Source organism: Berghia stephanieae, chromosome 3, assembly GCF_034508935.2.
Source record: "Berghia stephanieae isolate SIO BIC M18660-M18661 chromosome 3, UCSD_Bste_1.3, whole genome shotgun sequence".
Classification (NCBI taxonomy): Eukaryota; Metazoa; Mollusca; class Gastropoda; order Nudibranchia; family Aeolidiidae; genus Berghia; species Berghia stephanieae.
This window is the reverse complement of record NC_088362.1, coordinates 55740306-55812394: the sequence shown is the minus strand read 5'-3', so window position 1 is coordinate 55812394 and position 72089 is coordinate 55740306. Positions and strand designations below refer to the sequence as shown.

Sequence of the window (72089 nt, the reverse complement as noted above, 5' to 3'; positions counted from 1 at the left end):
ACCAACTGAGTTATTGGGACCCCCCCCCCCCCCCCCCCCCCCCGCCAAAAAACATGTTCTAATATCGATCGATTTAAATGACCCTCACCTTGGCAAAAAATCTCAAACCTGGGATTTCGCGAAGTCTTCCTTTTAAGTCCCAGGTTTGAGAAATTTTTTTTTTCTAAAATGAGGGTCATTTAAATTGATCGATATTTGAAGACGAGTTTTTTGGCCAAATTTTTAAATACGTGGTTTTTTTTTTTGGGGGGGGGGTGGTGGATTTTTTTTTCAGACTACGACAGTTTTAAGTAAAAGACTTAAGTTTTGTGGCCAAAATGAAAACAGCATCTGTCCTGTCAGACTACGACAGTACCCGTACGTTGGCTGCTGTGAAGGTTTTGTTTGGTCGGTAGTTAGAACTACATACCTCAGGGATTGTTTGAATAAATCATCCCGGGTGTGTAACATCATTCATGTTATGCGTTAAGGTAAAATATTCACAATATCTGCCAGTCAGATTAAATATGAAAACACACAAAATTGAGTCTTACGTTATGCGTTTATAGTCTGATATAATTTAGTGAGAACTAATCGCTGTCATGTTGTCTAAAATTAATAACAAAGAGCTTTTATATAAATATATATATATATATATATATATATATATATATATATATATATCTGTGTGTGTATGTTATATATATTATATATATATATATATATTTTATATATATATATATATATATATATATATATATATATATATATATTTTATTTGAATCGTGTTTGATACTGTCTCAAACTGTCTCAAACATTGTGGTAAATATTTTAAATAATAATAATATATATATATATATATATATATATATATATATATATATATATATATATATATATATAGATGTGTGTGTATATATATGTGGTTATACACACACAAACATATATATATATATATAATATATATATATATATATATATATATATATATAATATTACACACACACACACACTTCGTCTCGTCTGCATCTATCAGCTGTCCTTCAGCCAAAACCAGACGTACGTAACCCAAAATGGTCGTCTGACTGTCTGTCTGTCTAAATCTAACTATAGCGGATGGATAAAGATACCAATCAAATGATTTAATACGTGAGTTGAATAGATCTGGCCCTCCAAGCGGATGTCTATAGGGCTGGACTACCGGCCGACAGGATGTTGACATATTACGTCATAACGTCATTATTGATGCCATTCACTCTGTCTTTGGTTTTTTGTTGGTTTTTTTTTTTCTTGGTTTTTCAGAAATAAGAAAATAAAACGGCCAGACTCAAATAAAAAAATATGTCGGTTACGCATGAGTTTTTTTTTTAGATCTTTAAAAGTGTGTATTTGTCACTATGAGTTGATTTTGAGTTGTTTTCTTTTGGGCTTTCTTCGGGAGGGGGGGAGGTTGTTTTCTTTTGTTCGTTTGTTTGTTTTTTTTTTTTTTGTTGGTTTTATTGCTGTTGTTTTTTTTTTGGGGGGGGGGGGGGGGGGGGGTTTTGGGTTGTATTTTTTTTTTTTTTGTATATTGGAGGGAGAGGGGGGGGGGGGGGTTGTTGACAACTTGGGTAATAAGTTAAGTGGGTGTTTGAAAGAGTATAGATAGTATGCAGATGACGTCACTCAGGCCTTTGTTATTGTTTTTGCCATCCGCAATTGTGAGTTGTTCTCACTAAACTGTATTAACCAGACTATAGATAGTATGCAGATGACGTCACTCAGGCCTTTGTTATTGTTTTTGCCATCCGCGTTTGTGAGTTGTTCTCACTAGACTGTATTAACCAGACTATAAAAGTTCATGGTTACACAGAGTTTGTGTGTTGGTCCGTTATACTTCCGGATGGCAATGTTGTGAACTCCTTGGCCAAGCGCATTCTATCTATAACTTCACGAACAAAAAAAAATCATTTCATTACAGTCCAAATCGTATGTTTGGCGGGTTTGGGTATTTATTAGTACTGACGCTCATACTATAATATACGTCACCGCCTAAAGCCTTTCAACTCATTCACCCAAGAGTCGAGTGTGAAAATGTGTGTAAAGTGCATTACTCAAGAACTCCCCGCCGGTGTCACAGTTTTACGGTTATAGTAACCAATTCGGCCACTGACTGCTCTCACCAGCATTTTTTTTAACAATATGAAACACGCAAAGGGAACAAGATTGATCCCGGTTTCAGTCGAGATTTTATTCCGACCCCCCCCCCCCCCCACTCACCCCCCCCCCCCCTGCCATTCCACAAAGCAGAAATGGGTAGCTTGGTCTGTTAAATCTAGCGTCCTATCCAAAGGGTAGCAAGCAATTGCTATTGTACTTTTCACGATATAGAAACCGGGAGAAACTCCGACTCCTTGTGCTAAATGGCTTTGAAGGACTGTATGAAACACTGTAACGCCTGACCACAAAATCCGCTTTACTATGCGTCTCTGATAGCTTAATTCGTAGAGCGGTCTCCCTACAAATGTCTTCAAACAGTCCAGGGTTCAGTTCAATTATGTTATCTTCTAAATATCCCTCTGCCCATCCAGCAATGACATTATAATATCGCCTAATAACCATCAAGTATCGTCCTACATGTTAAGTGTTGCTGATGATTATCGACTTGTAAAGTGCTTTGAGCACGTTAAATGGATATTGCTCTACGAATGTTCAATTGAAGATTGAAAATCTGGATCTGTTAAAATAGGCCGCATGTACTGTTTTGTAGATTAGGATAATATCCAAAAAGCAGCAACTACTTGTTAGATAAAGATCTGAACAAGTGTGTATAAAAGGTGCCCGACAAAGCAAGAAAGAAAAATACAAGATAAAAAAAAAACCATCCCAGAAAATCAGTCTTCGAACCTCAGACCTTCTGTCTACAATAAAAAGAACCATCCCAAAAATAGTCTGCCTTGACTGGGGATCGAACCTCAGACCTTAAAGAACCATGCCAAATGGTACTCTCAAGTTTAAATACTAAAATTTAAATCTATGGTCAATAATAATATACGACTTGGGTTGTATTTGGGACAGCGTGGCTCAGCGGGTCTTTGTGGTCTTTGCTTCGTACCCGAAAGGTACCGAGTTCGACCACCGGTCGCGCTGTGTGGCCTTGAGCAACCATCTAGCCTTAGCTCGCTTTGCGGCGCTGCACTGCGGCTAACGCCTGGGCTATTGAAGTCTTTCCTAGGAATAGATCATAAAGAAAAATTATTTCTCTTTGGGATAGATAACGGGAATTTTTTAAAAACATTTTAACATTATTTTTATTTATATGTTTTATATTGAGAGAAGGGTCCCGATAGCTCAGTTGGTAGAGCACTCACTTTACATGCAAAGGGACCAAGATCGATCCAGGGTGCAGTCGAAATTTTTTCTGACCCCCCTGTCAGCGGATGGGTAGCTGAGTCTATTAGATTTAGCGGAAAATACTTTGCGATAGAGTAACGGTCCTATCTAAAGGATAGCAAACAATTGCTGTTGTCCGTTTCACGCTATAGAAAACGGGATAAACCCCCGGCTCCATGGGCCCAATGGCTCTGAAGGACTACTGTTTATCCAGTGGATGCATATTCTTAGCGGGAAGAAACGAACTGTTTAAGTTTATATTTGCAATTTATACTGTAAAGTCACTTTTTGACAATTATGATATCCCGACTTAACACCGTATTGAGATGGTGGGTGACTATAAGTGTGTCTTTCCTGCCGCCTCATGACGGTGTTACGTCGGGATGTGGTCTTGTGGTATGACACTCGCTTTTGAATCGGAAGGTCTTGGGTTCGAGTCTCACTAGGCGCATAGTTGATTCTATGGAAAAGGCTCTTTACTCACATTCTCTCACCGTGCTCAGGTGAAAAATGAGTACCAGGCCGTTAACAGCGTTGTCTCTGTCGGAAAAAATTGTAATATCGCCTAACAGGCGTCATGTCTCGTTCTACGTGTTACGTGTTGGTGTTGTTCATGGACCCTTTGTAAAGCCCTTTGAGGGGGGCAGCTTGGTTCAGTGATAAGGTCTTTGATTCGTACCCGAAAGGTACCGAGATCGATCACCCGCTCTAGCTCAATTTTCGGCGCTGCACTGCGACTTCCAGTCTTCCCTTGGAATAGACCCTAGAGAAAAGAATTCGCTATGGCGCGAATAGAGGGAATTTTATTTTCTATTTTTATTTTTCTATGTGAGCTTTTTGGTTATATGTTTAGTTTTGTTAAACTGTTTGTTTGGTTTACTTCTGGATATGTCGTTGTATTTCCTTTTTTACTATAATTTATTTGTTTAATTATTTTCAGAAATGTTATTCATTAATCAATGGCAATTCCCAATGTATCGATATTTCTAGAGGTGGATAAATAAAGTGCATCTTATCTTATCTTAACTTACTTTATGAACTCTAGGTGGGAAAAATCAATGTTATCCCCGGATTTATTTAGAGTTCAGTTTATGTTTATTCGTGAAAAGGGCCGTACTGGTCTTTTGCTTTTGTTTGTTTTGCTGTTTTGTTTGATTATTTGTTTGGTTTTATTTTGTTTGGCTTTTTGGGGGTTTTTTTATGCTGTTGTTAGGTTTTTATTTTTGATTATTTGTTTGTTTCCGGTTTGGGGGGGGGGGGGGGGATGGAGTGTTATTTTGAAAAAAAAAAAAAAGAATTTTGTTAGGTCTTTTTATTTCTTTTTTTTTTTTTTTTTTTTGCGGGGGAGTTCTTTTTTCTTTGTATACGTTTTACTTTGTTTTGTTTGTTTTTGTTTTGGGGTTTTTTGGTGATTGTTTGTTTTTGTATGTGTGTGTTTTTAGGGGGGGGGGGGCGGGTTGGTTTGTTTTGTATTTTTTTCGCGTAAAACTCCAAATTCAAGTTATTTATCATATTTAACTGTAAAGTCGCTTTTTGTCATTTGGTTAATCCCAACATATTACCAGATTGGAACAATGGGTCACATATTTTGAATTGTTTTGTTTTCATTTTCAAACATTAACGACAGGGGCAAAACATTTACAAACAAATTCAAGATTGGAATCTACAGAAAAACCTAATAAATGGGTTGAAAATTATTTCTTATAAGTTTAGAATATTTACCTTTTTTGAAGCGTCTTGATAATTATAGTCCAGAGAATTAACAAAACAAGATTGCGCACAAAATATTCCAAGTGTGAAATAGCATAACAAATTAATATCCCATTCTTATGCGTGTTGGAATTTTGAAGTTTTCTTCAAGTGGAACGCATCAACACGTGACAAGCGCACCAAGGTTATACGACACGCATAGATATAAAATATTACTAAATTTTAAAAAATAAACTTTTCAAAGTAGCTGTTAATTAATGGATGAAAGGAGTAATACGTTTATCAATACACAATAATAACAGCACTCAAAAGCACCCTCACCATGTGGGGTGCGTTCCACGAGCTGCTCACGCAGGGCACGCGACCGGCTTGTCGCGAGCATTCTCGCTCACTTTCTCTCCTCTCCTCTCCTCTCCTCTACCCGCACATTTCCCCCCTCAAATGACGCGCGGCCGAAGAGAGCTAACTATCACTTTTGTGCCCTCACGACTAATAATAATTGGTACCCATTTTTCAAGTGAAATCAGTTGAGTTTCTTGTATATCCGTTTTTAGATCTAGTTTTTAGAACCTTTTTTATCCATTTGTTTAAAATACCCTAACTCTTATATAGTGCATAATTATTAAACTGATTGCGTGGAAAGTAAATAACTTAATGCAAAAAAAAAAAATAACCTAGAACATTAAGATAACGCGAAATCCACTAAATGTGCCAAAGGGGATTACAAAAGACAACGCTGTTAACGGCCAGGTACTCTTTTTACACCTGGATACGGTGAGAGAATGTGAGTAAAGAGCCTTTTCCAAGAACTCAAACATTCGCCACTCAGAGCGGGACTCGAACTCAGGACGTTTCCGATCCGAAGGCGAGCGTCCTCGTAAGCACAACCACACTCTTTTTTTAAAACTCTTGAACATACACATATATTTAAAACTTTATGGTTTTGTGGTGTCACACTAGGTCTCCCATCTATAAGTATCTGGATTGAGTCCTGGTATAAATGGAACAAAGTTGAGTCCCTGGGAAAGATTATTTTCTCACGTATAGAGTATATACTCTCACTATATTCAGTTTTCAGTAAAATCAGTAGGCCTAATATAATTATCTTTGTCAAAAAATGTGCGGCTATGTGGTTTTGTAGTATGACGCTCGCTTTCGGATCGAAAGGTCCTGGGTTCGAGCCAATTGTATAAGCCTGTAATTGTTCTATTGCTTATTCTTACTAATATCCCATGTGTAATATTCTATTCACGTCATATCATTTCATATCATAGCATATCATATCATAAAAAAGGGTTGAGTAGGTCCATTGACCTTTGATTACCCTGTAATGGGAAAGAACTGTAAAATATATTTGCAAATCTCAGTCAAGCCATAAATAAAGATAACACACAATATTATGAGTTTGATAACCCGAAACATGGGACAGCGTGGCACAGCGGTACGGTCCTTGCTTCGAACCCGAAAATTACCGAGTTCGATTACCTGCTCCGCTGTGTGGCCTTCCCTAGCTCAATTTGCGGCGCTGCACTGCGGCTGACACATGTGTTATTGCAGTCTTCCCTTGGAATAGATCCTTGGGATGAATAAAGGGAATTTTTATTATTTATCTATTTATCTATTTATTTATTTATTTATTTATTTATTTATTTATTTATTTATTTATTTATTTATTCATTTATTTATTTGTTTGTTTGTGTTGGTTGTTTTAAGAAAAAAAGAAAAAATATCAAACAACAACGATAATAAATAAGCCTATAACTATCTATAATTTACTCTAAAATTTTCGCTCGACATCAGAGGTTGACCTATTATGCAGACATAGCTAAAACCAATTTTCAAATTCCTCATGTTATGTCCACTGGTTTAAAACGCAAGGATTTGTGTTAAGATTTTTAATGAAAGGAAATAGGCTTTTCTTATTGTAAGCTATTACCAGCTTCTTCCAGTCAAGTAGATTACCTCGTATTTGGTTTAAAAGATGACAAACACATTTTTGAAAAAGTGATTATGGCTGCGCAGTCTCTCTATGGACGCTTGCCGTGAATGTGTGCGTCACTTCGAGTTTGTCAGTCTGTTTCTATTATCCAGTTAGTAATTTGCCTCCATAAATCTCTGTCTAGTGCAAGTGTTCTTAGCTTTAGAATGGCATCATGTGTGTTAAGGTGCTTTTGAAAAAGTAGGGGTAAACAATTTTAGCTTGAGCTTTTGAGTATTTTTTAATATAGTGCAGTATCCATTAAATGTGCTCAAAACGCATTACAGTGTGTCCCTGACCAATAGCAACACATAACATGTATAAAGAGACATGACGTTTGTTAGGCGATATTACATATTTTTCTGACAGAGACAACGTTGTTTAGGGCGAGGTACTCATTTTATACCTGAGTTGGGTAAGACAATGTGAGAAAAGAGCCTTTTTCAATTACTCATCTATGCGTCGAACGAGGCTCGAACCCAGGTCCTTCCGATCCGAAAGAGAGTGTCATACCACTAGACCACATTGAAAACTGGATTTGATTGTTAATTCTGATACTTCTTGACATCCAATCCAGGCTAATCAATACTGTTTCAGCTTCAATATTGAAGATAAAGGAAACATTTGTGTGGCGTGGGATGGAATTAGGTTATGTATGGCTCTGCATCGCAATTTAAATCAACAGTCGTGACGTCACTTCCCTTGTAATGACCCATGGTTTCTTAATAACTGGTTCTAAACTATCGGAACAATGGCGGACGCCCTTATAAAATACTTCTCCTACGAGCATAAAAGTGTATCCAAAGGAGAAAATCATTATAAACTTATTGTACTTGGTTAATACAGTTAAGTGAGAATTACTCGTAAACGCGGATGGCAAAAAAAAACATTAACAAAGACCCGAATGACGTGTCATAAACTTATTGTACTTGAAAAAAAGGACTGAACGTTAGCATTTGCTCGGGATTGGAGTCATCGATAAAAAAAGTGCACCTTTCTTGTGTTTTTTTTTTTTTTTTTTTTTTTTTTTTTTTTTTTGCTTGTTTTGTTTGTTTGTTTTTTTTTTTTTTGTTTTGTTTTTGATTTTGTGTGGCTTTTTTTTTAATTGTTTTTTTTATTTTATGCTAGTGGTCTTTAATTGGGACGGTGGTTTGTCGTTATCTACTTTTGACCAGTTAACTGCCGTACTCTCGAAATACTTGTATTTAAAAATTCGGCCAGAAAACTCTCCCTTCAAATATCCATCTATTTAAATGACTCGTCCTTCAAATGTCATTCCATTTAACCTTGGCAAAAACTCTCAAACCTGGGACTTTAATCAACACTTCGAGAGGTCCCAAGTTTGAGAGTTTATGCCAAGGTTAAAGCGAACGACATTTGAAGGACGAGTTTTCTAGTCAAATTATTAAAATACGTGTTTTTCCAGAGTACGGCAATTAACTGGTTAAAGAATATTCTCAGTTTTTGTTTACTATTTCTCACTTTCAATGTCATCCAGTCTCTATTTCTTTAAATATTTAAAATGCTCAAAAGCTCAAGATCAAATTGTCAGCCTCTACTTTTGTAAAAATGTGTCTGTCATCTTTTCGACGAAATCCCAGTTAATCTGCTTGACTCCAAAAAGCCGATAATAGCTTAGAGCGCGACATAAACTCGTGGACAAAACATGACGAATTTCAAAATTGGTTTTAGCTATGTCTGCGGCTATGTGGTTTAGTAGTATGACACTCGATTTCGGATCGGAAACGTCCTGGGTTCGAGTTCTGCTCTAAGCGGCGCATAGTTGAGTCCTTGGAAAAGGTTCTTTAATCAAATTCTCTTACCGTACTCAGGTGTAAGATGAGTACCTGGCGTTGACAGCTTTGTCTCTGTCGGAAAATCGTTGCAATATCGCCTAACATGTAGGACGGGACATGACGTCTTTTAGGCGATATTACAATTTTTCGGACAAAGACAACGCTGTTAACGGCCAAGTACTCATTTACACCTGAGTACGGTGAGAGAATTTGAGTAAAGAGCCTTTTCCAAGTACTCAACTATGCGCCGAACGCGAGACTCGAACCCAGGACCTTCCGATCCGAAACGAGTGTCATACCACTTAGCCGCACACCTAAGCACGTATGATAATGTGAATAAAAAGAGTTTTCCTAAGATTCAACAGTTCGCCAATCAAAGCGGAACTCGAACCATGGACAGTCCTGTCCGAAAGCGAATGTCTTACACCACCAGACCATAAAGTCGCGCGTTCACTGCAAATACTGGTTGATGAAGTGCAGGCCGTGTTACAAAGGCGAATGTATAGATAGTTCAAAGTTGACGTCACTCAGGTCTTTGTTATAGTTTTTGCCATTCGCGTTTGTGAGTAAATCTCACTAAACTGTATTAACCTGACTATAAAAGTTCATGTTACACACAGTTTTGTGTGTTGGTCCGTTATACTTCCGGATGGCAGTGTTATGAGCTTCTTAGCCAAGCGCATACTATCTATACAACGGTATATATAGAATGCACTTGGCTAAGAAGCTCACAAAATTGCCATCCGGAAATATAACGGACCAACACACAAAACTATGTGTAACCTTAAACGTTTATAGTCTGGTTAATACAGTTAAGTGAGAATTACTCATAAACGCGGATGGCAAAAAAACATTAACAAAGACCCGAATGACGTCAACTTCAGTCTATCTATCTGAGAGGTGTTTCTCCATAATCTTCAACTATTGGTATTCTCTTTCCTATGCGATACTTTATTGTAGAAAGAACGAAGTTGACGTCACTCGGGTCTTTTTTTTTTTTTCTTTTTTTTTTTTTTTTTTTTTTTTTGCCATTCATGTTTATGAGTAATTCTCACTAAACTGTAGTAAGCAGACTATATACGTTCAAGGTTACACATAGTTTTGTGTGTTGGTACGTTATATTTCCGGATGGCAATGTTGTGAGTTTCTTAGCCAAGCGCACACTTCTATCTATAGCTGGCATTAACTCACTGTACATTTTCGCACATGCTATTGTTGAGGTTGTTCTTGTTATTTTTATCAATCTAAAATGTTTCGACAATGTCTGACTTCCTTATCTCCGACCGCATGACGTGCTTTACTCATCGAAGCGGACGGCGACAGACGCAGCACTGCAGCAGCAGACCTCATAAATCCAGAATGTTCAGAGGCGCTAGCTACGACTGGGCGGAACTGCGTAATTTGGGTCGATCGCGATGTGTTTTGGGATTGAATAATTGATGCATAGCATTTGACGGGAGACTGCCGAACCCACGCTTCCATATGTAACATAATCCTGTTTTTGTTGTTTTTTTAATGTTTTGTGGTAGAGGCGATTTGCCATGGGAATGGAAGTCATTGCTCCATTCGTAACAGTGGCATGATAAATTAATAAATAGAAAGTCGCAAATTACACAATTGTTACCTACCGCCTCTGTTTTATTGGGGGGGGGGGGGGGGGGGGGGGGGGTTGTTTTGTTTTGTTTTGTTGTTTGTTTTTTTGGGGGTTTTTTTGTTGTTTTTTTTTCTTGTGGTTTGTTTTTGTATTTGCTGTTTTGTTTTGTTTTTGTTTTGTTGTTTTATGTTGTTGTTTTATTTTTTTGTTGTTTTTTTTTTTTTTTTTTTTTTTTTTTTTTTTTTTTTTTTTTTTTTTTTTTTTTTTGTTACCGGAGATAATAATAATATTATATGGTTGGTAAATTAAACGTTGTTGCTGGTTCGGATATGGAAGTAAAGTAAATGCAAGATGAAAATGTGTATTTATCATTCCCCACTGTAACGAATAGAAAGAAGCCCCAAGTCTTTTTTTTTTTTAATTTTGTTTTTTCCTTGAAATGTTTTTCTGTTAACGTTTGTGCTCGATGACTTATTTTTCAATGTTAGTGACCGTTGACTTATCTTTATATATGTTATCTATTTTGTTTCCTGAAAAATGAGTTGCATGTGTTTATATAGATTATTATGGTCATGTTATGGTTTTTTATTATTTATTCACTTATTTATCTATTTATTTTTATTCTATTTATTGATTGTACTCATATTTATTTATTTATATCTCTATTTATTTATTTTGGTAGTTTCCTTTTACCTGTAGTGATTTGAATTTATATGTAAATGCTTGGTTCATATTGGCAATTGCCTAAAATAAATCTTTGAATTGAATTGCATATAAATTCAACTTCCAGCACTTTGTTTATCCCGACATAATACCGTTGCGGCTATGTGGTCTTGTGATATGACACTCGCTTTCGGATCGGAAGGTCCTGGGTTCGAGCCTCGCTCGGCGCATAGTTGAGTCCTTGGAAAAGACTCTTTACCCACATTATCTCACCGTACTCAGGTGTAAAATGAGCACCTGACCGTTAAACAGTGTTTTCTCTATTGGAAAAATGTGTAATATCGCCTAACAGGCTACATGTTCCTGTTGGTCAGGGACCCTTTGTAAAGCGATCTGTGTACATTTAGTGAATATTGCGCTATATAAAAGCACTAGCTCCAGTTTGAGACGGTGGGTCAATATGCTCGATAAATCAGCTTTTAAAATTATTATTATTATTATTATTATTATTATTATTATTATTATTATTATTATTATTATTATTATTAAAGCATTTATAATATTTGTAACTGGCTCTAAACTATCGAAACAATGGCGGACGCCCTTATGAAATATTTCTCCGACGAGCATAAAAGCGTATCCAGAGGGGGGAAAAAAAACATTAGAAATCTGATCAAGTTTTGACTTTTACACATTCTGATCACAAGACATATGAAAAGTTCAAGCCAGCATGAAGAATAAAAAGTACCGAATTTCTTTGTTTAGAACCACGATGGCCGCCGTTGTTGGGCGACGTGACATCAGACTATTGAATCCAATTCCACGCATCATTTGTCGGATTATATTCTTAGCATAAGTAAGACTTTTCCTCTGCCCAACTACAGCGTGGCGAAGAACGCTTAATTTGGAACTAAATTGGTGTCAAAATGTCGTTGGGAAGGTTAAGGTGTTAGAAAGATAAAGGGAGTGAGTCATAAATAAGGGAACAACACAAAACAAACGACGTTTCGGCCTTTGGCCTTAATATTTCGTGTTTACTTGAAAAAGGCTAAAGGCCGAAACGTCGTTTGTTTTGTGTTGTTCCCTTATTTATGGGTCACATTTACTCCCTTTATCTTTCTACCTAAAAGAATATCCCTTTATTATTATAATTGTTAGAATAATTTGTTCAGAGAGATGTTATGAGTATTGGCCAATGGCCTACAATAAACATTTGAATCTTTGAATCATACTTATGAGTCACATTTACTCCCTTTATCTTTTGCCTCACTTAGGCACCTCTAGTCTAAGGTAGTAGCCAGAGACCGTACCAGATGGAGATCCGTAGTGGGCGCCTTATACTCCAGATGTAGATAAAAGGAATACGTAAGTAAGACTTTTCACACACAAAAATGAGCATTTATGTAGCTCAATGTCTACTAAACGTGCTCAAGGCGCTTTACATGGGGTCCCAAGACGACAGCAGGATTTGACATAGTACGAGACATGGCGCCTGCTACATTTTTTCCCGACAAAAACAATGATGTTAACTGCCAAGTGCTCATGAGTGCGGTGAGAGAATGTGAGGAAAGAGCCTTCTCCGAGGCCTCAACAATGCGCCATTCAAAGTGGGGGTAGAACCATTACAGTGTCATACCACAAGATCACATTGTAATAACGGTGCAGCTCGATTCATATCGCTGTAACTGCTCTCATGCGAACACGTATCTAGCATTTAACCCATTGCTTCTCAAGAAAAATGAAATGTTCCCTTTTAACCCTGAACCACCAAACCAAGGGAAATAACTCTTATGATAAACTGACCTTTTTTAATTAACAACAATAGTTACTGTGTCGGTAGCACTGATGAAATCCCAATTAAAATGATATTTTTAAATAAAGAACTCAATTCCCATTAATTTGATTTATGACGTGCATTTTTGTGACAAGTACAACATTGGAAACAAAATAAAGTCATATATATATATATAGATATAGGTATATATATATATATAAATACCAATTTTGATTGTGTTTGACTACTTTTAATTGTATGTTTTTTCCTTTTTTTAAAAATCAGATACAATTGTGAAATCTTGCCACCTTAATCAACATTATCGGCTGCAATTTCATCTAAAGCACTTTCAAAGGCCAAAGAATGTTTAAAAATAAAATGCCATCTTTCAAGTTTCAGGTAGATTTGATTGAAAGAATTCGTCTCACTTCATAAAATCATAGTTCAGATTGCACTCCTTGTGTTTAACTGTAAACAGCTTCTTTCAGTTTCACTAGGCCTACTCCTCTACATCTGAGATACTGACTAAAAAGAACACCAAAGGTGCTCCCTTTCCTTAAAGTATGAGCTTCAAAACACTGGACCTGGTCCATAGCCTTAACGGGCGCATTTGGCTGGCATGGCGGTTTTTTTTTTTTTGCGCATCGCAAAACAGGGCGAAAAAAAAATGGCAAAATATCATTGATTTGATTTGCGGCCTCAAAATCTGCAATATTTACAATTTTTTGCAAATTTTCGAGATTTTGCGAAGAAAAAGAAAAAGAAAACTGAACAATTATAACACGTTTAAAAAAAACATTAATAAAAATAATAATAAAAGAGACGTTTTTTTTTAAACTTTTCATTTGATAGCTCGTGTAGAGTGTTTAAGATAATTAAACAAGAGTAGTTTCTTATTTACTATCTTATTTTCTTCCTTTTTACTGGCGCAGATATGACCTTACCTTACATTTGTTGCATTTGCCGTGAACCTCTTAAAAAGAAACAAATACCTTTCTCTTTCATGAACTAATTTGGGGTTTTTAGAAAAATTAATCGCAAATTTTTTGCAAATTTTGCTGTTTTTTAGCTTGCAAAATTTAGGATTTTGCTTGCAAAATGTGGGATTTTTAAATATTTTTTTTCATGATTTGTCGCATTGAGAAGCACGATGCTCTATTTTAGCGGGCGCAACCAGGCATTGAGAAGCAATGGGTTACTATAATTTAATAACAGTTTTAGAGTTAAGTTGAATCCGGCCTGAAACGGTTAAAAAGCATTTTTATTTTTATTTTCAATTTCAGACTTTTCCAAACAATGCCAACTTTGGCCACATTGATTTGTCTTTCCTATTGTGATAGATAGACATCAACGGGGAAACTCGCATGCCGTAACAAATAGCCAAATTGGGCTAAACAGAACAACAACAACAGAAACAAGGAAAATAGCCTACATTGTAACAACACAAATGTTTTCAATAGAATAGACGAAGTAATGAGCTAAGCAATGAGTTTAGATTGAAAACAAAACAACGAACAGACAAAAACATGTTAGAAAACAACAATTGTTTGTTTTGTTTTATTTTTTTCCCGGGGGTGATTAAAATCAAATTACACTTTCATTTTCCGATCACGGGTCTGATTAGGGAAGTAATAGATCGTTCTATTTAGTCGATAAACTGATAGATGTTATTTTGTGCACATGGGGGATACTATGATAATACAACGTGTGAATTAACAGAAGAGCTCTTTCAAGGGCGTTTGTTGTAATGTTTGCTTGAGCACGTTTAATGGATATTGCGTTATATAAATGTTCAAGTTTGCTTTTGATTGTTTGTTTTGGTGTTTGTTTGGGTTTTTTTTTTTTTTTGGGGGGGGGGAGGGGTTGTTTGTTTTGTTTGTTTTTTGTTTGTCTGGGGTTGTTTTTGTGCAGCTATGTGGTCTTGTGGTATGACATTCGCCTTCGGATCGGAAGGTCCTGGGTTCGAATTCTGCTCTGAGCGGTGCATAGATGAGTCATTGGGAAAGGTCCTTTACTCATATATTCTCTCACCGTACTCAATTGTGAAATGAGTACCTGGCTGTTAACAGCGTTGTCTCGGTTGGAAAGAAATTGTAATATCGCCTAACAGGAGTCATGTCTCGTCCAACATGTAAAGCGGTGCTGTCGGATAGGGATCCCTTGTAAAGCGCTTTGTGTACGTTTAGTGGATATTGTGCTATGCAAAACTCAAGTTTCTTAATTGCTTTTGTGTAATAAAACCACTCGTTATAATGTAATTAAAATATGTTTGAGGTAAAGGCAGCTCCAGTCGATGGTGCATTGATAATGCATTTCATAATTGATAAATAGATACAGTGGAATCCTGATAAAACCAACACCGCCGGGTCAGAAAGATTGGTTGACTTTAAAAGAAAGGGTGACTTCATCCATTTTTAAGTGAACACATTTAGATAAAGAATAATAAAAAAATAAATAAAATTGAGCTTTATATAGTGCAATATCCACTAAATGTGCTCAAAGCGCTTTACAAGGGGTCCCTGGTCAACAGCAACATTTAACATGTAGGACGGGACATTCCGCCTGTCAGGCGATATTACAATTTTTCGGACAAAGACAACGCTGTTAACGGCCAGGTACTCATTTTACACCTGAGTACGGTGAGAGAAAGTGAGTAAAGAGCCTTTTCCAAGGACTTAACTATGCGCCGAGCGCGAGGCTCGAACCCATGACCTTCCGATCCGAAAGCGAGTGTCATACCACAAGACCACATAGCCGTACGAAAGAACAGAAAACTTAGGACCAGCAGAGGCGTCAACTTTAACTTTAAGGAGAGGTTGACTTTATGGGGATTCCACTATATAGTATATAAATATGTATTTACATCCATCTATCCATTTCGACACAGACTCATCGTGCTTTATAGTGCTATATATTCATTCTTCTAGCTGGCCATAAAGGAAACAAAGTTCCATTATATAAGGCATTAAAAGTAATAGAAGAAATAATAAATAAACAAATAAAATTCCCTTTATTCAACCCCAGAGGAAAATTTGTCTTTAGGGTTTATTCCAAGGGAAGACTAGAATAACCCAGGCGTCAGCCGCAGTGCAGCGCCGAAAAGTGAACTAGGGAGAATGATTTGCTCAATGCCACACAACGAAGCGGGTACTCGGTACCTTTTTGGTACGAAGCGAAGACCGTACCGCTGAGCCACGCTGTCCCTTGAAGTATTCTGTACGAATATTCATACTACTCAGTGTCCCAGGAGAACCAATAGGGAATGAGATTAGCGGAAGAGAGCGTCCCTTGATTGGACGTCACCCATAGTATGTAACGTCACCGGCGGAAAAGTTATTAGAGAGAGAACGTCATGTTGGTTGTGCGCATGCGTCTCTCGTCCTCAACATGACGTTCTCTCTCTCTAATAACTTTTCCGCCGGTGACGTCACAGACTATGGGTGACGTCCAATCAAGGGACGCTACTCTTCCGCTAATCTCATTCCCTATAACAAGTCGTATTTATTATTAAACTAATGAAGGTTTCTTTATGAAATTTGTTTCGGTTCATAAAGAAACCATTCAAAGTTTTTATTGTTACCACCTCTATTTGTTTTTAAAACGTAAAATTGAACGCTATTTATTTTTGTTTTTAAGGGTTTTGCGGCACTTGCAACACATTGAGGTCATATCAGCGCCAGTAAAAAGGAAGAAATGGGATAGTAAAAAGGTCTAGAATTACAATTAAAGCACACACGAAATATGTAAGACAAGGAGGAATTGGTTCAAATTTGAAACAGGTGTAAATACGAAGAGCACACCATCAAAGTACTTAGTTTGAGATCCTAGAAGTCTTATCCAGACATAAGCACAGGTCCCCACAAAGAGGGATACACTCAAATGTTCTGCCAGAGCCGGGACAAAACCAAGTAATCTCATTCCAAGACAAAGAGAGAAAGCATGTTGGAAACCAGATATGAGGGGATAGAAAACATAGTATGTGCCTCCCTGCCCACTATGGGAGGTCGTGAATCCCACCCAGAATTGAACGTTGCACCCGCTTTATTGAACGCAGTTGAAAATGGCGACAGAGGAAGAAAAAGCAGAATGTGTGACCGCATCATCAGATGGGTTTTCTTTCCTGAACATTAAAAAACGGCTGAAACAAATTACGATCTTCTAAAAATAGATATATTTGCCCACAGTTATAAGTACTCCAACATTGTATCATTTCTCAGCAGGATGCCGCCCTTCTCCACTGGGGCTTGTTTGTCCGACAGCTTTTTAAACAAGCTTCTTGAATGATGGATTGGCAGAGATGGCCCTATTCAATGGCCACCACGTTCACCAGACATCAATGGCCTCTGTTATGGGGCTACATATTTATTTATTTTTTTTGTTTGTTTGTTGCTTTAGGTCTCTTCCAACACAATTGAGGTTATATGAGAGACCGCTGAAACAAAAAAAAACAAGCAATCTAACAAAAATAGTACAAATGTAAATCAAAATCATAACCTAAAGATATCATAAGCTAAATTATAAATAACCAAGAACAAACAGGCAGAAGATTTACAGAAAAAAAAATATCCCCTGTCAAAAATACAATCACAAACCAAAGAAGCAGGATAGGCTAGTAAAGAGAAGAAGAAACGACATCACTATCGGATCGTACACCATTGCGAACATCATAGGTATATGATTCAAGGGTGATGCTCCCATCCAACCACCCGCGGGGCTACATACATAAAAGAATAAATCTACAAATTGAAAATGACGGACATGGTAGATCTGAAAGGAAGAATTAAGATGGCAGTTGAATCAGTCCAGTCAGCAAAGAAATTATATACTCAAAAACACTTAGAGAGAACTTAAGCAACGCATCAAAGTACTGATAACACAAAATGACGGACACGTTTAAATCCATTAACGATGTATTTAAAAAATCGGTTAAGTCATTTTTCGAGTTCTAGTTTACGCTAAAAAAAAAACTTGAATTATTTTTCCTTATTTTCACTAACATCATGTGCTTAGCTGTACTGTCTGTTTCTCCGTAAACTATTTTCTTATTGATTCCAAATTTCTGGAACACCCTGTATATCAGTCACGGGCTACACTGTCGTACTCTGAAAAAAAAACACAAAATAAAAAAACGTATTTTTAATATTGGTCAGAAAACTAGTCCTTTAAATACGCAAAATGATCAAGGGCGACGTGAACTTCTCAAGGTCATGCGCCGCTACGGGAGAACTCGAACTCGGTACTTCCTGAGCTAAGATTCGAAGCAGACCATACCACGATGCCACGCGGTCCCCGTGTGCGCTTTTTCCCTGTCGAGATACAAGGACATTTTTACGTGCTTTTGTGTTTGTTTTTCATGATTTTACAGCGTTTGCCGAATTTTACAGAATAACGCCACTGCACAAAATGTAAATAAGGGACGTAACTATTTGAAAAAAATACCCAATAATGTATGACAAGAGTATTGTACCTTGGAATAACGGAGAACTGAATTATTAAGAACGTTAGAACAATAAAGTCTTTTTCTTTTCTTTTTTTTTTTTTAGTCCTTCAGAGCCATTAGGCCACCATAGCTGGAGTTTCTTTTTAGTTATTTTTTTTTGGTTTTTGTTTTTAAAGGTTTTAGTTTTAAGGTGTTTACGAAACGGTTGGGCAGTGAAAATTTAAAAATTAGTTGTTAGGAAACAAAAATAGTTGTCGCTACAGTTAACTTTGTGGATCAATAATTAACCATTACAATGATTAAATAACACTTCGAAAATCTTTAAATTATAAAGTCTGGTATCAACTTTCATTTTCAATAGTTTTAACGACTTAAAAATATTTATGAAGTTCTAAAATTGGAGCCAAAATTTCGTAATTCTACGAATTTTTCGAAGTAGTAGGTAGATCTGCCGTTAGGTAATTTCAGAGCCAGTGCGAGTGAGGAGGATGGTAGAGGAAAGTTGTAAGTACTGAAGAAAAAGGAAGACAAAGAGCTGGTTTAAATAGGGAATAGAATATTCCATGATCAATCCACCGATGTGCCCATTTTGACAGTACGTCATAGTCCAATCCAGTCATAAATAAAGGATCCCCATGAAGGGTACACTCAAATGTTTACAAATTACACAATATACAGTATTCAAAACTAATAATGATAGTAGAACAAAATAGTAACAGAGAGATGATTTATCAAAAATAGGTACTATATATTTGACTGTCTCCCTCTCAGCTAAGGATCCCCGCAAGAACCAGGAAATAAACCGAGCAATCTCAGTCCAACAACAAATACAGAGAGCAACATGGGAAATGAGAAGACACAGCAAGTAACCTCCTTCCCACCTTGGAGGTCAGAAAATCCCACCCAGATAGTTGGAGTTTATCCCGGTTTCTATAGCGTGAAACTGACAATAGTGATTTCTTGCTACCCGCTGGGTAGGACATATCCAGACACCAGCACATGATCACACTAAAAGGAACACATCTAAAATGTTTACAAGATATGTTGAAAACAAAAATATAACGATCAGTTCAAAACAAAGAGATAGTTTTCCAAGTTAAAAAGTACCACCTACCAAAATTAATACTGTACCATAGCGGCCAACTTTTCAAAGAGCTAAATCGGGACACCATTAAGCACAATACGGTCATGACCCAAAACAGCAGTATGTTTGGACTATTATACAATACAATTTAGATTTAGAGCCTTTTCTGTTTCTTGTTTTAATTTTCTAGTCAAAAAAAGCATAATCCTGGGACCTGCAAGGGTCATTTTCATTAAAAATTACAAATTTGTGTTTAAATCCACTTTTTTTAGAGAAATGTATTGAATTATTGATCTTTATACAATTGTCAATTAGGACTAAAAAATGTGTATTTCTCCGAAATTTTTGTTGTAGTAGTCAAGTCTGCATTCATATAACAGTCCAATGTTTTGATTTTTAAATATAGCGAGAGAGAGAGAGAGAGAGAGAGAGAGAGAGAGAGAGAGAGAGAGAGAGAGAGGGAGAGAGAGAGAGAGATAGAGGAGAGAGAGAGAGAGAGAGAGAGAGAGAGAGAGAGAGACATTTGAATGAATTGATGTTATTGTTATGCGCCTAGAGCTTTAATGTATAGAGGATTGGGCGCAATATAAATAAATTTCATTATTATTATATTATTATTATTATTATTATTATTATTATTTATATTATTATTATTATTATTATTATTATTATTATTATTATTATTATTATTATTATTTCTCCAGATTGCCAAATTGGGATAGTCCCAATTTTATCAGGACAGTTGCCAGCTATGCTTCACATTTGACTTCGTTCTTGTTTTTATTGTTTTAAAGGGTTTTGAGTCACTTGCAACACATTAAGGTCGTATCAGCGCCAGTAAAAAGGAAGAAAATGGGATAGTAAAAAGTTCTAGAATTACAATTAAAGCACCCAAGATAAGGTAAGATAAAGGGTCGATCCCAAGATCACACTATCAAAGTCCTTAGTTTGAGATCACCTAAAAGTCTCATCCAGACACAAGCACAGGTCCCCACTAAGAGAAATACACTCAAATGTATACAAATCATATATAAGATGAAAACAGAACATAATACAAATCATAACAGTGAGATGATTTACAAGGGAAAAAAATATCATCTCCCAAAACTAACTACACATTTGACTGTTTCCCTCTCAGCCAGGGTATCCGGCCAGGGCCAGGACAAAACCAAGTAAATCTCATTCCAAGACAAAGACAGAAAGCAAGTTGTAAAACAGATATAGGAGGATAGAAGACACAGTAAGTGCCTCTCTGCCCACTATGGGAGGTCAGGAACCCCATCCAGTACATTTGACTTTCCATCTCAGCTAAGGGTCAAGACCCATTCCAAGACCAAGATGAAACAGGAGATAGTAATAGTAAAAGACCTACTGCCCATCGTGCATTATTTTGAAATTAGTGTAAACAATTTAAAAATTCAAATTCTAAATTCATAGTTTATTTTTAATCACAAGATGTCAATGGCACAAATCATAATTTGTTAACAATAATAATCAAATAAAACAAATTAAATAGATAATAATAATAATAATAATAATAATAATAATAATAATAATAATAATAATAATAATAATATAATAATAATAATAATAATAATAATAATAATAATAATAATAATAATAATAATAATAATAATAATAATAATAATAATAATAATAATAATAATAATAATAATAATAATAATAATAATAATAATAATAATAATAATAATAATAATAATATAATAATAATAATAATAATAATAATAATAATAATAATAATAATAATAATAATAATAATAATAATAATAATAATAAATAATAATAATAATAATAATAATAATAATAATAATAATAATAATAATAAAATAATAACATTAATAAAATAATAATAATATATATAATAATAATAATATAATATAATAATAATAATAATAATAATAATAATAATAATAATGCTGACCGTCCATTGGCTGTTTTGGACGTTTTCATCAGGACGAGCCTGCCTTGCCGTGTCGGACGTGCGAGGAGGAACTGCCGGGTCAAATGGTTGACCTACTTGTCTTGCTGTGTCGGACAGCAAGGATTACCAGCGGAGTCTTGACATGTATTTGCAGCGACATATCGGCCTGCTGATCGTTCATTGGCTGCTTTGGGCGTATCCTCATGACTACACAAGCAGCATGGACCAACGAAGAGCTGATTGGGCTATTGCGTGATCAGATGGCCCAACAACAACAGCAGATGAAGATGCAAAGTCAACAGATGGAAACGTTAATGGCCTAGGTGATGGATCGACCCAGGTCGTCAGTGACCAACACCAGGTTCTGACTTTGATTCAACGCAGAGCTGTGGACAGACTATTGGTCACGTTTCCAGACGTTCGTAAAGGCCAACTCCATTCCATCAGACAGGATTGCGGAGATTTTTCTCACCAACCAATCGTGTGCCATGTTCAAGCTGCTGGCAAACATGGCTTCACAGAGCGTTCCTCCCAAGGACGTCAACAAGTTATCGATGGACGAGATCCAGCAGCACATGGTTGACCATTTCAACCCCAATAGATTCGTTGTTCGGGAGCGTTACAAATTCTGGACACGAACAGAAAGGAAGCCAGGAGAGACTGTCCACAAGTTAGCTGCCAGAATCCGGCAAGAGGCAGCTACGTGTGATTTTGCCTCGATCAAGGACCCGCTGGACGAGGCAATGAGGACTCGATTCGTTTGCTCGATCAACAGCGAGGCTACCATCAAAGCCTTGTTTAAAGTAAAGGACGACGAGCTGACGTTCAATCGAGCCATTCAGATTGCCCCAGAAGTGGAGGAGGCTGGAAAAGTTGCCAGAGAGACGATCGGCACATCAAATGCGGATGTGTTTAAGTTCCAGCCCAATCGTAATCCGGCTCATAAACTGCCCACGGCGAATAACAAACCGTCTCCAAAGATCAACCGCCAATCAAAATCAACGGAGAACAGGAACTAGAAAACCCGATGCCACCGGTGCCTCAGGAACCACTCAAGTGATGCCTGTCAATTTAAGGAAGCCCTTTGCCACCACTGCGGCATTAAGGGCCACATAAAGTCTGGGTGTGAAGATCACAATGAATATAATACAGTGTTATGCACCAACAAATGAACATGACGAAGAGGTAAAAGACAGGTTTTGAACAGATTGCAGAATGTCCTGGCCAAGTATCCAGAGAAAGATGTGAACATTCTCATGGGTGACATAAACGCAAAGATAGGAACAGATAATACAGGGTTCGAGGAAGTGATGGGAAAACATGGACTGGGAGTAATGAATGAGAATGGGGAGAAATTTGCAGACTTCTGTGCTATGAATAACCTGATCATTGGAGGTAGCACTTTCCCCACAGAAGAATACATAAGGCTATATGGGTATCACCCGACCTTGTTACCGAAAACCAGATTGACCACATCTGCATAGCTAAGAGATTCAGAAGGTCCCTGATGGATGTACGGGTGAAAAGAGGAGCAGACGTTGCATCGGACCACCACCTGGTTGTAGTAAGGCTGAAATTAAAACTGAAGAGAAATTGGATGGAAGCAACGAAAAGAGAGAAGTACAATGTCAATTTGTTGAAAGATCCAGATACCCGAGGAAAATTCAGCCTGACTCTCACCAATATGTATAAAGTATTAAAAGATCAGTTTTTGGAAGAGAGCAGTGTGGAAGATGATAAAGTGAAAGAAGGACACAAGACAACCTGTCAGGAAGTGCTTGGGCCGATGAGACACCACCATAAGGAATGGATTTCAGCCAAAACACTGCAAAAGATCCAGACAAGGAAGCAAAAGAAGGCAGTCATAAACAATTGCCGGACAAGAGCCACAAAGGCAAAGGCACAGAAAGACTTCACAGAAGCCAACAGAGAAGTTAAGAGGAGTGCAAGAACAGATAAGCGCGAATACATTGACAGCCTGGCGGAAGAAGCAGAGAAAGCAGCAGCCAGCAACAACATGAAACAGCTGTATGACATATCAAAGAAACTGTCCGGGAAAAGCAACAGGCCCGAGCGACCAGTCAAAGACAAAGAAGGAAACACCATCCTGGAAAAGGAACAGCAACTAAATAGATGGGCTCTTCACTTTGAAGAGCTTCTGAACAGACCAGCTCTGTCGAACGCCCCAAATATCAACCCAGCTGATACAGACCTTGACATCAACTGTAGACACCCGACTAAAGAGGAGATCAGGAACGCCATCAAACTATTGAAGAATGGCAAGGCAGCTGGACCAGACAACATTCCCGCAGAAGCTTTAAAGACGGACTTAAAAACGATCACAGAAATGCTTTATCCTCTCTTCAAGAAGATCTGGGAGGAGGAAGAAGTACCAACAGACAGGAAAGAAGAGTACCTCGTCAAACTGCCTAAGAAAGGCGACCTCAGGAATTGCAACAACTACCGAGGAATAACGCTTCTGTCAGTGCCAGGAAAAGTCTTTAATAGAATAATCTTGGAAAGAATTAAAAGTGCTGTTGACCCCCTCCTTCGCGACCAACAGGCTGGCTTCCACAGATATAGATCATGTGTCGACCAAATTGCAACCCTACGCATCATAGTTGAGTAATCCTTGGAGTGGATTTCCCCGCTGTACATCAACTTAGTTGATTATGAAAAAGCGTTTGACAGCGTGGACCGGGAAACCTTATGGAAAATACTCCGCCACTATGGGGTTCCAACAAAAATAGTCAGCCTGATCCAAAGTTCCTACGAGGGAGTGACCTGTCGAGTAATCCATGGGGGACAGATAGCTTCAAGGTGAAGACTGGAGTCAGACAGGGATGTCCCCTGTCACCCTTTCTCTTCCTTTTGGCGATTGACTGGACAAGGACAAGGACTGGTAGGAGAAATGGGATTCAGTGGACATTGTTCGACCAGCTCGACGATTTGGACTGTTGTCGACGACCTATGCTCCACTAGGAGTGACGGGCATAAGTAAGTAAGTAAAGCCTGCCTTTTGGAAGAGAAGTCAACATCAACGAGTAAAGACGGTGACAAAGGTCAAATGGAATGCGGCCCGACCTTTGTGGAAGACCTGCTACTTGAACGATGTGTCAGTCATTTTCAAGGTTGACACTGGTTCCAGGGACAACATCATTTCAGAAAAGACCTGGAAGAAGTTACAACGGCCTGCACTGTCACCACCTACGTGCAAATACCGTTGTGCTTTCAACGCAGATCTTCCAGTGATTGGCGTTATCAGCCTGCCGACCTCAACATCTTCGTGACCCGAGGGCGTGATTAGACAAAAATTTGTCGTGACAACTTTGGATCTGAATCTCCTTGGCTGAACAGCGATTAAAGATCTTGGACTGTCGGTGGATGCCCTCATTCATTCCAACAGACTGGCAAGAAGGGCACTTACCTTGAGCCAGTACGATTACAAAATCGAGTACCGGAAGACGTCGGACCACGGAAATGCCGACGCCTTGAGTCGTTTGCCATCAGGACCTGACCAAATATTTGACAAACGAGAGACCGGAGATGATTCGTCAACAATTTGCGCCATTCAGATGGTATCTCCCTCTCACCCTGATGAGCTGACTAAAGAATCCCAGGACGATCCAGTGCTCTCGGCTGTCTTCAAATACTTGGAAGAAGGATGGCCAATGAAGATGACACCCAACAAACAAGAGTCCTGGTCAGTTGGGTCGCTCAACAGAATTAAAGACTTCCTTACAGCATCGAATGGTTGCGTGTTCTATGGTGATCGTGTGGTGGTTCTGAAGAAGCTTCAAGAACGCATTCTTCAAGTACTACATCTGGGCCATTTTGGAATGCAACGAATGAAACAGTTAGCCAGCACAGCTGTATACTGGCCTGGAAGTTGATGCAATATTTTATAAATTCTTATTATTTCCCTGTTTTAATTTTGCAACAAATATTAGTTTGATCGACAACTTGAATATTTTTCACGTTTTATTTGTAAGATCAAATAACGAGTCTGTGTTACTGACGGACCAACTGGTGATGTCACTGGCACATGTCAGTATTTTTGTCATCAGCTGATCAACTGAAATTCGGGATTCCTCGTTTTGCTTAGTAAGGATGACGTAAGCTCTTCAGTTGCTTCCTTATGATTGTTTGTGTCTCCCCCCCACTTCATTTTTTCTTTCTTCCATTTTTATTATTCCTTCAATTTTTTTTTTCTATATGAAATTCTGTATCTACCTGAAATCTTATCCCTTTGTCATTGTATTTGCACACTTGACAGGAGATGTCAACTGAATGACATATTGACAAGTCCATTAGCTCCTTTTATCTCTGAATGCTAATGCTGTGGTTCTGTGACTGTCTAGTGCAATTCTGACGTAAAATCTGAGCATAATTTTTATTAGAAGTCTTTGCACTGTTTCAAAGATTACTTTTGCTGTCCATGGCTGATCACCTTCGTCTTTTTTAATAGGTTTATTTGCTTTGATTTACATCAATGAAATAAAGTAACCTTTTTTTTTATTTTTGTTTTGTTTTTTACAGATTCTGATCCTGTTCAGTCCAGTTCTAAACGACCATGCTTAGATTTGGTGTTGTTACTGATGACTCTGGTGATGTAGCAACTGATGTGAATGTTTCATCAACTCAACCCGTTCCATTTGATGATAATGGCTGAACACCAAATCTTGATGGATATCCTGAGATACCAGCCTTCACTGCAACCAGTCAACTGCATCTACCAGAAAACTGTGAAACACCTTTGCAGATCTTCAACGCCATTTTCACCATTGAAATACTGAAATTTGTAAAGGCTGAAACCAATCGATATGCAGTCCAACAAAAATCCATCAAGGGAGATTTTGCAAAAGAGCACGGCATTCATTTAAAATGGAAGACTGTCTCAGTGAATGACTTGTGTGGATTTCTGTGTATTCTAATCCACATGGCAATCGTAAAAAACCCCCAAAATAACTGATTATTGGAGTACGAAAGCAATATTGGACTCTTCATTTTGTGCCACCATTATGGCTAGGGATCGTTTTCTGGCAATTTTATCCTTCCTGCACTTTTCAAACAATGATGACTACATTCCTCGGGGCCAAGCTGGCCATCAACCCATGCACAAACTGCAATTCATTTACGGCTATTTACGAGACAAATTCTCTTCCCTCTACACACCTCGTAAAGAGGTATGCATCGACGAAGCAATATGCCCCTGGAGGGGTCGTTTAGCTTTCAGGGTTTATATGAAGGACAAGCCCTGCAAGTGGGGAATAAAATTATATGAAATTTGCGAGAGCACCTCAGGCTACATTTGTGACTTTGAAATATATTGTGGTGACCCTTTGCTAAGCAACAGTCCGACTGATGTGTGTCTTAGGCTTATGGAACCATATTTCGGGAGAGGATGTGTGTTATTTACAGATAATTATTACACTTGTCCCACATTATCGGAAAAATTGTTAGAGAAAGGAACAATGAGTGTGGGAACTGTTAAATCAAATCGTGTGGGTATGCCAAAATCCTTGGCTGGGAAAGTTCTTCCGCGTGGTGAGACAGATTATCTGCGTAAAGGAAAGATGTGTGCCGTCAAATGGGCAGATTTAAAAAATGTGACAATCCTGACAACAATCCACGATCCGACTCAACAGCAATCTGTGACCACAAGGACAGCCACAAAAGACAAACCGGTTGCTGTTCAGGACTATGTGATGAAAATGTCGGGCGTTGACAGGAGCGACCAAATGGCGGCCTTCCATCCACTCCACCGACGGACCATGAAGTGGCCAAAGAAACTATTTATGCACCTTTTAACTTTATGTTTCATTCAGGCCCGCATAGTTTATAATAAAAAGGCTTCACTTTCAAGACAAAAACAACTAAGTCTCTATGACTTTTTAGTATCTTTGGGCATTGAAATGACCGAAGACTTTCAATCTCGTCGTGCTGACATTTTGAACAGGTCACACATGGTCACTCAAACTGCCCCTGCTCCCAGTCCAAAACCTCCTGCTCATCTGCAATCAGCCCATGGCCACACTGCAGAGGAAATACCTCCAACAGCAAAAAGAGAAAAACCATATCAAGTGTGCAAAGTTTGTTCAGAGCGAGAATGGAAAAATCGAAATGGGCAGCAAAAAACAAATTATGTGCGAAAAGAAACAAGATATTGGTGTTCAATATGTAAAGTAGCTCTCTGTGTGGTGCCTTGTGTCAAAGAATTTGATTCAAAGAGGGATTATGTCTAAGAAAACAATATATAAACTCCTATGAATTCTTTGGATTATTTGATAGTTGACGCGGCAATAATTGTAATTTTCCTTTTTAAATTTGTTATGTCCATATGATTGTATGCAACTTTTTTTTTGAAATTATTAATAGATTTAAAAGCTCTTTTATCTGAACTTACATTGTTTGCTATTAGTTACTGATCACCATGGCCAATTTGATTTTTGGAGCGTGTTTTACTGTTTTAGATGGACATCCTTGCTATCTCCCGAATTTGTTGAAAATCAGATTTCATGGCAAGTTTTAAAAATTTACCAAAAGAAAAATGTTTGAGTCAGAGCAATAAAAATTGTTGATTTGGATTGTCCAAAAGCATTACAACACACATGCAAAAATGAAGTTAAAGGAGTTAAGAGTACAAAAGTTATTACAATTTGAAAACAGGCCAAAATGGCCAGGATATGGGTGCGAACAGCTTTCAGACGGCCAGGGTTGAGTGAGTTAATATTTTGATGGTTAAGCCTTCAGTATCCTCCAGGCTAGAAGGGAGGTGTTATGGTGTATTGTTATTATTGAGTTATTGCCCTTTGCAATAACAAATATTATACTTCCATGAATAATACACTGAATTACATTTAATTACTTATTAATAATGTCACAATTCAATACATTTTAAGAATACATTATATTCGTATCATTAGTTAACTACACTTGTGCGTTGATGTTATATTACATAATGTATATTTCTGTTTATGTATATTTCCATACTGCATGTTTAATATTACTAAGTCTGTGATATATGATTTAAAGAACTTGAATAAATCAACTTGATGATTGGCTACCAATAAGTGTCTTCCCTGTCAGTCTTTATATGCACTGCCTTTGGTGCATAATAATAATGATAAAAATAAATTGAGCTTTTATATCGCGCAATATCCACTAAATGTGCTCAAAGAGGTCCCTGGTCAACAGCGACACGTAACATGTAGGACGGGACATGGCGCCTGTTAATACAAACTAAACAGCACATCTTATAGTCAAAATCTATTCAAATTAAAAAAAAAAATAATAATATAAAAAATGACAAATGGTGACTGAATCAGGGATACCAGAATCAGTGAAGATTTCAAGAAAAAACTAATTTATTCAGCGATATTCTCGAAATTAAAATTATAAAAATATGTTCTCCCCCAAAATGTCGAAAATCAATCAATAATTGAAAGCCAATCCCAGGAATCTTGTTCTGTGCAGGTGGCAATGATACTGTAAACCTTCTGCTAAGGTGACCAGTCTTTTATTATTGTTACTGGTACAGAAAGGATCACTGCTTCAGAAGCTTTGCTATTGTTTTGGGATAAAACTGAAAAATATAAAATTAAATAATCATTGAGAATGAAACAAACTTTGAAGGTCATAAACATGTAACACATCCATATTACGTTATATTTATATGTTAGAGTGATAAAGTACACAATTTTTCAAATATTTACGTTAAATCTTATGTTACTAATAATAATAATAATAATAATAATAATAATAATAATAATAATAATAATAATAATGATAATAATGATGATGATGATGATGATGATGATAATGATGATCATGATGATGATGATGATGATGATGATGATAATAATAAAGTTGATCATCGTCAGTCTGTATGAAACGGTTATTAAATTCTACACTCACCTGCATCTGAGGCACAGAGCAATAATTGCTCTACCAGGATATAATCTAAATCTGTCCAGAGTTTTACCGATCAAAATGATATGCCTGTTGAAGAGCTATCGCTGGTTTTAAATTCTACTTTAAGGCCAAGTAATGAAGTCAACTGAAAAGGAAAGAAAATGTTAATTATAAAACTCTTTATTCTTGTGACACATACCCAGAACTGTCAATCAACTGGCTAACCCAAATAGCGCATGTGGTTTCCACTGAACGGCTTAAATGTGGTTTTGTATGAAAAATTATGGCTGTGTCACATATTAACAAGATTCATGTCCCTATAAAGAGCAAAACAGAGCAGAAGTGTGATGACATCCATCTGATCTTGTAAGTTTGTAATCCAAAAAGAATTGTCAGCAGAAAATAAATACATTATATATAGATTGTGCGGCTATGTGGTCTTGTGGTATGACACTCGCTTTTGGCGCACAGTTAAGTCTTTGGGAAAGGCTCTTTACTCACATTCTCTCACAGTACTCAGGTGTAAAATGAGCTGTTAACAAAAAGTGTAACATCGTCTAACTGACGTCATGTCCTGTTTTATATGTTAAATGTTGTTGTTGACCAGGGACCCCTTGTAAAGCGCTTTGAGCACATTTAGTGGATATTGTGCTATATAAAAGCTTAAATATTTTTTTTAAAAGCTCAAAGATATATATACACATTTTTTCTTCTATTTTAAAGATAAGATTTTTTCAGCCAGGCCAAATCAGGAAAAACTCAATAAAGTTGGGACGGGTTGTTTGTTTTAAGTTGTTAAGGGTTTTACGGAGCCTACAACAAACTAAGGTCATATCAGCGCTGGTAAAAAGGAAGAAAATGGGATTGTAAAAAATTCTAGAATTACAATGAAAGCACCCAAGAAAAGGAAAGACAAAGGGGAATTTGTTCAAATAGGAAACAGATGCAGAATCCAAGAGCACACTATCAAAGTACTTAGTTTAAGATCACCTAAAGGTCTCATCCAGAAACAAGCACAGGTCCCCACTAACAGGGATACACTCAAATGCTTACAAATCATAAATAATATGTAAACAAAACACTAGTGCATTTACAAGACAAAAAATACCGTCTCCCAAAACTCTAACTATATATTTGACTGTTTCCCTCCCAGCTAGGGTATTCGGCCAGGGCCTGGACAAAACCAAGTAATCTCATTCCAAGACAAAGACGGAAAACATGTTGGGAAACAGATATAGAGGGATAGAAGACGCAGTAAGTACCTCCCTGCCCACTATAAGAGGTCAGAAACCCCACCCAGAAAGTTGATAGGTCTGCATACCTATGAAATCAACAAATTCCTTCTGATATATCTTCAGCATCTTCTTAAGTAACTACTTAGTACTACATGAGACAATGGAGAAACTGAATGAAAGAAATAACAGAAATGTAATTCCAGCCGTATTGATCCAATTGTCAAATTTCAAAGTCCCCATTAAAACAGGAGCACTGCCTTAATAGGTGGGGGGGGGGGGGGGATATTTATAACATATGAAACCCAAAAACAAACAGAACATGGAGATGAACTAAAAAGCATTCACCACAAACACAAAATTCACAAGAAAAAAATTTAAAATAAAACACCATCTTCCATTTTTTTTTTTAATTTAAAAAACAAAATTCACATTTCTTTGTTTGCCTGATTTACCCCCGACTTAATCCAAACCTTTTATTTTTTTTTCAAGTTGTATGGAGCCAACAGTTCATCACTATTAAATGGGGCTTTAAAACACAATAACAGTTGCTCACTAAGCTCATTAACTAACTTTTGATACGAAATAAGTCTATGGCTGAATATTCTGTTAGATCTAAAACCTAACAAATCACTACTGGGTGAACAACAGGGTCGAAGAGAATATCAGACTCTACCATGAATTGAAATCAGTCAGTTTGTTTAGAAGCTCATAGATTTAAAAATTCCAATGTTCACCTGTTTGAATTTAGATTTTAATTTATTCAGATTGTCTGTCAGTAACTCGTCTCCAGGGTTGATGTCACAAAATTCATTTGCCAAAGTTACAATGTTCTGGCAGAGATTGACCAATCTGTGAAGAGAATAAAATTTAAGGCAAGTGAAAAGAGGCCATACATTTTTGCAGAAAACATATTGATTCCTATATCAAAAGTTATACACTGAACCAAATAAAAGTCTTTCAAAGCTATATGAAAGTTTGTTTGTTTTAAGGGTCTAACGGCGCTTGCAACACATTAAGGTCACATCAGCGCAGTAAAAACATTCTAGATGTACAATTAAAAGGACTTGAGGAAAAAGTAAGACAAGGGGAAATGGTTCAAATAGGGAACAGATGTAGATTCCCAGAGCACACTATCAGTGTACTTAGTTTGAGATCACCCTAAAAGTCTCAACCAGACACCAGCACGTCCCCACTAAGAGGAATTCACTCAAATGTTTACAAATCATATGTTAAGAATAAAAAACATAAATGTGCATAAGAGAGATGATTTACAAGGAAAACAATACCATCTCCAAAAACGAAAACTATACATTCGACTGTTTCCCTCCCAGCCACGGAATCAGGCCAGAAGTTATCTCATTCCAAGACAAAGACAGAGAGCAATTGGAAAACAGATACAGGGGGATAGAAGACACAGCAAGTACCTTCCTGCCCACTATGGGAGGTCGAAAACTCCACCAAGTAAAAGGAAAAGAACAGGAGATCACCCTGGTCTCTAAAAGGTTAAACTAACACTAATTGAACGCTATACTACTGTAAAGTACTTTGCCTCAAATCTAACAGACCCAGCAATCTAATCACGCTGAACCAAGATATGATACCTCTCTCTTCCCTTGTGATCACTTTATCAATGAGAATAAAGTCCCCTATATAACATTTTTGATGCACACTGATATAATAAAAACATAAATTTGTTTTTTTTTAAGGCTGGCCTTGCAAAAAATATTCTACATCTGGTGACATACATAAGGGACATAACTCACATGTAGAAGTATAACGTGTATTTTTGTCACTTCAATTGCAATATATGATTATGAAATAAGAGAGACAACTCAGTTTTGATAGACAATGTAGCATTCATTAAAGAGTAGCATTCCTTTCTTTAGATTATCAGTCACTATTCTTTACCAATAAAAAAAATTGAAAAGACGTGTATGATACGGTGCTACACAAAGTAGATATAGAAGAAATGTTCAACCCAAAGAATCGGCCTTCTTTATAATGATTTCTTTTAGCCATTATGGTACTATATTTATAAATACATTTTCAGATTTCTAGCATGTACAAGTGCGAGCTCCCCAATTATTTTTCTATTTAATTGGCTTTCATCATAATATATCTAAAATGCAGTGGTGTTTATCTTTGAGCCTCTTTTGATTACTAAACAACAGCTTTCCCAACTAAACCAAATTTTTGTCACCAACCCACTACTGTAATACCTTGGCATGACATTATTTTTTAAAACTTATTATAGATAGAGTATTGTGTTGCCGAATGGTTTTGTTCATTTGATTGTAGCCAAACATACTAATTACTATAAATATCAAAAAATCATTGTACAATATACTCGCCAATCATTTGTGTCAAGGCTTAAACCTTTGTATGTGATATTATTTTTTTTTTTCAAATCGTAATACAGTGGTGGTCACCTAAATGCCTGCTGCCTTAATGTCTGTTTCACCTAAAATGCAGAGCTGTCTACTTGAAATTTCAGAAATCTGTAGTTGCCAAGGGAAAAAAAAAAGAAAAGTCACCATAGAAATAGCTTTACACATTATAATTTGCCCTCAACATGATCAAAAAATACTCCAAAGCCCTAAATATAGGTTGTCTGGAATGGTATTTTCTAAGAATTTTTCGTAGAGCTAGGCAGGTCTGTAAATGCCTGCTAATGTCGTAAAATGCAATAATTTCTTTTTAAAATATGTCTCTAAATGCCCCACTTTTCAAACAAGTATATATCGTGACTGTGACCATGAAACAGTTGACATTAATTAATACCTTGCTTTTGCAGAATCATTCTGATAAACTTTGATCACATAAGCTGCGACTCCAGCATAAAAGCCAACCTGAGGACATAAGAAAGCGTCTCCAATAAACTCAATTGTTCAATGAAGCTATTGTGTGATATTGACATCTTTAATGTTGTATATTGACAGAAAACCTTTCCTTCACTACAAATGTCAGAAGAAGAGTAAAAAAAAAAACAAACAGGAACTAACTTCCAGTGACATTAAAATTAAATAGAAGACTATCTTCTTCAATGAAGAATGATTTGCAAAGTAAAGTTAATGACCGATTGCATATATTTCATGACCAATAGTTTACAAAGCTCTCAAAAATTCTTGTCCAGTCTAAAAGAATTCTAATATACACATTAAAACTGGAAGTTTTTTGTTTGTTTTCCTTCTGCTTTTTTTTAAGGAAAAAAATGTATGCATAGGTTTGGAAAAGACAGTATTGTACTTGTTCGAAATATAGCAATTATCTATGAAAGACATAGTTAAAAGGGAATGTGAATTACAAAATACAAAAAAACTCATCTTTCAAAATCAACCAGCAAGCACCATCATAATTCTTCTCTCTTTTTTTTTTTTTTTTTTTTTGTACAAATAAACCATGGGACATAAATACAAAATATGACAACAAAGGTCAAAAAGTAGAACAAAGTTTCTCTCTCTCTCTTTCTCTAGTCGTGATTTTCTACAGTACTGATTCAAAGGAAGCGATATAATTCATTTCACAATAGTGGAATCCTGATACAGCTAAAAGTGCCCAGACCGGAAAGACTGATTGGCTTTAAACAAGGTTAGCTTTAATCCATTATCAATAGAACACACTTAGATAAACAACAGACAATCTGGGCCCGACAAGAGTTGTTGACTTTAAGAGTGTTGAATTTATGCAGATTCCACAGTAATCACATCCATTTACTTTCACAAACATCTTTTTGCTCACTAATCTTGATCTACATGTGCAGTGCATGACAGTCAGCGTACCTCTTCTCCTATGGCTGTACCTTTCTGTGCACCCAGTTTGAAGCCTTCTTGAAATCCCTTCACTCTCCCAACTCGAGCACCCTCTTCGTAACCTTTTTGATATAGTCTGTCAAACATAAGAAATTAAAATGGAATCATTACCCTTCTTAATTAGGTTGTCATGTTTTAAATGAGAAAATGGTCCTAAGTACAGAAAAAAAAAAAAAAATTAAAGATGCCTTGGGTGTATGGGAGTGCCTCAATTTTTTAAATTTTTTTTTTTGGGGGGGGGGGGTGTAAGAAAGTCATCTCGTAAAAACCCTTGAACGATTTTAAGGGTAGGCTTTCTCATAATTTTTCACAAAACTTATTTGCTCGCTTACTCTCAAATTTAAAAAAACAAAGTCCATGCCAAGTTTTTGTTCAGCACACAACAATGTCAGTGTCAGCATTTATTTCATGTTAACTTTATAATCTTTAAAAAATGAATGGGTTTTTTTTAAATAAAAGAGTCAAATACTAAAATCTATTTTAAAACATGGTGCCAAGGTAACTGTATCAAAAGCTTTTTAACTATTGGACAGCTCACTTGTCCTTAAAACTTATTAACAACAGAGATCACAATTTCTTTCTGAGTTCTTTATCGATTAGTAAAATGGTCCCTATCTAACAGGCATAGCTTAAGATTTGGGGGTCTGATAAAAAAGACTCCCTATTTAACAGAAGGCAACATGATTTGGAATACTTGAAAACTTCCTGTCTCTTGGTTACCAGCCAGGCCCATTATGTGCTTATAATAGATAAAAATAAATAACTATATTGAAAAAAAGAAGAAAATGGGGGAGTAGGAGGAGGGTGTTGGGAGAGAGAGAGAGAGGGGGGAGAGAGAAAAAAGAGGAAGAGGAGGACAAGGAGGAGTGGCTGAGGAAAGGAGAAGGGGCGGAAGAGAGGAAAGAGCGGGGGAATGAAAAGGAAGAGGAGGATGGGTGAGGAAGAGGCAAATCGATAGAAATAAAGAAGGAGGGGGGGAGGGAGGGAGGGAGAGAGAGAGGGAGAGAGAGAGAGAGGGGGTGGGGGGGAGAGAGGGTAGGGAAGAGAGAGAGAGAGAGAGAGAGAGAGAGAGAGAGAGAGAGAGAGAGAGAGAGAGAGAGAGAGTGTTTGTTTTTGTTTTTGAGGGTTTTACGGCGCTTGCAACACATTAAGGTCATATCAGCGCCAGTAAAAAGGAAGAAATGGGATAGTAAAAAGTTATAGAATTATAATTAAAGTACCCAAGAAAAGGTAAGACAAAGGGGAATTAGTTCAAATAGGAAACAGAAGTAGATTCCAAGAGCACACCATCAAAGTACTTAGTTTGAGATCACCTAAAAGTCTCATCCAGACACAAGCACATGTCCCCACTAAGAGGAATACACTCAAATGTTAACAAATCATATATAATATGTAAATAAAACATAATACAGTACATAACAGAGAGATGATTTACAAGGGAAAAAATATCATCTCCCAAAACATTAACTATACATTCGACTGTTTCCCTCTCAGCCAAGGACTCCGACCAAGGTCAGGACAAAACCAAGCAATCTCACTCCAAGACAAAGACAGAAAGCAATTGGAAAACAGATAAGAGGGGATGGAAGACACAGAAAGTACCTCCCTGCCCACTATGGGAGGTAGGAATCCCCATCCAGAGAGAGAGAGAGAGAGAGAGAGAGAGAGAGAGAGAGAGAGAGAGAGAGAGAGAGAGAGAGAGAGAGAGTGTGTGTGGTGAGAGGGAGAGAGAGGAAGAGAGCGAGAGAAAGAGAGAGAGAGAGAGAGAGAGAGAGAGAGAGAGAGAGAGAGAGAGAGAGAGAGAGAGAGAGAGAGAGAGAGAGAGTATAAGGAAAAGATTAGGTGATTATTATTATTAGGGAGAAAAAGACAGGGAAGATCAGTAGTGACGGTCAGTAGTCAGTAGGCTGTAGAGTTGTAATTTCGGGGAGGAAAGGGGAGTAACGGAGTAGGACATGAAGTAGGAGGAGGAGAGGATGACGACGAAGATGAAGAATATGATGGGAGTAAGTAGGAGGAGAGACTTTTACATAAAACCACAAGAGTAAGAGTAATAAGAGTGTTGTTTTTGTCGACTTGACTTATTTTTTGGGGACTCAAACTCAAAACGAAACGAACCTTTCCTCGGTCATAGTGACGGAATGAAATAAATCATCGTCCTTTGAAATGGTTCTCTCTACATCTGACATTCTGGCTAAAGGAAATGTGGATAAAAAACTGAGTCTGGTTGAATAATCAATAAGAACCGAGTGGAACTTAAACAGAATAATCTAATGACCAAAGGCTTTCATTAGTGCTGGGCGGGTACCCGGGTACCCGCGGGTACTCGCGGGTAATAAAGTTAAACCGGGTACTCGAGTAAAAGGGACGGGTAGCGGGTACCCGCTTCAACAAATGGAAACCGAACAGTGATAATTGGATGTAATACAATTTTGATCTTACATATTTACATTCACATGACCTTTTTTCAAAAGATTTTCCTCTTTTATTTTTCAATTACATTGATTTTTTTGTTATATTTGTTAACACACATTTGATTCAATTTTGGAATCAACAGATTAAGACTATATTAGTTCTTATCTTTTAAAGGAATCTCAGGTATTTTTAAAATTTATTTATTTATTTATTTATTTTGGTTTCATTGTAATTAATTATCCTTGTTTCTTACTTTCGTTTCATGTGTTGTAATAAATAATAAATAATAAATGAATAAAAAAAAATTAAAGAATAAAAACATTAAAAAATTTTAAAGAATAAAAAAGCCCCCCCCCCCCCCCCCCCCCCTCCCCCCTTTCACAAAAACATTATTTTTGGTCAAAAAGTCACTCCTGCCACGGGTACCCGCGGGTACCCGGGTAATCCGACCACTACCCGGGTAATACCCGGGTAATGATTTGGGCGGGTAATCCCAGCACTGGCTTTCATAAGCATAATAGAGCAGTAAAGTTAGGTGCCCCAAACGTAAACAATAACAAGTTGCTAGTGATTTCCGTTAGGGACCGGAATAATTTACGCACAATATAGGTCTCCCAATTTTGTAGTTTGAGTTGTAGGCAATACACTTTCAGTATTGAAAATATGTTTACATAAAATCTAACAGTTGCAGAAATAATAATATAAGGCTAAATTATTATGAAAATCAGGCTCCGAATAATTCTCGTTTTGTTCACACCAGCGCAATAATTTGCTCTGGTCTAAAAATAGATAGACTGTAACTTTTGATAAATTTGAGAAAATTTTACCTTTTGTTCCATAAAATATCCATATCTAGACATTATTTGATGCATGATCGAGTATTTATGAATATGTGTTTCTTTTGCCACCTAACAGCCAAATTTTAAAGGTTATTTTTTTCTATTATTTACATTGGAACGTGAGCTGTCAAGACAGGAACATGTGGTTTGCCACGTGCTTCTCGACCTTTGTTTACGTTTGGGGCACCTAACTTTACTGCTCTATAAGAAGTAAGAAGCGAAAGTTGGTAGACGAGAGTCGAGAGTTGAGAGTAGTGACTGATTGTTTTGAACAAAAGTGCCAGATTATCCTCATAAAGTACCAAAACACATTGTCATACTGTATGATGTGATTTGAAGGATTTAATTATTTGTTTTCTTATCAAAGTTTTCTTCTTCATCCAAATGACTCCGATTGTTAATGTTGCATATCAAAAGCTTTTAAGTCTCAGTCGTGCCTTCCTGGGTACTGATACCGTCGTCAATAACTTTTGTCCGACGTTTACATATATGCAGGTTCCACATCCGAACCCACTTATGGGCCTAGTTTAACATTGTTGTAATGGACAATATTTTGCGGCATTTTTTATTTTAGATTTGCATTACAACAATGAGCCCACAAGGAATTGAGTTATCAGACCTCCAAATAAGTGCACGTAGATAAGGTCAAGGTCCCATATATATTGTGGCTTTTTAGAGAAATGGATGAAGCATAGCCTCTGTGGAAATGCGCTTTGCAAATGTTCATTTCTAGTTATTTCTAATTATCTATATATAATTTGTATACTTATTTATTTACTATTAATTTATTGTGACTGTGGTATTAGCACCGACATCATACACACGACTGGGGAAATGCCAAACAGGTAATTCCGGCGCAATGTTCAGTCCTTAGAACAAGTTCTTGACTCACATTGTCCCACCGCACTCAAGAGTAATGGAGCATGGTGATTAACAGCGCCTTACTGACATCGTATAGTATCCAAAAGTTTTTTCCTAATGACTTGGGACCTTATGTGAAGCGATTTGAACACATATTGTGGTGCAATAGCCTATATTTTTTATAAAATCTCACTTGTTTTAGAATATATAAATTTCCCGTTTGTCAACAATAAATCCATATATTGCTCAAAATGCAATCATACTCGTATTTAAGCCTTAGTTCAGGTAATTTCGTTGTTTTATTTAGTATGATAATTATTCATTTGGTTAGAGACGAGCGCGCTCGCGTACACACATCTACACACACAAACACACACACACACGCACACACACACACACAGCACATAATTTTAGGGCACTTACATCCTAGTTTCTCGTCTCAAGTTGTAGCATTTGTGTTATTTTATTCAATCAATAAATATGTTTATGAATCTAATATATTTACGATAAATTCAAAACTTCATGTTGTAAAACCAATAACAATAGAAAATATATGGAAGCTTCAATCTGAACAAAACGAGGAAGTTGATGAGGACGTTTCGAGTTTCCCCTTTGTCAACAAATCACGATGAATGAAACACTAAAGACGAGATGAGAGAATGGCGTTGTTAATGTGAGATTTAATAATACACACATATTAAGTTAAGGTTCATTATCATTATCAGTATTCGGTGGTAAAAATCGAAAATGTGTGGTCCCCCGCCCCCTTCACAGCAAAGTGGGCGAGAGGCCATAAAGTTGATGGCGTTGTAACCTTTTATTGTACAGAGACGCACTTCCTTTGTGATTCACTCCTTTGATCACTTTGTCGTTCAGCATTCACTTTCATTGCAGGGTTGCCAGTTTGGCATTTTAAATGCCAGATTCCAAAAATCTGGCATTTTTGAAAACCGTTTGGCATTAGAAAAATCATTTGGCATTTGGCATTTTCATTTGGCATTTTCTTTTCTTGTATATTATACTTCAAATGACACCTTTTCTTAATTATTTCTAAACGCGTAAAAATAAACATCTTCACATTTCTTTTTCATTCTTAAAATCCAACCGTGGTGTAGTGGTTTAGCACTCCACTTAGTAGTCAGTAGGTAAATAATTACCCCAACAGGAAATTTAGTATAATTCAAAAAAAAAAAAAAAAAAAAAGAAAAAGAAAAGAAAACACGCAAGCCACCAGGATATGATAGTAAATTGTCTATCAAAAGTGAGTAGTTTTCTTAGTGGGGGTGGGAGTCAACAGACTTTGGCATTTCTTTGAGTGTTTTGGCATTTTTTGAGTCTTCCCCTGGCATTTTGTTGAAAAATAATCTGGCAACCCTCTTTCATTGTTTTTCTTCCTGTTGTTGGCTTGGGGTGGATGTGTTTGAGGTGCTTACTCGAAAATATGTCTCGAAATCCAAACGGCGGTAATGGATTTAGCCAGAGTTACAAATTAGTCGTTGTTGGAGGAGGTGGAGTAGGTAAAAGTGCCTTGACAATTCAATTTATTCAGGTGAGTATCTTTATTTTTGTTCTATCGTCACCGTGCCGTATTGTCTCAAACGAGAGACGTGGGAGTGAGAACCGTCAGTCTCAGTCCATCACTTCAACTTCAAGTTCAAGACTCTTCATATAGGGCAAGCGTTAGTCAATCACAGTCTCTTATCATTTCTTCATACTTCATGGTTATTATTGCGTAATCGTTAAACACACTGCTGAGAAATAGTTTGGTTTTCGGATCATGATTTGAGAACCTTTCTTCTCACTTTCAATACTTTCAACTTTCATTTTCAATTTCAAGTAAAATGTTCATCATCATCAAGCTTTGTCCATCACCGTACTTGGATTGTGGCTTTGAACAGGAAAATTGACGCCACAGTGGTCACAGACAGTTCATTAGTGACCACTCTTTGTCATGTAAATGTAATTAACTGTCGCGATGGTGTGTGTTTTACTCTTCTTGTCCTTTTCAGCCGACCAGTTTTCTCAGCTCTTGCCTTCCTGTTTTATAATTTATATTCTCTCTTTGACTCTAAAGATGTCAAGTCGAGAGTCGAATGAAAACAAAATTTGGCTTTGAAATTGAACTTTGACTGACGACAGCTGGCAAACTGTCTAAAAGTTCATCAATCAATAGTCCAAATTAGGGCTAGGGCACTAAGGTTCACAATATTAGGCTTTTTTATGGCTGACTCAATGTCTCTGAACACTCGGGGAAATAAACTTGAACTCTATTTCTCAGAATGCTGGAGTGGCCTCCCTTGGTTATTCGGATTTATATTGGCTAGTCAGATTCGTGTGCTGGCTAATTTATTACTCTGCACTTGCAGCGCTTATGGGTTATGGACACAACATTGATGTTAAAAGTAAATGCTCAAATAGAGGAGACAGGGAATTCTCGCAGAATCGTCAAGAATTTTTAGGAATTTTTTGTTGACAATTACATTTTATCTAAGAGTCATGCTTGAGTTGGGGGGGGGGGGGGTGAATGCGGAAGTCTCACCATCGCGAATACTCCATCAAAATGGCGCATCGACTTTGCCTTGCTCCTGGGTTGTGTGCTTCGCTCTGCACTATAGAAGAGAGAACAGAGGTACACCTAAATAACAGCACCAAAGTACCAACACAGGAACAGAGAATGAAAGACAGGATAGAAGTGTAACAGAAAGGTTGGAACAGAAGACAAAGCAAGAAAAGAAACAGAGATAGTCTTGTGGGGTCCCGCCCAACCACCTTCACAAAAGTACATAGTAAATCTAGATAGCAATTGACCTCTCAAAGCACTGTATGAATTATTGTTGCTTTCTAATAAATACATTCATCGATGGTTTTCCCATCGGCTAAAGAAAACCTCCCAAAAAATGCACAGACACACACACACTCATGTGTACAAACACTGGAGTCAGTGTGGGACAGGACAGTACAAATGCAAGATAGAAATGTAATAGAAAGGTTGGAATATAAGACAGAGCGTCCAACCATCGGCAAAAGAAAACCCTAAAAATGCACATACTCACACATTCATCAAAAACACACTCTCGTAAATTACCAAAAAATCGTGAGAATTGAAACTGTTGGGAGAAATAGGGGTCAAGTTTTTTTTCAGAGAAACAGTCACTTCTGGGTTTTGTATTCACAAACGTGTGAGTGCATAAAAATCTAGCAGCAAGAAAAACATTGGGCCATAACAACAAAATAATTCCACCAAAGGCAAGAGCTGAATCATAATTAAATTTCTTCTTTTTCCTCTTCAATTTAACTCTGGAATAATATCTTTGACAATATCACAGAGTTTGTAACAGAGTTATTTATTAAACTGACCCTTATGATTGTACCATCTGCTCTTAAACTTATAATCATCTACTTATAAAGACAGATGCTTTATTTTTGTATTATTATTATTATTATTATTATTATTATTATTATTATTGTTGTTGTTGTTGTTACTATTATTATTCGCAGTGGCTATTTTTACAGTCCCGTAAAGATGGTTCTCGGGGCTATTTTTATAGTCCCGTAAAGATGGTTCTCGGGGCTATATTTACAGTCCCGTAAAGACGGCTCTCATGGCTATTTTTACGGCGTTGATGCGATTCTGTTCAATTATCCGCATAGTTATAGATTATCATCTTTTTGCAGTATTCACAAAACTTCACATATCATTTCTCCCGATATTTAGATGTACAGATCTAGAGGCGGTGAATGAAAGCAAAATTAATTTCATTTAACATATTTAGATAATAATAATAATAATAATAATAATAATACACATTTATATAGCGCTCATTCTCGTGTAAAACACAAGCTCTGGGCACTTGATCTAAAACTAAAACTAAAATTAACAAACAATTAATGTAAAGTCAATTCTCTTAGCGAGTTTTACGGTACTGTCATTTTTATTACATATAATTTTTATTTTTTTTTTTGGCATAAGTTATGTTTACAGTACAGAACAGCCCGTTTTCTATCATCAGTGGGCAGGTTAGGTTGTATGTCTTGATTTTTTTTCCTGTCAAACATACATAATATAGATCTATTATCAAACACTGAAAGTATATTTAGTTCCTGCTTGAGTCGACACCCCTCAAGATATAATACTTTACAGGTTGGCTTTTGTTTATACTTTACCAGTATAACCGGTCAGGAAGTACTAACGGTTTATACAATACTAAAAGACGTAGACGTCTAACATTCAGGGTGCAGTCTTCTCACGTGAGAGTGGGTTTGAATCCAATTTCAGAAAAGAGGCCGTTCACAAACCAATTGGACATATATTGACCATAATTTTAGAACCCCCCCCCCCCCATGTGGATGTCCATGGTAAAGATGCACATTGCGAAACACCTCAGGCTTAAATATCGGTTTGGACGAATTCAATCCATCGTGGGGGCGGGGACCTACACTCCTCTAAGCTTGGTGAGAAGTTGCCAGGCTTTGATACCAGTAAGAGGAGACACTGGGTAGCTGCGAATCGGCTTCGGTCGAGGAGCTGCCTAACAGCAAGTCAGTACGTTACATCGGTGGGGTCTAACTTCCTGTCCAATATGTCCACGCTGTGGGCAAGAACCCGAGATGGCAGAGCATCTAGTCGAAAGGTGTGTTGTGACGATGCTACCAGGCGGGTTTGCGACGATGCACGAATGCGGACCGGACTTTGCTGATTGGGTCGATCGTCATAACATAATAGTGTGAACCATAAGAGGCTGCTACCTTGTGGTCAGACCAAGGTTGTGGTTGCCCTGGGTCAAACCCCTCTGCCTCGGCTTTGAGGTACCACTAGGGAAAGAGATAGAGAAAAAGAGAACGGAAAAAGAGAGGGAGAGAGAGAGAGAGAGAGAGAGAGAGAGAGAGAGAGATAGAAAAAGAAAGAGATTGGGAAAGAAAGAAAGAAAGGGATAAGAAAGAATGAAAGAAAGAGTGAGAGAGAGAGAGAAACAAAGAAAGAATGTAGAAAGACCGGGAGAGAGAGAGAGAGAGGCTGCTAACTAGCCGCACCTGAACGAAGTGAGTGAGAGTTTTGGAGCTAATGGCGTCTACTCAGCCAATCTGTTACTTTTTATAAATCTATTACCGCAATGCCGTAAAAATAGCCACCAGAACCGTCTTTACGGGACCCTAGAAAGAGGAGAGCTAACGCGTCGTAGCTCCTCTTTCTAGGATGGGACTGTAAAAATAGCCCCGAAAACCATCTTTACGGGACTGTAAAAATAGCCCCGAGAACCATCTTTACGGTACTGTACAAATAGCCACTGCGATTATTATTTATATATTTCTTTGTTTATATCTGTTTTAAGTTATTGCATGCCCTATTGTTTTTGATAATGCAGTGCAGATAAGTAAGTTAGGCAGTTTCCTAAATCATACATATTTGTTTGTTTATTTCTGCTTCTGTTAAGTTGTGAAAATATAAATTTTTCATTAACAGTCTTACTTTGTGACGGATTATGATCCTACAATTGAAGACTCCTACACCAAGCAGTGTGTCATAGACGATCATGTAGCCAGATTAGACAGTAAGTAACACTTGTTCTTATCATAGGTGGGAATTTCCTACTGTTTCCATTTCCAGTATACAACTACCACCATTGCATCATCATCACTACTACAACCAACACCACATCTTCTTCTGAAACCAATAACCCATTGCCACTACCATCACATCACCATCTCTACTACTACCAGTACAACCACCAAGAATTTCATCATTACTACAACCACTGCAGTCACCTCCACCACATCATCATCATCGCTAATATTACAACCATCACTAAAACCACCAACACCACATCATCATCATAACTATAACTACAACTACTACCATTTCTACCACTACAACACATCATCAATTCCGACCACCACAACAAACAATTTTCACTTCTTTTCCATTATACTATATATTATATTTATATTGATGGTAACAATGAAAATAATGTTCTTGGCAAGAAATTTTGAGCAGCACTCTGTGCCCTCTGTCTGGATGGAACCGCTTTTCCCTCAGAAACCACGATTTTCAATTTTTATTGACGTATGTGATGTTTTCATTTGATTACTTTACATTTGAGTTGTAAACTGTATCTAAAACTTTAATCATTGTAACATTTATTTCCATGAGATCTGTAAGCTATTTGTGGTTTAGTGCAATTTGTAAAACATTGATTAAAGTTATCAAAACGTTATCACTTCTACAGCCATTACAGAACATCACTCTCACCACTTCATTACTATCGCTACATCTCTTCTGAGTTTTCTAATATCAGACGCACTAAATAGTCAATCATTCAGTTTTCCTGTGACATATAAACCAGACTTGAACCGCCAAGTTCATTAAAACAAACAAACCATTCCATGGTTGAAATTATTGTTTCATGATGAGAAACCAGTTTATGCTATAGTTTTTGCTGTTTTTGTTTTCAATTTCAGTTTTGGACACAGCCGGCCAAGAAGAATTTAGTGCAATGAGAGAGCAGTACATGCGATCTGGTGAAGGATTTTTATTGGTGTATTCAGTCATTGATAGAAGCAGGTAATTTGATTCTTGCTCTCTCACACACACTCAAGAGGTTCAAATTGCATCCTTTGTTATCCTATAGTGTCCTTACCTTTTACTTTTAATGGCTTAATTTGACAATACACGTCATGACTTGATCATGTATAAATACTGTTGTTGCAACAAAGTCCAGAAAAGGCACATTCTTAATTTTGATACAATAAAGTAAAATGTCTAACTGGAGCCCAAAGGAAACACAATTTTTATGGGGTACAGTACTTGATAGTGCGCACAGTGTGATGATTTACATTGTGTATTCGACCACTCAATACTAAAATTATAATGTGGTCATTATAATATTATAATATTACTTTTAAAATAATAATAATAGCAATAGTGATAAAAGATGGTGATGATGATGATAATATTATTAATAATAATAATGATGAAAATAATGATAACTTTATACTAATGAAATAGTTACAGATACTTTAAAAGGTGCACATGGAAATGTTTTGTACCTTTGAAATAGCATTTTAGATTTTATACTATTATATTTGACGAAAATTGTGTGTTCTTTATTTAGATGACAACAAATTAAAAAGTCTTGTCAGGGGGGGGGGGGGGGGACTGACTGGAATATGTCCGTTTCTCAATAGAGAGTGTAGTGTGCTACTCACCCGTTTTATACTTGACTTCTCTCTTTATGGGGGTTCCTGATAGGTCAGTTGATAGAGCTCTAGGTTCACAAGCAAAAGGGACCAAGATCCATCCAGGGTGTAGTTGAGATTCTTTCTGTTAGATCTGGTGGAAAGTACTTTGCGATAGACTAGTGTCCTATCCGAAGGGTAGCAAGCAATTGCTATTGTCCATTTCACGCTATAGAATCCTGGATAAACTCCGGCTCCATGGGTCTTACTGCTCTGAAGGACCTTTTTTTCTGTCTTTCTGTAATTGTAATGGGGTCATTGTTTGTAATAGTACTAGCAATAATGGATATCTTTATAGCTTAAGTATTCTCACTCATGGGACTCTTGGCACTCTGATAGTAAAAGTGTGATATATGTTTCAAGAACTGTCTTAAATCCATCAATTCATGACAGCAAAGCTCTTAACTCATGACCACTTATTTAGTCCCTGTCTTTTTAACATTCATGTAAATTTTATTTATTTTTTTTTATTTTAGATTCTCAAGGACATTGACAATTATTCAGTGAAAATTGCTTATAATTGCTTGTGTAATAAATGGAAATATAAACTCGCAACCGCCAGAGGCTTTTTAAATATTTTTTTTGACTATCCAATTTACTTCTTTACTGGCTCTGAAATGACCTAAATGTGTCACAAGCACTGTGAAACCATTAAAAAAAACCCCAAAAAATCCTGATACCTCATTAATCACTTTTCCATATTACAATAATGCATCTTCTGTTTCATTCTCTTGACCAGTTTTGAGGAAGTGTTCAAGTTCCACAGACAGATACTGAGGGTCAAAGACAGAGATGAATTCCCGATGCTTCTAGTTGCCAACAAGTCCGATTTAGACTCGCAAAGAGTGGTAAGAGCTTTATACTTTTATGTGTTTGTATATGAGGCTGTGCCAAAAGGTCGTTTATATGTGTTTGTATATGAGGCTGTGCCAAAAAGTCGTTGATATGTATTTGTTTATGAGGCTGTGCCAAAAGGTCGTTTATATGTGTTTGTATATGAGACCCTGAGACAAATTCCCACTTGAGGATGAATAAGGGGAACTTGAATATTTATTTACTTTACACATGACATGTTACAAGGAGTTGGTATGTGTTGTGGGGGGGGGGGGGGGGTTGTGTAACAACATTCATTTACCAACATAGCTCCAACCACTAGCAAATCGTGGCATGTTTTATTGGAATTAGAATTAAACGCGAAGTGATAAGAACAAGCTGAAAGTGTCGGCTTATGCAAAACAGCGATACACACAAACGTTACTGCAAAAGTGACAGTAAATCATCAGTGGTCGAAATCAATGAGCCCATTAAAAAACCCTTACATGAATTATTTTTTTAAAGTTATGTTGGCAGGGTTAATTAAGTTTGAGGAATGATAACAAAGGATAATAAGGAAAAAAATTAGGGACATTCAAATGAGTTCGGGGAAACCAGGCTGGAGAACAAGTGACTTATACAACTTGAGTTTTGAATGAAAGGTCTTCTGGCTTTTTCAGATCTCGTTGAGTTTAGCCTTTATACTTTGTCCAAAAAAGAAAATCAACAAAAAAAGACATTTTGTTTTTATTCAGTGTATGTTTTAAATTTCCACTAGGTGTCCGCAGCAGAGGGCCAAGAGCTAGCCAACGGTCTAAAGATTCACTATATAGAAGCCAGTGCCAAGCACAGGTTGAATGTAGACCAATCTTTTTATGAACTAGTCAGGATTGTCAGGTAAACAAAATAATATATTATACCTTATGATACAATTATGTTTTTCTCCTCTAAAACTATATATATATAGATATATGATTTTTCAATTGAGTCGAATATGAGATCATTGTTGACCACTAGGGTGATGGAACTCTCTGCATTTTCAGATCTTGGGAATATTATTTTGTGTTATTGTTATTTATATATTTATATATTTATGAGTGTTGGTGGGTACTTGTAGCTACGATAGTGCTCAATAATGTTGGTTAGAGCATATAAAGTATGTAATGACACTTACATTTTTCTGTCGATACAATTGTTTCCAGGGGCTTCTATATCGTTAGTTGACAATAATCCGTAGTGTACTTTTCCTTTAATTGAGTTCGAAAGAAAAAGTACACTATGGATAATTGTCGACTGACTATATTGAAACAATTGTATCAACAGAAAAATGTGAGTGTCCTTACTTATTATTATTAAAAAAAAATATATATATATATATATATATATATATATACAGTAGAACTCGGAAATAGCGAGTTCGACGGGTCCACTCCTGATTACTCGCTATTTCCGAGTTCTCGCTATTCCCGAGTTGCCAGGAAAGGTCACTCGGCCGTACAAAAATATGGAAAGACAATGTGTGTGGGTGTGCGTGTGTGCAAATGACTGTGTGTGGATAAAGTGGGGGTGGGGGCGGGGTTGAATATGGCCTTCGTTAACTACGTAATGATGGCCACAGGTCATTGTCTACTGATAGTATATATAAGAAGTCACTGCCACAGGTTGAAGTTGATCCACCCCTTCCATTTCCATCAAGATTTCGTGTGTGTGTGTGTGCGCGAGTGTTTGTATGCACTAGGCATGTTTGATGAGGTAAGCAAGCGCATCACTCAATCACTGACCCACTGAAAATGATGGTTCCACGCTCCCCTCTCTCGCTGATCGTGTCGTTCGTTGACGAATGCTACTCGGTGACCGATACTGCTAAGTGTTGACATCTTGGCTGCCAGTGCTTACCTCGCGTGTCGCGTGGCACCACATTGGGTGAATAATTGACCCCCACCCCCAATACACACACACACGCACACAAACACACACACCCAAATGTGTTTCCCCTACTATGTACTACTACAGACTAGGCTACTACTTCTATGTAATGTTACTCGTAACGAAAAATAAAAAAAAGGAAAGAAGCTCGGCTAAAAATATTTAAATCGCCCTTGTCTGTTGTTTTGCTTTACTTCGTTCGAAGTCCTAGGCTGGGGCAGGAAATGCTCGTTATTTCCGAGTTGACCTCTTTTTCATACTCGCTACTTTCATGCTAATTTTATTGACTCAAATAAGAAAAAAAACGGGGATTTAGATTTTACTCGCTATTTCCGAGTACGTTACTTTCATGTTCTACTGTATATATATATATATATATATATATATATATATATATATATATATATATATATATATATATATATATATATATATATATATAAAAATTGTTTTGATTACTCTTCACTTAAAAGTTTTTTTTGTTTTTTTTCAGAGAGATTTTTCTATTCATGGCGTCTTAAATAGTTTTGTCAAAATAATGAAGATTGTTATTATTAGTTCAAGTTTACTTACATTTTTTTAAAAATCACTATTCTCCTATAACTTTTGACCAATGTTATTTTCATTTTGCTTTGGTTTTTTTTTTTTTTGTAGAAATTTTCAAGCTGCAGAGAGAGCCCCAGTGAAACCGCATACTCATCATGGATTTAGAAAATGTACCATACTGTGATATCAAGTCTGGAAATATGAATTTACAAACTACTTTTTATTATTATGATTATTGATTATTATGATTATTGTTATATACAAAAAGTTCACAAGTAATACCATCTCTTGGTTTCTGGGTGGGGTTCCTTACCTCCCATAGTGGGCAGAGAGGTACTTGCTGTGTCTTCTATCCCCTTTATCTGTTTTCCAATTGCTTTCTGTCTTTGTCTTGGAATGAGAGTACATGAGAATGGCTGAGAGGGAAACAGTTTAATGTATGGTTATAGTTTTGGCAGATGATATTTTTTTTCCTTGTAAATCATCTCTCAGTTATGTTATGTTTTTTTTTAATTCTTGACATAAGATTTGTAAACATCCGAGTGTATTCCATTTAATGGGGACTTGTGCTGGTGTCTAGGTGAGACTTTTAGGTTATCTCAGACTGAGTACACTGATAGTGTGCTCTTGGAATCTGCATCTGTTCCCTATTTGAACCATTCCCTCTCGTCTTACTTTTTCCTCAAGTCCTTTTAATTATACATCTAGACTGTGTTTACTATCCAATTTTCTTCCTTTTTATTGGTGCTGATATGACCTAAATGTGTTGCAAGCGCCGTAAAACCCTTAAAAACAAAGCAAAACCTCTTGGTTTCTGACTGAAACCAGACGATGTGTAATTATCCAAAGTTCCTTACATTGTTCCTTTTTGGAACGAGAAATTTGGGGAATAGAATGGAATAAAATTAAATTGAGGAATTTGGTTTTTACAATACACATGCTGGCATAACTTTATAAAATTTGTTTTATTAGTTAAACAGTTACTTAAATGATGAAGGATTGGTTATTTTTAACTTGTAGAAAAGTTATAATAAGTTAACGTCTAATATTAAGCTACAATGCATTTATACTCGGTTTGTGGCAGTTTTTAATTTTGATGGAAATTATCCCATATTTATGTAAAGCAATTTATTTCAGCAAATAGAGAAGGGTGTATTTCACTATGAGTATGAGTACAATTGGCCTGGTATTATTATTTTTTTTGGCATTTATCGGGACTTAACTTTAAGGGCAATCATTATATATATATATATTTATTCAAGCCTTAGGTAGGTGGCAACCAGTATTTTTAAACTGATTATTTAACGATATTTTGTATTTTAAACTGTTCATATAAAGGAAAAAGTGTGTTTAAAATCTTATGAAAGAATAGAAGTATATAGAAGGCACTGATACTGATAACCTGTCAAGTGAAGTTCAGATGAATGCATTCTTAATTTTAGGTAAATAAATAATAATAATGATGGTAATGATAATGTACTCTGGTATAGCATCTTCTATGCAATTGCATCTCAAAGCGTTTTAAAATAAAAATACTATCCAATCAATCACAATAGAATTATACAACACAACATAATTAACATGACACAGATTACATGATTATCAAATATGACCTATGAGTAACAGTAATTTTCGAATAAGAATGTTTTAAGATGGATTTTGAATATTTCCAGTGTTTGCTTTTCTCTGATCTGCCTGGGCAGAGCGTTCCAGACTTTTGTGCCAAAAATTTCAAAAGAGCGATCACCAAAAGTCTTGGAGTTTTTCTTTGGTACGATTAACAATGTGGTGTCGCTGGAACTCCTTAAGAGACAAGTATTTGACTTCTTTTTAATTTTAAATGCCTCTGTAATTTGATTTCTTTTATAGAACAAAAATAAAACAACTTTTCTTGTCATAAAAATTTCAAAGCACATTCCCAAATGCTTGCTGTTTTTGTTTTCTTTTTCAAATGATATTTTTAGGTATGATCTTATAGCGAAATTTATAAATGTGTTTAGACTTAAATTCAAATACTTTATTCTAAAACTGATTGCAGGGGTAAAACACAAATGCTTTTTTCTTTTTTTTAAAACAGTTTTAGCATATCTGGTTAAATATCTGTAGTACCATTTATGGAAACCGATCGTAGAAGTTCAGTCTTCCAATTAAGATGGCTATGCTGATTATATATAAGTTGCTATTTCAAGTGTGATTATACAGTTTACTCCTCTTAATTAGCACATCCACAGGAATCGAAATGAATAAATCATTTTAAAGCAGATATACTGAATGAATTTGTAAGATGCCATTTTGTTATCGTGATTCACACAAAAAATTGTCTCCAAATAGGTTTTTTTAAAATTAAAAATGCAGATTGTTACTTAACTGCTCCTTGAGATATCTATTTTCAAACATTTACTAAAGAAACTGCATGTTATGGGTGAATCGTTGTCTCCACTCTTGCACTGAATTTAAGTATGGATGATTGCATTCAGGTAGAGGAAGTATCTAGGATTGATCAATGTATTTACTGGTTTGTCATAACCACAGATCACAGTCAGAGGAACAAGATAAGCAAGCAAACAGAGTAATACTTAGTTTTGAGTTGTGACAGGGCTGCATGAAGAAACCAATCAGGTGATATCCAATCTTTGTATCTTTTTAATATTTATTTTCCTTTAACATTGTGGTCTGCCAGAGTGTTGCAAAACAGCCGATGCACAGTCGGACAAGTAATGTAGTTACATTGAGCTGAATGGTGTATGCCCTTTAGGAAATGAAGTTGAGTAATGGTGGTTGTCAAATGATGAGAACACCAGATGTTATACTTTTATTCTGGTTGATGTTTGAACATAGTGGGCAATTATCATGATAGAATCTGGGCTATCCCGATTTGGCAAGTAGAAAATTTAAAAAAACTGATAAAATAAAACTGTATGGAAATGACCCAGTATTAGATTGTTTTGATTAGCAAATTAAAACGAGGAACACAAAAAGCTCTAAATCTAGATTGTATCATATAATAACCTAAATACACTGTTGTTTTGAGTCATGATGGTATTGTATGTTTCAATATCCTGTTTTAGCTCTTTGAAAAGTTAGCCGCTGTGTTTTAAATGAGTTGGGTGTTTTATTCATCCCAGATGTTAAGATTGTACAGAAAAAGTGTACTGTTTATAGTGATTCGAGTTTTAAGAGAAATTAATCTTTTTAAAAAAATAAAATACAGTTTCTCGTTTAAGTTGATAATGAGAGATTTTTATGTGTGTGATTAATCGGAGCGGACTGTATATCAATTCTTTTTTTAAAAGCATTATAATGATTTAATTTTTTCCTCCCTAGCTTAAATATTGCTGGACATGACAGGTTTTAATTGATGTATTATCAAATTCTAAATCTCTTTAATTCCATGATGAAGAATTATTTTTTTTCTTTCATAATAATGTCATCTAATACACCTTTAAAAAACTGAACTTGAAACCTCTACACGCCTTAAATCTCAAGTCTTATTCAAGGTTGCCAATATTCCGTATATTTACGGATTTCAGTATGTTATAAGCCCTCAGTATATTTTCCCATCATCTGCTAATCGGGGAAAAAGTAAGGTCATAATGTCTTTTTACTGGAGTTCAGCGCTATCTTTGTTCTGGAGTTCAGCAGTCAGAAAGGGGTTGGTCAATTTGTTTAATGTAAAATTTCAGTAATTTTTGCCTCCTGAGTTATCATCCCTGCTTATTAAAGTTACTCAGAATTTCAGTTGTGGATTTCTCTCTCATCTCCTAAGGAAAAAGTGCATATTTGACTATCGTTGTGCAAATATGTGAATTTAAGAAAGGCAACTTGCTCAACATTTATTTTCTTATAAAATTATTTGTATGATGCTAACTATAATTCTTTCACATGCTCTTTTTTTTTTTTTTAAATCTTTACATAATTGCCATGCTTGATACTATTTATTTATATATGTATTTTTATTTTTTTTTAATTGTGTGTATTTCAGTCTTATACTGTAACTACTATGGTCGATATTAGAATGAATAGAATGGCTGTAGCACAGTTGTTGTGTGCAAAAAAAATGACAGAAGCACACATCCAGTAAGAATGATGCAATTCAAAAGATTTAGTGTTTCTGCCTTGGATTCCCCTGCCTTTTTATTTTTGTAACAATACCTTCTTGTAAATATATTTATGTCAATGATAATTTTTATTCTTATTCATACCTAAAAATGCTCTTTTTCTTTCTCTCTCTTTTTTCTCTCTCTCTCTCTCTCTGAGACTCTCTCTCTCTCTCTCTCTGGGTGGGGATCCTGACCTCCCATAGCGGGCAGGGAGGTCCATACTGTCTTCTATCCCCTTATATCTGTTGTCCAACATGCTTTCTGTCTTTGTCTTGGAATGAGGTTACTTGGTTTTGTTCTGGCCCAGGTTGGAGTCTTGGCTGGGAGGGAAACAGTCAAATGCATAGTTATTGTTTTGAGAGATGATATTTTTTTCCTTGTAAATCATCTCTCTGTTATGTATTATTATATTAATTTGTTATTTTTAGTGTATAATGTAACCATTTGAGTGTATTCCTCTCTGTTGGATTTTGTGCTTGTGTCCGGATGAGACTTATAGGTGATCTCAAACTAAGTACATTGGTGGTATGCTCTTGGAATCTACATCTGATCCCTATTTGTTCTCAGTTCCCCTTTGTCTTACTTTTTCTTGGGTGCTTTAATTGTAATTCTAGAACTTTTTACTATCCCATTTCTTCCTTTTTACTGGCGCTGATATAACCTAAATGTGTTGCAAGCGCCGTAAAACCCTTAAAAACAAACAAAACATCTCTCTCTCTCTCTCTCTCTCTCTCTCTCTCTCTCTCTCTCTCTCTCTCTCTCTCTCTCTCTCTCTCTCTCTCTCTCTCAACTGATATTTAAATTTCTTTCCTAAATGAAATTTTTGTTGCTGTGAAAACTGCCGGTTTGTTTTATTTCTGCTATGAAATGCACATTACAAAACATGAAATGCTTGTTATCTTATTTTCAATTCTGTTTCAGTCTGGTCCGATTTTTATTTTTTTTGGATTTTAAAAAATATTCATTGTCCAGATATTTTTTTTAAAGTCCCAGAAGCATGATGATGACCTGTCATTTCTTTCTAAAAAATGTTTTTCTAGATTTTTAGACGGAGTATTGCTAAGCAGTCTTTAAAAGAAAGATAAAAAACAATATCTTGTCAATTAAGAGACTCTTTGCTGATTTTTTGACATTCGTTTGCAAATTATATTTTAAAGGATTCGAAAATTTTATAAGAGATCAGTGACTCACCAAAGTCCCTTCTTAACTCTTTTAGACGATAGCGTCATGCGTTGTAGACAAGCATTAATTTTTTATTTTTTTTAAATTATTGCTTAGGGTTTCTTTTTCTATTTTTTTTGTTTTTCGGGCTGCTGTTGAGAAAACGTGTTTGTTTGACCTAAACAGATTGTCTTTAAAAATTAAACCTTACTGTAGGATACTGTACTGTTTACACAATTTTCAATTCACAGGAAGTGCAAAGGCAGGTTTGACGGTGCTCTTGTATCAGGGACTTATTTTCTTTTCTTAGTTGTCTACCTTTTATGTGAATTTTAGGAATGGAATCCATTCAGACCTGTTTTACCCCAAGTGTTTTTTGTTTTTTTTAAACTTTTTTTTTCTTTGTCTTTTTACTCAAGTTTACATTGATGTCCAGTGGTTTTTTGCTGGTTCCTTTAAAGGTTTTAATCAATCCGTGACATTAGCATTTTAAAGTCGACCTCAATCTAAAGAGGAGCAGAGAACAGCTAATGGTAAAGCTGATATTTAAGATTTAAAACCTTGACAATCGGCATAGAATCGATAAATTCATTCGCGTATTTCAATCTTATATTTATTCCATTCACATTCATAAAAAAAAATGCATGGTTCCTCACAAAATGTTTGGGTCCATAATGTACCTTTTTTGAAGGAATATATATGGCATTGAATATTATGGTATATTCATTTTCTTCTAGAAACTTCTAGAACCTTTGAAAATAATAAATTATGTACATCCAGGTTTTATGATTAAAAAGATTCACAATTGACACGAAATAATGTAATGTTTTTTATTTTTCCAAACGAAGAAGCTTCTTGATTGTCAATACTTGTACCTTGATCACGATTATATCATTATACATTTTCTCTTACAATATATTATTTTTACACAAGTTATATGAATGATGACCCTTACCTTTTTCAAAATATTGGAACAAGCTTTATTTTCTATACGACTTTTTAAAAAATTGTACTTCTCTATGTTGAGGGTAATTTTATGAAATTGTTGTTTTGTGATTTTGGCATTTATTGATTTGGCATAAAAGTTTTTGAAGTCAGTTGACCTGGTTTTATTTTATTTTTTATTTTCGGTATTCAGGTCATATTTCTATTTTCAGATCACTATATTTCTAGTCATGTGATGTGATAATATCATTTCATTTTGATTCATGTTTATTTATTCTTTTTCTTCACCACTTAAGTATATTTTTTTCTATATTATTGTTTTATATTTGATGATTGTCTTGGGACAGGAAAAGGGTGGGGGGGGGGGGGGGGGGGGGACAGAGGGATGAAATAAGTTAGAATCAGCTGTGATGATCTTTATGATTATCAAAGCTTATTGTTGCAAAATTTTATTCGATTAAAACAATCAAATTTTAGACATGATTTCATAAGGGTTTAATAACTTGTTTGAAACTACATGTAGTTGCGATTCTAGCTCATCTGATTTATGGATTCATAGCAAGTCCTCATTCGGCATCTTATAATGTCCTTCCCATGTGGCGTCATGTTTATTCAATTCTGGAACGAGATCTATTTTGTTTCACACAGCAGTGGGAGATCGTTCAATGTTTATTTTAGTGAAATATTTTCTTCTCCTGTAAATCATCTTTTTACTTGGTTAATTATTGGGATAATTGTTGGTTGGGCTTTTTTCCTGACAGGTTGGTTTTTGTCCTAACTTTCTATACAAAATCTAAAGGTTGTTATTTTGTCGTAACTTTTCATAATCCAAAAGCTGAAGGTTGTTTTTGTTTTGTTTTTTTGTCATAACTTTCCATAACCCAAAAACTGAAGAAGTGGCTTGCTTAAAATTTAGTTGAGTGACTCCTGTTTTAATTGTTTTTGTTTTTTTCAGTATTCCCTAAGGATAAGGCTTTATATCGACATGTTTTGTTGGGAAATCAGTTTGTTGGGGGGGGGGGGGGGGGGGGGTTCTCTCCCTTATGATATAAATATAATATCTTTAACGTTATTTAGATGTTTAACAGTTGCCAACATGTGCTGTGAGTATGGTTAATAAAAACCTAACAATCAGTGCGTTGCCAGTCAAAGTCAGTTTTACACTGCATTAGAATTTAATGCTTTGCATTTCAACTTAATCGTCTGTGGCTTTCATATCAGTTTTTCTAGTCCAATTCTAATAGTCTTTTTTACTTTACACATCTAAAGTTTGTTTTCTTTTTTTGTTTGTTTTACAATATATTGTACAGCGCTACCAAAATGTGACCTGTAAGAGAAACTTAACGAATGTTATTTATGAATATATTATAGTATTTATCAATTGCTTTCATATCTGTCATTCCATGAACTAAACACTGACTACTCTATTGATAAATGAATAAATTGCATTTTCATTTATTTTTATTTTCTTTTTTTTTTTTTTTTTTTGCAACAAATACATTTATCTAATTTTTAACATCTTTAACGTATCCTCTTTTCATCTGCTCTCTGCTTGTTTGTGGTTTGTTTTGGTTGCTGTTTGTTGTTGTTTCGAATTATTTATTTTCTTTTTGTATTTTTGTTCTTAAATAAGTTAAGTTGACTTGTTTGTTTTTTTTGGTTTTTTAATTTTTTGTTTGTTTATTTTTTGTCAAGTTTTAATGAATTGGTTTTTTGATTATTTTACATACAAATTTAAATTTTTATTTTTTTTTTATTTTGGGTCATTAATCTTTGCACATTATATTAATGCTGCTCTCGATGAAGAAAATAGTTTTATTTTTTTTGTTTTTTTTTTAAACTCTTGATTGCTGAGAAATATGTCCTCATCTGAATCGCAGAAGCAAATTTTTGGGGGTTTTTTAAGCGCAAAGTCAAAATACAAATCTCATAAATTGTATACATATTCAAGTTGACCACTGTCTTTCTGTTGTGAAACACTTGGAAAGAGGGTCATAATCCAGATTATTTATGGAAACAGATGAATCCTTTGGTTTTGAGATAGTGGTAAATGTTACGAAATACGACTTTTCGGCACACCATCATAAACTGGATTGGGTTCCTGACCTTCCATAGTGGGCAAGGAGGCACTTCCTGAGTCTTCTATCCCCCTGTATCTGTTTTTCAACGTGTTTATTGTCTTTGTCTTGGAATGAGATTACTTGGTATTGTCCTGGCCCTGGCTGGGAGGGAAACAGTCATATATTTTGTTAGAGTTTTGGAAGATGATGTTTTTTGTCTTGTAAGTCTGTTAGGCATTGTGTTTATTTTTTGTTTTACATATTATATAATATATGAATTGAAAAAAATGGAGTGTATTCCTCTTAGTGGGCTGGGTGGGGATCCTGACCTCCCATAGTGGGCAGGGAGGTACATTCTGTGTCTTCTATCCCCCCAAACCCGTTTTCCAATTGTTACCTGCCATTGTCTTGGAATGAGATTACTTAGTTTTGTCCTGATCCTTGCCGGAGTTCCTTGGCTGGGAGGGAAACAGTCGAATGTATAGTTATAGTTTTGGGAGATGATATTTTTTTCCTTGTAAATCATCTCTCTGTTATGCATTGTATTATGTTTAGTTTACATATTATATTATATGATTGGTAAACATTTGAGTGTATGCCTCTCAGTTGGGACCTGTGCTTGTGTCTGGATGAGACTTTTAGGTGATCTCAAACGTACTTTGACGGTGTGCTCTTGGAATCTACATCTGTTCCCTATTTGAACCAGTTCCCCTTTGTCTTACCTTTTCTTTTGTGCTTTAATTGTAATTCTAGAACTTTTTACTATCCCATTTTCTTCCTTTTTACTGGCGCTGATATGACCTTAATGTGTTGCAAGCGCCGTAAAACCCTTAAAAACAAACAAAACAAACCTCTTAGTGGGGACCTGTGCTTGTGTCTGGATGAGACCTTTTTAGGTGATATCAAACTAAGTACACTGATAAAGTGCTCTTGGAATCACCATCTGTTCCCTATTTGAACTAATTCCCCTTTGTCTTTCTTTTTTGGGGGCTTTAATTGTAATTCTAGAACATTTTACTATCCTATTTTCTTCCTTTTTACTGGCGCTGATATGACCTTGATATTTTGCAAGTACCGTAAAACTCTAAAACAAACAAAACAAAACATGTCTGTTTGACACGTGACAGAAATGAATCTATCACAAGTCAGAACCACACTACACCTCATATCTACTAAAGCATTTAAAAGTGACATTTTAATTATAAATAAGGGCTGAAATCATTTTGATTTTTTTGGCTGATGCAGATTTTTTATTCGAAATTCAGATGCCTGTCATGTGGTAAGTCTGTATTTTGATTTACCACAAGGAGAGAAGATGGCGACTGTTTTGGCACATCTTGTGATTCGAAGTCAATTAACTTCTTAAAGAAGAAGGATGTCATACCACTCAGGTCAAGGGTTCCACACCTCATCACTGAAAAAGTTTTTATTCTCCATTGTCTTCTGGAATTTCTCTGCTCTTTTCATTTCTTGTTATCATTTCCTTTATAAAGCTGTTTTTTTTTTTTTTTAATCATTCATAGCCATTAGGGCCATAGTGCTGGAGTTGATCCAGTTATTGTAGCGTGAAACGGACAATAGCAAATGCTTGCTACTCTATGGATAGGATGCCAGTCTGTCTATCGCAAAGAACTTTCCGCCGGATCTTACAGACCCGACTACCCAGTGGACAGAGGTGGTCAGAAAAAAAATAGTTTGAATGGATCTCAGTCCCTATGCGTGTGAAGCGATTATAAATCCACGATTAGTATAAATCATTTGAGTTCATGAAGTCAAAGTAAACAGATTACAAGCTGACCACTGACTTTCTTCTCTTTACTGTCATAAATAGCAAAATACACTAGGGGTTTTCTATGTTTCGATCCGTGTATCCTTTTGCATCTCTTTTTTTTTTTTGTTTTTTTTTTGTTTTTTTTGGGGGGGGGGGGTTTGTGAACTTATGATTTGAGTAGACTTTTCTTTTCCAGTACTATCAAAATTCCTCTAAGAATTTAATGAATTAACATGATTTTCACAATAACAAAATTGCTTAGTATTAATTATTAATGTGTACAGATTGCTTGTAAAAAAAAATGATGATTGTAAATCCGCGTGAATTCATGAGTGTGAGTTGCCTTTGTTTGACGTGTTTTTAAAAACAATTGTTAATCAGTATAAATGAAATAATACCATATTTGATTTGTTTTGTTTTATTCGATTTATTCTTACAAGTGCTGCAGCACACCACGTATGACACAGTCTTCTTATTATTTATTCGCATTTTTTACACTCATTAGTATTTCGAATCTATGTGTTTATCTTATTTTAAAAGTTCAAATTAAGTTGATGTCCGGGAAATGGATTCAACCCTCTCCTTTCCAACTGCAGGAAAAATCAAAACATCACAATTTGTAACGACCCTTCTTAAGAGTTCAAGGTGTACGTCGTTGTCAATTGGATTCAACACTGTCACGTCCGCCCAGCAACGAGCAGCTTGGTTCTAAACAAAGAACTGAGTGGGGATCCTGACCTCCCATAGTGGGCAGGGAGGTACTTGCTGTGTCTTCTATCCCCTTATATCTGTTTTCCAACATGCTTTCTGTCTTTGTCTTGGAATGAGATTACTTAGTTTTTTTCTTGGCCCTGGTCGGGGTCCTCTGGGAGGGAAACAGTCAAATGCATAGTTATTGTTTTGGGAGATGATATTTTTTTCCTTGTAAATCATCTCTCTGTTATGTATTTGTATATTTGTTATTTTTTAATGTATACTGTAAGCATTTGAGTGTATTCCTCTTGGTTGGACTTTGTTCTTGTGTCCGGATGAGACTTATAGGTGATCTCAAACTAAGTACATTGGTGATATGGTCTTGGAATCTACATCTGATCCCTATTTGCTCCCAGTTCCCCTATGTCTTGCTTTCTCTTGGATGCTTCAATTGTAATTCTAGAACTTTTTACTATCCCATTTTCTTCCTTTTTACTGGCGCTGATATAACCTAAATGTGTTGCAAGCGCCGTAAAACCCTTAAAAACAAAAACATAAACAAAGAAAATCGGTACTTTTTATTCTTCATGCTGGCTAGAACTTTTTCACGTGTCATGTGATCAGAGTGTGTAAAAGTCAGAACATGATCAGATTTATAATGTTTTTCTCATCTGGACACACTTTTTTTGCTCGTCGGTGAAGTATTTCATAAGGGCGTCCGCCATTGTTCCGATAGTTTAGAACCAGTTACTATGCTTCATTACGAGGGAACTGACGCCACGACTGTTGAAGCCTATTGTGCTAAAAAATAGGAATGCATGACATGCCAAGTTGAGAGTTTCCGGATTCATCAGGGATTGAAGTTAATGGTTTGAAGTGTATTTTCTTTCTATCCTTTTTTGCTGGGTGTGTCTTGAAACGTGCTCTTGTCATATAGAGTCAAATTGTTTGTTTTGTTTTGTTGTGTTTTTTTTTTTTTTAATTGGGGACGGGGGGGCGGGGGGGGGGTTAACTTGTCATGATTGCTATTTTTCAAATTTAAATTTGTTTATTTTATTTGTTGTATTTATTTATTTATTTCATGTATTTATTTATTTATTTTTTATTTATTCATTCAGCTACCTGTTCATTCATCTGTTCATTTAAAAAAAATATTTATCTACTGTATTTCGTTAAATTTTGTTTCATACAATAAAACCGCAGACTTGATTACACATTTTCCCACTGAATTTGTTTTTTCTTCTTTCTTTTTTCTTCTTCTTCTTCTTCTTCTTCTTCTTCTTCTTCTTCTTCTTCTTCTTCTTCTTCTTCTTCTTCTTCTTCTTCTTCTTCTTCTTCTTCTTCTTCTTCTTCTTCTTCTCTCTCTCTCTCATGGAATCTGGGCGGGGTTCCTGACCTCCCATAGTGGGCAGGGGGGTACATACTGTGTCTTCTATCCCCTTATATATGTTTTCCAACATGCTTTCTGTCTTTGTCTTGGAATGAGATCACTTGGTTTTGTCCTGGTCCTGGCCAGATCCCCTGGCTGAGAGGGAAACAGTCGAATGTATAGTTAGTTTTGGGAGATGATATTTTTTTCATTGTAAATCATCTCTCTGTTATGCACTGTATTATGCTTTCTTTATTTTATATATGATTTGTAAAACATTTGAGTGTGTTCCTCTTAGTGGGGACCTGTGTTTGTGTCTGGATTGGACTTTTAGTGATCTCAAACTAAGTACTTTGATAGAGTGCTTTTGGAATCTACACCTGTTTCTTATTTGACCCAATTCCCCTTTGTCTTCCCTTTTCTTGGATGCTTTATTGTAATTCTAGAACTTTTTACTATCCCATTTTCTTCCTTTTTACTGGCGCTGATATGACCTTAATGTGTTGCAAGCGCCGTAAAACCCTTAAAATCAAAATCAATCTCATGGAATGAAACCATGGTGGACAGGAGTTAAAAATAAATGAGGCGCAATATCCACTAAATGTGCTCAGAACGCTTTACAACTGGGTGGGGTTCCCGACCTCCCATAGTGGGCAGTGAGGTACTTGCTATCCCCTTTTATATGTTTTCCAATTGCTTTCTGTCTTTGTCTTAGAATGAGATTACTTAGTTTTGCCCGACCCAATGCCGGAGTCCTTGACTGAGAGGGACACAGTCGAATGTATAGTTTTGGGAGAGGATATTTTTGTCATTGTAAGTCATCTTTCTGATATATATATCTGGGTGGGGATCCTGACCTCCCATTGCGGGCAGGGAGGTACACACTGTGTCTTCTATCCCCTTATATCTGTTTTCCAACATGCTTTCTGTCTTTGTCTTGGAATGAGATTACTTAGTTTTTTCCTGGCCCTGGTCGAAGTCTTGGCTGGGAGGGAAACAGTCAAATGCATAGTTATTGTTTTGGGAGATGATATTTTTTTTCCTTGTAAATCATCTGTCTGTTATGTATTAGTATATTTGTTATTTTTTAATGTATAATGTAAGCATTTGAGTGTGTTCCTCTTTGTTGGATTATGTTCTTGTGTCCGGATGAGACTTATAGGTGATCTCAAACTAAGTACAATGGTGATATGCTCTTGGAATCTACATCTGATCCCTATTTGTTCCCAGTTCCCCTATGTCTCACTTTCTCTTGGATGCTTCAATTGTAATTCTAGAACTTTTTACTATCCCATTTTCTTCCTTTTTACTGGCGCTGATATAACCTAAATGTGTTGCAAGCGCCGTAAAACCCTTAAAAACAAGAACACATATATATATATATATATATATATATATATATATATATATATATATATATATATATATATAATATATATATATATATATATATATATATATATATATATATATATATATATATATATATATATATATATCATACTGTTATTTTTTCATATTTAACATAATATGATTTGTAAACATTTGAGTGTATTCCTCTACTTACGAGGCTCGAACCCAGGGCCTACTTATTGTCTTCTACTTCTATGTCCCTTTATGTGTTTTTCGAGTTGCTTTCTGGATTTGTCTTGGTATGAGATTACTTGTTTGAAAGGGAAACAGGCAAATGTGTAAGAGCTCAACCTAAGTACACTGGCACTGAAATGACCTTAAAGTCGCAAGCGCCATAAAACCATTAAGACAAACTTTCTTTTGTCTTAGAGTCCAGAGTCCGCGGCTGAGAGGGAAACTGAAATTATTAGTTTTTGGAGATATTTTTCCCTTGTTTACATCTCTGTTATGTGCTGATACTTTTTGTTTGATCTAAGGTTTTTTTAGTGTGTTCCTTTTTAGCGGGACACTGTGCTTGTTTCTGGGTGGGACTTTGAGGTGATCTCAAACTAATAAACAAATTGAGTTTGTTCTTGGAATCTACCTCTGTTCCCTATTCGAATTAGTCCCCTTCTGGGTGGGGTTCCTAACCTTCCACAACGGGCAGGGAGGCACTAACTGTGTCTTCTATCCCCCTATATCTGTTTCCCAACTGGCTTTCTGCCTTTGTCTTAAAATGAAATTACTTGGTTTTGTCCTGGCCCTGTCCAGATATCCTGACGAGGAGGGAAACAGTCAAATGTAAAGTTTGAGTTTTGGGAGATGATAATTTTGTCTTGTAAAGCATCTCTCTGTTATGCATTATATTGTTCTTTGTTTTACACACACACACACACATATATATATATATATATATATATATATATATTATATATATATATATATATTATATATGCATTATATTGTTCTTTGTTTTACACACACACATATATATATATATATATATATATATATATTATATATATATATATGTGTGTGTGTGTGTGTGTGTGTGTGTAATATAAGATTTGCAAACCTTTGAGTGTATTCCTCTTAGTGGGGACCTGTGCCTGTGCCAGGATGAGGCATTAGGGATCTCAAACTATACACTCGTACACTGATAGTGTGCTCTTGGAATCGATATACAAATGTTCCCTATTTTAACCAATTCCCCTTTGTCTTACTTTTTCTTAGGTGCTTTAATTGCAATTCTAGAACTTTTTACTATCTTATTTTCTTCCTTTTTACTGGCGCTAATATGACATTAATGTGTTTTTAAAAAAAAAAACAAATTAGTCCTCTTCGTATTACTTTTTCTTGGATGCTTTTAAGTCTAGAACTTTTTATTATCCCGTTTTCTTCCCTTTTACTAGCGATGAAATGACCAAAAAGTGTAGCAAGCGCCGTAAATAAATACCGATGTTGGCTGCCTGAAGCCTGGGATCTTGAAAATACTAACGAAAATATTGATAATGGAGAGGCTTCGGATCACTCGTCGTTAGAAAATAAATACCGTTGTGTAAAATGAGGAACCTAAAACAAATCTTTGTTCATCTTTTATTCAAGACCCTGTGTCAAATCGATTTCTTTCAATGAGCAATATTTTGGTTGTGGGTTTAAATTACATTGTAAATGTACGCAGCACAAAAGAAAGCAATTCCTATGAGGGACGTGTCGACTATCCAGTCAACCACCTTGTTCCACATGTGTTTATTCTCTTTTAGATTTTTAATTTTATTCGCAGCTTTTGAACCTGGTCCGCCTCTGTTCCAATTTAGACTGCTCTTGCATTTTATTTTCAATCCTTCTTGATTCTCAATCTGTGTGAACGATACGACACGTCCATCGCAGCCGTGGTTGGGGCTTTCTTGAGTGTCTGACCCGAGAGCTGCGACGTTGTCTTGTTTAAGACCATCCTCAACAGGCGAGGTGTTATTTTCCACTTGGCTATGCTGAAGATCGGGAGAAGAAATGGCCGAGTCAATTATATTTACTTTTTCTACCCCTCTTCGCGTCGACCATTCGGACACCGTCCTCGTCGCTGTTGTTGTAGGGACGCCGGGACTCGGGCTACGTTTTCGTGGAGACCAAGTATTTTTGTTCGTGTTTCGGCTGCTTTTCTTTGGATGCGAGGGTTGAGAGTCTTGTTGACTTGACACAGACGGGTCGAAAACAATTCTTTCGATGTTTCCGTTGGTATCGATGCCCATAAAGTATTTTTCCAGAAACTGGAACGTTTTTGGATTTCTTGTTGTTCGGACGATCAAACTAACGTCCTCACTCTCGGTGATGACTCCATCCCATGGCTGCAGTTCTTCGTCCTTTTTAAACATTTTATTCTTTGCTTCTATCAGCCTTCCCCTTTTAGCATATTTACATGTTGCGCTTCTGGAAATTTGCGATCGTGCTGGAGACTCTCCGATATTCTCCACTTTAATCTGTGGTGAGCCACGACTCTTGCTTCCAAGCCGGTAGCCAGTACAAGAAGAAGGCCCAGTCGTTGCTTTTTTAGATTTTTCTTTCCGTCCTTTATGACTTGGTGGAGAACTCAACGGCTTGAAGAATTCAGTCTTTCCTGTCGAGCCAGCTGAAGGAGAACGTTTTTGGAGAAAAGATTTTTTGGAAGTTTCAATCCGTTTTCTGTCTGCTGGATTAAGCAGCTCCATTTTTCTGGGATTGCTTTCGAGTGTTGTCTTGTCACCGATATTTTCTGGTTGGGATGAATGATTTTTTTGGTCCTTATTCACAAAGCAATCTTTTGTAATTGCGCTCTTTTCAACAGACACCTTGCGGTCGCGTTTGGGATTGATGGTCGGTTTTGTCGGGATATCACTGTGTTGCTTTCTCAAAGCTCCCGTCAATTTTTGTGACCTTATAGAGGAGACTCCGCTTGATGTTGCTATGGCCTCTTCTCTCTTCTTTTTAAAAATCCCCGTTGACAACTCATTTGATTGTAAAGAAGAAAGTTTAGACGGCCTCTCCAAGTCATCCGCTTTCCCCGCATCTTCTTGTGACCATTCTGATGTGAGTAAAGACGAACTCTTTGGTATTTTCAGAGAGCGAGGCTTGTTTATTGAACAACACTTTGGGCTTCCATCTTTGTCCACAATCAGATTTTTTCTTGAATGTTTTGAATCACCTCTTGGGGGAGTGGTCATTGCATTGGCTTTGTCAAGTAAAGGAAGATCTAGACAAAAAGCACATTTTAAAAAAAGTTAAGATTATTCATGTCGATTTTAACAAGACATTCAAGATTTCAAGTTTGTTGGTTTGTTTTTTTTTTTTTTTTTTTTTTTTTTTGGTCTGTTTTTTGTTTTGTTTTGTTTTTTGTTTTTTTGTTTGTTTGTTGTTGTTTTTTGGTTTTGTTTTGGGATCTTTTTGTTTTGTTTTTTGACAGTTTTCATAAATAAATGGTAGACTTTCCAATAACATAACCAACATAATCATATTATAAATAAAAAAAAGGCGATGATGGTTGTGGTGCTGCTGGTAATGGTGAGGATGAAGACAATGACGATGAGTCAACTACAAGTCACTCAGAGCTGAACTAGAACCCTGGACCTTCCAGTCCCAAGGGGGTGTTATGCAAGACCATATCGTAGCACGCATCTACTTCCAGTAACACTAAGGAAAATATAGATAGTATGCGTTTGGCTAAGAAGGTCACAACATTGCTATCCGGAAGTATAACGGACCAACACACAAAACTATGTGTAACCTTGAACGTTTATAGATAGTGTGCGCTTGACTAAGAAGCTCACAACATTGCCATGCGGAAATATAACGGACCAACACACAAAACTATGTGTAACCTTGAACTTTTGCAGTCTGGTTAATACAGTTTATTAAGAATTACTCATGAACATGGGAGTCAAAAAAAACAATAACAAAGACCTGAGTGACGTCAACTTAATACTATCTATATGAAGCCGAGTTCATGATTTTCCCGCCGGTGTGCATAGAAATTAGGTTTATGATTGGTCAAACTCAGCGCGACGCATTACCATTTAACAGACGCTACTTTTAGTCGGAATCATTATTATCTAAAAGCAAATGGTTTGTCTGGTTTGTTTTTTTTTTCGTTTTCTTTGTATTTCTGTGTTCAGTTGTCTTGTTTTTGATGTGGGCTTTTTTCGGGGTTTTTTTTTGTTTGGTTGTTGATTGGGTTTTTAAAACGTTTTATTTTTATTTGTTTTGTTTTGTTGTTTTTTGGGGTTTTTTGGGGTTTTTTAATGTGTTTTTTTGTTTTTTGTTTTTTTTTTTTTTGTTTTGTTTCTTTCTTTTTTATTTGTTTTTGTTTGTTTGTTTCTGTTTTTGTTTATTGTTGTATTAATTTAGTTGTTCTTTTGATTTTTCTTCCATCCTTAATTATATATTCATTCATGATATATGTATATATGTATATATATATATATATATATATATATATATATATATATATATATATATATATATATAGTCGAAATCCCATGTGATACACGAGTAATTATGTGCACAGTACAAGGGGTCCCGATAGCTCAGTTGGTAGAGCACTCGCTTCACACGCAAATGAACCAAGAACCAATCCACGGGTGAAGTCGAGATTATTTTTTTCAGATGCTTATGTCCACCCAGCAGTGAATGGGTAGCTGCTGAGTCTGTTAGATTTAGCGGAAAGTACTTTGCGATAGATAAACTAGCGTCCTATCCAAAAGGTAGCAAGCAATTGCTATAGTCCGTTTTCACGCTATAAAAACCGGGATAAAATCCGGCTCCATGGGCCTGTTTTACAAGTGCACATTACGCCGGAAAAAAAAGTGATCGTGAAGCGCGGCTTTGTGGTCTAGTGGTATGACACTCGCTTTCGGATCGGAAGGTCCTGGGTTCGAGCCTCGCTCGGCGCATAGTTGAGTCCTTGGACTCTTTACTCACTTTCTCTCACCGTACTCAAGTGTAAAATGATTACCCGGTCGTTAACAGCGTTGTCTCTGTCCGAAAAAATATTGTATTATCGCCTAACAGGAGTGTTGCTGTTGGCCAGGGACCACTTGTAAAGCGACCTGAGCACGTTTAGTGGATATTACACTGTATAAAAGCTCAACTTTTTCTTTTAGTTTAATTTTTTTTTTTTTTTTTTTAATGTTATGATTATTGATTGTACCTGGAAAGTTTCCACCCAACCCGTCGGTGTTTTCACCACTTTGAACGATCCACTTCAATTGTTTTTCTTTCCCCGAGGAGACGATCTCATCCGGCGGAGATATGAAAGGTTCATGAATCTGTTGATACGGGGCGAATTCGAAGATGTGAACGTTTCGGATCAGATGTTCGACGACCATGATGTTATATGGAAGTCTCTGAACTCGCTCAAGCCGATCCTTTTCAAAATCCTGAAATAGAATTAAAATTCACACTCAGTATGCGCAGTATGTAAAATAGACCAAGGAATTTGTGAAAACGAAATTTCACACGTCTACAATTTTGTAATTAAATTTATTTGTATGTGAGCTTGGGGAGTCCCAGTAGGTCAGTTGGTAGAACACTCGCTTCACAGGCAAAGGGAAATTCAAGATATTTTTTTTTCTTACCTTCGCCCCCCGCCCTCTTCCGTCCCATATCCACTTAGCATCAGAGATAGATATGGCGGAAAGTACTTTGCGATTTGCGATAGTTTAGCGTCTTAATCAAAGAGGTACCAAGCAATTGCTATTGTCCCTTTCACGCTATAGAAACCGGGTAAGCCCCGCTGTGTAATCTGTGGCCCCGACTACACGGGCCTGATGGCTTTGAAGCACTACTCTACTGTACTATGGAAAAACACATATTTAAACATTTGACCAGAAAAGCTTGTCCTTCAAATATAGATCAATTTAAATGACTCTCATCTTGGATTTGAGGGGTTTTGCCAAGATGATTTTGTGTGTGTGTGAGAGAGAGAGTGTGTGTGTGTGTGTGTGTGTGTGTGTGTGCGTGTGAAATAGGTATAAGAAGGGAGAGAGAGTCAGTGAGAGACACATACACACACTGCACATACACACACACACACAAAGAGAGAGGGGGAGGGGTACAGAAAGAGAGAGACAGGTGCACTAAGACAGTATGTGTGAGAGAGAGAGAGAGAGAGAGAGAGAGAGAGAGAGAGAGAGAGAGAGACAACAAGGAAGAGATAGAAACAATGAGAGACCCATACACACACACACACACACACACACACACACACACACTCGCACACGCACACAAAGAGAGAGAGAGAGAGAGAGAGAGAGAGAGAAAGGGAGGGAAGAGGCAGAGAATGACACACACACACACACACACACACACATAGAGAGAGAGAGAGAGAGAGAGAGAGAGAGAGAGAGAGAGAGAGAGAGAGAGAGAGATCAATTTATTATGTATTAAACTAAGATCGTTTTAGCTTACCGCATGTTTCTCTGAGACGGACAACGGTTTCAAGATGTCCAGAACGAATATCGTCGCCAATTTCCTCTCGTCCATACCATTAATGTGGGAATATTTAGATACCTTGGAGAGAGAGCAGGAGCGGTCAAAATGAACAAATTATATAACTAGAGCGTTTATATAGAGCAATATCCACTAACAGTGCTCAAAGCGCTTTATAAAGGATCCCCGGCCAAAAGCAACACTTAACATGTATTGTAGGACCAGACATGACGCCTTTTAGGCGATGTTACAATATTTTCTGACAGAGACAACGCTGTGTACGGCCAGATACTCATTTTACATCTGAGTTCGGCGAGAGAATGTGAGGAAAGAGCCCTTTCCACTATTATCCGAACCAGCGACCAGTGCTGAGCTCTCTGCAAGCGGCCATGAACTCATTTTACACATGAGTATGGTTGGAGAATGTCGACAAACAGCCCTCTCCTTGGATCAATTTTGAGCAACCTGTTTCGGGACTCGAATCAGTCATCCGCAGGTTGCTATAGAAACCGTGATAAATTGGATTCAATAGTACGATGTCACGTCGCCCAGCAACGGCGGCCAACGTGATTCTAAACAAAGAAAATCTGTACTTTTTATTCTTCATGCTGGCTAGAACTTTTCATGTCTTGTTATCAGAATGTGTTGAAGTGATCAGATTTATAATGTTTTCTTTTCCTCTGGATACGCTTTTATGCTCGTCGGAGAAATATTTCATAAGGGCGTCCGCCATTGTTCAGATAGTTTAAAGCCAGTTACTAAGTTACCATGCGTCATTATGAGGGAAGTGACGTTACGACTGTTGAAGCGTATTCCGGCTCCAAGGGCCCAACAGCCCTGAAGGACTAGAACTTATTTACTAATAGCATACCAACCTTGTTCATTAGCAAAAGCACATAATGAACGGAAGGGACGACATCCGGCAACATTTTGCGATACTGAGAAATGATACGGATGTCTTCTTCGGTGCTCCCGGCATTGTGATTCTCTATCAGCTTTGTCATGATCTCATCGGGTACGATCGGGGTGGCCTTGCGATTCAGGTAGACCTTCACCGCCTCCACCACGTCGTGAATGTTTATGTTCCTTGGCACGCTCAGCCTGTCTCTGCCCAATATTTGCTGGGAAAAGAATTTGACGGGTTCAATATATATGTGGTATGATATAATATAATACAATGCATTTACATATTATACATCATATAGTTTTATAAACTAAAAATAAAATAGAATAAAATAAAATTCCCTATATGCATCCCACAAGGGAAATTTGTCTTTAGGGTCTATTCCGAGAGAAGACTGGAATGACCCAAGCGTCAGCCGCAGTGCAGCGCCGCATACTGAGCTAGGGCGAGTTGACTTGCTCAAGGCTACATACCACAGCGGGTATTCGAACTCGGTATCTTATCAAACGTCTTAAACCTGAGAATTCTTAAGGGTTGAAGATTTATTTTTTTTTTGTTGACAACACAGCGGGTATTCGAACACGGCACCTTTCGTTTACGAAGGAACGACTGTACCGCTGAGACACGCTGGCCCTTCTGTGGATAAATATGAATATTATAGATTTATTTTTACTATTACTTAATTTATTATTTAATTTACCAGGCTATTTACCAGATATTGCTTTTTATAATTATGTGAATATGTTATAACGATTATTTGCCCATTTTTGTAATTCATGTTTGTAAAACTAAGTTCCGTATGGATGAGTACAGCTTTTTTCTATTTATTTACCATTGACACAATAATATATCTCTATTGTGCTATTAATACTTGTAGTAATTAATTAATGTAACGAATAATCGGTCATTTGGGATTATTCCCATTGCAACAATGAGCCCATAACAATTTGAGCTCTCAGACCTGCAAACAAGTACACGTTGGGTAAAAATACTCACGATGAGATAATCCACCTTTCCAACTGATCCCTGGGTTTGGAACAAAAATTTGTCTTCTATGTGGGCCTCGATTATCTTTGCAGCATTCACCAATACCCTGCAGAGTAAACAAACTTGAGCTTTTATATAGAGCAATATCCACTAAATGTGCGCAAAGCGCTTTACAAAGGGTCCCCGACCAACAGCAGCACGTAACATGTAGAACGAGACATGACGCCTGTAAGGCGATATTACATTTTTTTCCCGACAAAGACAACACCTTTAACGGCCAAGTACTCATTTTACACCTGAGTACGGTGAGAGAATGTGAGGAAAGAGCCTTTTCCGAGGACGGAACTATGCCCCGAACGAGAGGACCTTCCGATCATACCAATAAACCACATAGCCGCACTGTTATAATAATAGATAAGAGTAAATGCGTTGCATTGAAAGAACCCGTAGAAAGTAATAGAAACTATACAGAAATAATGTTATGGATTGACAAACAACCGGATGGATTGGTAGATAGCTAAATAAAATCTACGAAGTTCTATGTAGAAAGGTGGGCAGAGGAATGGAGAAAGATAGACAGATAGACAGATAGATAGATAGATAGATAGATAGATAGATAGATAGATAGATAGATAGATAGATAGATAGCGAGAGAGAGAGAGAGAGAGAGAGAGAGAGAGAGAGAGATAGATAGATAGATAGATAGATAGATAGATAGACAGACAGATATATAAACATTTAGATATTTATTCAATCGCATTATGGTTATGTTGTAGATAGATAGATAGATAGATAGATAGATAGATAGATAGATAGATAGATAGATAGATAGATAGATAGATAGATCAATAGATAGATAGATTAAGACATAGATAGATAGATAGATAGATAGATAGATAGATAGATCAATAGATAAATAGATTAAGACATGGATAGATAGATAGATAGATAGATAGATAGATAGATAGATAGATAGATAGATAGATAGATCAATAGATAAATAGATTAAGACATGGATAGATAGATAGATAGATAGATAGATAGATAGATAGATAGATAGATAGATAGATAGATAAATAGATTAAGACATGGATAGATAGATAGATAGATAGATAGATAGATAGATAGATAGATAGATAGATAGATAGATAGATAGATAGATAGATAGATAGATAGATATGTGTGTCGGTGAAGCAGAACTTTTAGACGCAGACGGGATCGACGGGAGTTGGACAAGTAGGTGGAAATGTCGGCGTAATGAACAATTCCGCTGAGTATCACTGAATTTAACACAAATGTAAAAGCAGTCCTGCTCTATGGGTCAG

The 72089-nt window shown here is 36.4% G+C and overlaps 4 protein-coding genes across 4 annotated transcripts in view; 2 read left to right on the top strand and 2 right to left on the bottom strand.

Annotated features, from left to right (window-relative positions):
* The first annotated feature begins 22839 nt into the window (after positions 1–22839).
* Positions 22840–23961, top strand: LOC144969283 (uncharacterized). Its single transcript, XM_078908394.1, has one exon. It carries the CDS (start codon positions 22840–22842, stop codon positions 23959–23961), a length of 1122 nt encoding a protein of 373 aa, XP_078764520.1.
* Positions 23962–28615: 4654 nt separating this feature from the next.
* LOC144968044 (protein LTO1 homolog) lies at positions 28616–36620 on the bottom strand. The gene is made up of 6 exons (XM_078906002.1): positions 36409–36620; positions 34261–34366; positions 33263–33330; positions 31216–31330; positions 29250–29391; positions 28616–28917 (listed from the first exon to the last, which is right to left on the bottom strand). The coding sequence occupies exons 1-5, from the start codon at positions 36477–36479 to the stop codon at positions 29320–29322; spliced, it is 432 nt and encodes a 143-aa protein (XP_078762128.1). The 5' UTR covers positions 36480–36620; the 3' UTR covers positions 28616–28917; positions 29250–29319.
* A 3167-nt stretch (positions 36621–39787) lies between these two features.
* LOC144968042 (ras-like protein RAS2) lies at positions 39788–51823 on the top strand. The gene is made up of 6 exons (XM_078906001.1): positions 39788–39954; positions 43867–43954; positions 44862–44964; positions 46378–46486; positions 47230–47348; positions 49032–51823. The coding sequence occupies exons 1-6, from the start codon at positions 39820–39822 to the stop codon at positions 49105–49107; spliced, it is 630 nt and encodes a 209-aa protein (XP_078762127.1). The 5' UTR covers positions 39788–39819; the 3' UTR covers positions 49108–51823.
* Positions 51824–63998: 12175 nt separating this feature from the next.
* Positions 63999–72089, bottom strand: part of LOC144969593 (uncharacterized) — a 10656-nt gene continuing 2565 nt past the window's right edge. The window contains exons 3-7 of the mRNA XM_078908739.1: positions 70774–70870; positions 69749–69994; positions 68853–68954; positions 67594–67822; positions 63999–65640 (exon numbers count right to left, since the gene is read on the bottom strand). Coding sequence (XP_078764865.1) covers positions 64070–65640; positions 67594–67822; positions 68853–68954; positions 69749–69994; positions 70774–70870 — 2245 coding nt within the window. The 3' untranslated portion in view covers positions 63999–64069. The remainder of the gene's footprint in view (positions 65641–67593; positions 67823–68852; positions 68955–69748; positions 69995–70773; positions 70871–72089) is intronic.

Coding starts and splice junctions, on each gene's coding strand:
- LOC144968042 (XM_078906001.1), top strand. CDS start 39,820: ATGTGTTTGAGGTGCTTACTCGAAAATATGTCTCGAAATCCAAACGGC. Junction 43,955..44,861: donor TCATGTAGCCAGATTAGACA/GTAAGTAACACT, acceptor TTTCAATTTCAG/TTTTGGACACAGCCGGCCAA. Junction 47,349..49,031: donor GAACTAGTCAGGATTGTCAG/GTAAACAAAATA, acceptor TTTTTTTTGTAG/AAATTTTCAAGCTGCAGAGA.
- LOC144968044 (XM_078906002.1), bottom strand. CDS start 36,479: ATGTCAGATGTAGAGAGAACCATTTCAAAGGACGATGATTTATTTCAT. Junction 33,331..34,260: donor GTACAGCCATAGGAGAAGAG/GTACGCTGACTG, acceptor TTATGTCCTCAG/GTTGGCTTTTATGCTGGAGT. Junction 29,392..31,215: donor TAAAATCTAAATTCAAACAG/GTGAACATTGGA, acceptor TTTCCTTTTCAG/TTGACTTCATTACTTGGCCT.
- LOC144969283 (XM_078908394.1), top strand. CDS start 22,840: ATGGATGTACGGGTGAAAAGAGGAGCAGACGTTGCATCGGACCACCAC.